Raw genomic sequence first — 72,089 nt, 5'->3', positions numbered from 1 at the left:
GTAGTAATAACCACTTTGTGCAGTATTGTACACTGGTACCAGAGCAACATAAATTCGAGCGCGGAAATTAGAAGATACGAGTGTATAAGCGGAGGACGTTCCTTAAAATGGGTCTCTAGTTAAGCGCTCAAATTTTGTGGCTTTGGTACCCAGGGTAGCAGCATTGAGACGGTTTTGTGCAATGATTAAAACTGTTTTTAGTCTTAGTGGGCCACTTTACATCAGCGTAATGTCAAACGCAGCCTTATTGCACTTGGCACCACCACACAGTCTTACGCAGTGATACAGCTTGGATCATGTTTGTCATTATAGTAATGCGTCAAAAGAGAAGGGACAGGTCTCAGTACAGATATGGTGTATACACTTTTTGTTATAAGAATAAAGTCTATAAGAACATTGAGGCTAAAAATCTCTGAAATTTAAGAATAATCTAAGAAGAGCACAAGGCTCAAACTTCACCAAAAATTAAATTTTTTGTTTTTTTGAGTCTTTTGGAAAGCAAAACAAGTCTGTGTTTCACGCTGTCTTGAAATAGACGTATTTATGTCTTGAAAAGACGTATCTGGTCTTGAAGTCCTTAAAACTATAATGCAATCCGGTTATACCTTATTTCGCTTAAAATTAATTTAAGAATAATCTTAGGCTCATAATAAAAAATTAAAGAATATTGAAGCTCATCAAAAAATTAGGTATTCTTATGAAAGTGTATTGTTTCATATCTTTTTGTGCATACAAGGACAAAGAAACCATCACTAGAGTGGTGGACGCCTGCATTAAGGGGCATCCTAGCAAAGTTTCTATAAAATGCCAAACATATTGAAAAGATTGTTTTTACAAGCCCTGATATAGAGCAATAATTTCATAGATATGTTTTGGAATTGTTGTGAGCTATGCCGCCGAAAGGAGCTAGAAGCCCTGGGGATAGAGGGAAAGATTTTTGTTAAATTTTTGCTACCACGCGCTTTCGATTGTCTTAAAATACATTTCCGAACATTTATTGCAGTCATTTTCTTGCCATCGTTTAAAACGTTGTTCTTTTCTGGCGTACCTTTTTTTATCGCTTCTTTTGTAATTAGTATTTGATTTATTGCATTTTTGAAATGAAATGTTTTACTTTTTGAGGCCCCCGAAACCCTCAAAGGCGATTTCTCCTGTTTCCCTACTTGGTGGCCCTGGTTGCGAGTTGGTTGTTTTGATGTTTCTAAAAGCAGATTGCATGGAGAAATTTTAGAACATGGCTTCAAAAAGTCATTCCCTGCTCTCTTTGCTCAGTTCGTAAGGCACCTAAGCATTTCAAGTGTAATTTTTGGTTATGCATATAGCAGCAAAAATGGGGAAACAAAGTGCAGAGCATGTGCCCATTATGTATAGTAAGGGTGTGGAATGGAGACGGTTTGCACTAAAAGGTACAACAAAGAATACAATGTGAGTTAAGCAATCCCAATCTCGAAAACCTTTACACCTTTCTACGCTTAGAATGGGGATTTGCAACCATATACTTTGTAGCTCTTTGTCCTACTTTCTACTTTCTATGTAATTATGTGGATGATACTACTATCTTTCTTTGTGGATCCGATCTGCACGTAATATTAGAATCACTCGAAAGAAACGCTTGCTTGTTATCACAATGGTTTGAGGATAGTTACATGAAAATGAACGAAGAAAAATGACATCTTCTAATATTCGGAAAAAAGGTAAAGGGGTCTCTGTATAAATCTGATAAAAGAGAGTACCAAAGAGACACTTCTTAGAATAACCTTCGACAAAATGTTAAGCTTCCAATCCCTGCAAACCTCTGCAAAAAGGCCAGTCAAAAACTTCTTGCTGTAAATCGCATATCAACATTAATGGCTGCACCTCAACTAGTTCTAGCAATGAACTCCCTCATAATGTCTAATTTTAGTTATTGCCTACTTCTGTAGATGTTCTATGGTAGTAATTCAAATAATGAAATACCGTAAAAGCTCTATTAAGCCCCCGGGGGCTTATTTAATTTTCGAGGTCCTAGAGGGGGGCTTATTGGAGAGGGAGGGGGGCTAATATCAAAAAACAAGATCAAGGATACAATAATGATTTTTATTTTTCTGTAGCTTTCTGGTTTATGTCTAAAAACGAAAATGTATAACAGAACAGTGGCAGAAATCTAATCGTTAAATCATGGAATTCAATGAAATTTTGAGTCTTTCCTCATCTTCGTCTGAATAAATAATCAAATCAGCAATATCTTGCTGCAAAACATCATCATCTGGTATTGCTTTGAAAGAATCAATATCACTCTCAAACACATGAAATTAAAAAATTGGCAATATTACGACGAAATACATCATAAGCTATCACTAAATCATTGCACTTTACTCTGTAGTCTTTCTTGTATAGAAAATTGGGGGGGAGGGGCTTAATAGAGAGTGGGGGCTTATTTCAAATTTCTGCCTAAAAGATTGGTTTATTAGAAAGGGGGGCTAAATAGAGAGGGGGCTTAATAGAGCTTTTACGGTAAACAAGATTCATGAATGTGCTCTTCGAATCATATGCAAAGATAGCACTTCCAATTTTGATCAATTACTTACTATAACAGAAAGAGTCCTTATTTAATAAAACAGAATCAGTGTCTCTTCACCAGATAGATTTACAGCTATTCTTGGCTGGGATACATAAAACTGTCAATAACCTGAATCCGGTATTTATGGTGGATGTCTTTGTTACTAGAAACCTAAAATATGAATTTTGAGCAAACAGCAACGTTATTTTTCCCAGTGGAAGAACAGCACTGGTACAGAGAAGTGCAACAACACATGGTACTGAGACCATTAGATTTATTGACCAATAAATATGGCAAAAGCTGCCTACTGAAATTAAAGAGCACCAATCACTACAGATAAGATAGGCCACGCAGAAAAATTGAAACTTCACATTATCAATTTTTCTGCGTAGGCTCATTATTTTCGATTCTTGTCCAAAATATAGCAATTTTTCATCAAAAACGTTGATAATATGATAGTTCTCATCGATTTGAAGCATCAAGAACAGTGACAATTTGTAGACTTAGACAGGGGGGCAGATAAGGTAGGCCACGCAGATAAATTGAAACTTCACATTTCCAATTTTTCTGCGTGGGCTCATTATTTTCGATTCCTGTCCAAAATATAGCAACTTTTTATCAAAAACGTTGATAATATGGTAGTTCTCATCGATTTGAAGCATCAAGAACAGTGACCATTTGTAGACTTAGACAGGGGGGCAGATAAGGTAGGCCACGCAGATAAATTGAAACTTCACATTTCCAATTTTTCTGCGTGGGCTCATTATTTTCGATTCTTGTCCAAAATATAGCAACTTTTTATTAAAAACGTTGATAATACGATAGTTCTCATCGATTTGAAGCTTTAAGAACAGTGACAAGTTGTAGACTTAGACAGGGGGGCAGATAAGGTAGGCCACGCAGATAAATTGAAACTTCACATTTCCAATTTTTCTGCGTGGGCTCATTATTTTCGATTCTTGTCCAAAATATAGCAATTTTTCATCGAAAACGTTGATAATATGATAGTTCTCAGCGATTTGAAGCATTAAGAGCAGTGACAAGTTGTAGACTTAGACAGGGGGGCAGGTAAGGTAGGCAACGCAGATAAATTGAAATTTTACATTTCCAATTTTTCTGCGTGGGCTCATTATTTTCGATTCTTGTCCAAAATATAGCAATTTTTCATCAGAAACGTTGATAATATGATAGTTCTCATCGATTTGAAGCATTAAGAACAGTGACAACTTGTAGACTTAGACAGGGGGGCAGATAAGGTAGGCCACGCAGATAAATTGAAACTTCACATTTCCAATTTTTCTGCGTGGGCTCATTATTTTCGATTCTTGTCCAAAATATAGCAATTTTTCATCAAAAACGTTAAAAATATGGTAGTTCTCAGCGATTTGAAGCATTAAGAGCAGTGACAAGTTGTAGACTTAGACAGGGGCAGGTAAGGTAGGCCACGCAGATAAATTGAAACTTTACATTTCCAATTTTTCTGCGTGGGCTCATTATTTTCGATTCTTGTCCAAAATATAGCAATTTTTTATCAAAATCGTTGATAATACGATAGTTCTCATCGATTTGAAGCATTAAGAACAGTGACAACTTGTAGACTTAGACAGGGGGGCAGATAAGGTAGGCCACGCAGATAAATTGAAACTTCACATTTCCAATTTTTCTGCGTGGGCTCATTATTTTCGATTCTTGTCCAAAATATAGCAACTTTTTATCAAAAACTTTTTAACAAAAACATCGAAAATAATGAGCCAACGCAGAAAAATTGGAAATGTGAAGTTTCAATTTATCTGCGTGGCCTACCTCATCTGCCCCTTGTCTAAGTCTACAACTTGTCACTGTTTTTAATGCTTCAAATCGATGAGAACTATCCTATTATCAACGTTTTTGGTAAAAAATTGCTATATTTTGGACAAGAATCGAAAAAAATGAGCCCACGCAGAAAAAAATGGTTGCCACGCAGATTTTAGTATCACACCGGTGCTCAGATGACGTTGAGCACCAGTGAAAAAGCAAATTATTGAATAATGCTGGATCTGAGCACCGGATAGAAAAGAGTTGATTGGCTAGCTCCGTTCGTGAAAATTCTAATTTACGAACCCACCGGTGCTCGGAATAGCATGGAATAATGGGATTTCATTGGAGGATAATTTTGTCATCCGCAATCTCATTGGTCAGAACTTGCATTCTACCAGAATTTCGTTCCGGTGAATATACCACAATTGTAAACATTCACGCGATAGAAGAAAATTTTTTGGATTAAGGGATATTTTTCATGCAAAATAGATGAAAAGATCGAATCAGTAGAAATCTTTAGCTTTTTTCGGAAACACGCACAGAAACAGGTACAAGAAACAGTACTTTGAAAATCAGACCGCTGCTCAAGCACCCTGGATCCGCCACTGGCGAAAGTATAGACGGAAAGTAAATTGTATTTGATGCAAGAAGGAAATTAACACAGGGTATGCCCCCCCCCCAATTTTTTGCAAAACAAGAGAGCTTTTATCAAAATATTTATTTCAAAATTTGAAGCGCCCCCCCCTACTGTCCATTCTGCGAAGGAGCCCACGGAACAGTGACAATTTTAGAAGCCTCATAAATCAAATCATGAAGGATATGCCATCTCGGAATACGTCTTTGAGAAAAATCAAGCAACATTTCTTTTCCAAATGTATAAAACTTTCATCATACATTCATAAGGAGTTTAGTCCCGAAATTCTCTCAAGGTTTTATGGTCCAAAAGTATTGCACCCTTCGCCAAAAAATGGCCGTACAGCCCCAAAGTATTTCAACTAAAAAAGTTCAAATAGCTGTAACAAGTAACAGAAAGTTTTACGCCGATAGTTCAAGTGGGAAATATTAGAAAATTTATCAAGTAATTATAAGTCAGATATGAATAGCAAAAAACTTTCGAGTTTCTTCTATTTCTGAAAAATATCTTTGATTACGAAAACACGAAAATTGAGCTTTGATGAAAGGTGTACCTGTAAAATATTTCCAATAAAAAAGCTTTTCTTTGCACAAGCTTAATTAAGGGATTTTGTTATGGTGGATTCAGAGATAGTTACTTTGTGCTTGGTTGTCTAAAAATGTTTAAATTCCTTACGGAGCAGTCGAAAGTTGAAAATAAAACTTAGAAATGACAAAGATATGAGACGTAATTTTCTTCTTTACAATTTGGAACACTGCAAGAAAACAAGGCTGGATTTTACTTGTCAAATTATACCATTGTTCCTGGAACCATTGCAGTTTTTTCTAATTTTAGATAATTCTATCTCGTTTACCAGTTCATGTTTAGCTTTGAGCAACTTAAATTTGACCCTGAGGCTGTCAAATTGCTACATTTATGTTCCTCTGGCTCAAGCCTTGTTGGATTTTGTGATTTGTAAAAGCTTTACCACCAAGCTGCACTCCGACACCACCTAAAAGAAATTGATTCCCAACAATGGCGCTCATCCTGGTACTCGTTTTAGATCTATTGGCCACAGAAGACACTTACTTGTCAGGTAGATAAGTATTTTCATACATGTAGTTTCCATCCAGACAGTGGCGGATCCAGGGGGGTTGAAAGGGTGCTTGAGCACCGGTCAGATTTTCAAAGTCCTGTTTCTTGTACCTGTTCCTGTGCATGTTTCCGAAAAAACCTAAAGATTTCTACTGATTCGATGTTTTCATCTATTTTGCATGAAAAATATCCTTTTATCCAAAGAATTTTCTGAGGGGGGCTGAGGCCGAAATGTTAATGCCGAAAATTGGCAAATTTCTACTTTCGCTATTGTTTTTCGCAACATTTTCTGCAAGAGCCCCCCTTGTTATTTAGCCAGCACTACACCACTGGAAATAGCCAATAAAAATTCAGGGAAATTGATGGATAGGGAACTGGCATAGGCTTTTGGGATTTGCAGCAACTCTCGTTGGTATTACGGGGTGCATGAACAGAAACGTTGCTTTAATTTTTATGGCAAAAGAAAAGCCTGGTTAAAAAAAAAGATAGAGAAGGGGCGTTGCAGATATTTTCGCGTTTTACTGGGACCACAATAGCGCCGACTCGTTCACTGATTCACAGCTCTTTTCCGGAAGTGTAGCAAAGCTACGGCCTAAGACACATATCTATCAGATAAGTGGTAACATACATCTTTGTGAAAAATTGCAAGATATCAGAAAATATTATATGCATCTGGTTGAGGAATAGGGTGACATGCCAGGTTGCGTTTTATTACCCATGTTATTAGTTGATTTGAGTTTCGCAAACGTGAATCAATGTTGTCTGCTTTGAGGTAATTGACTACGACAAAGCGTTAATTGAAGTGTTGAGATATTCGCTTTGTTTTTTACGCGAGTAATGGCATCGCAGCCCCTTTTGTGATAAGAGGCGTGTAAATGCCGGTCAAAGTTCTTGGAACATCAACAAATTTTTTAACATAATATATAAAATGAAAAAAAAGTAAAATTCATTTTTTAAGAACACAATTCCAAGCTGCAAATGATAGCTTTCAACGAGTGTGAGGAATTTTGTAAAACATTTTCTAAATTTTCATGAAATACATTGCCTTATTTTGTACAATACCTTCCTTGCTTCCACAGCCACTCTTGTTTAGCCTGTGTTCCAGACCCCTAACTTGAAAGTAGAGGGTCTGTGTAACCGAGAGCAAATTCGCGTACGAGGATTGAATTGAATTGTTTGCATAATTATCACAGATTTGTGTAATCAATCATGCAAGAAGAAGCGCTAATATTTTGATCGGTCGTGGCAGTATGATGTAGATTTGTTTGTTAGAAGAAAAGTTTTATAGCAGAAGAAAATGCTGCTCTGCTATTTGATGTTGAAGATCTTCGTTGGGACACTTCATTGGTTCTGACCAAAACAGATTAAAGAGGCTGTAGGCCAATCTTGCTAATTTTACAGCAGTTGACGGGGAGTGAATCTACCGCATGCAGCAATCGAAGTAAAATTAACTTGGCAACCAATCGATTTGCTTTGAGTAGATTTGTTTATTTACTAGTTTGGCTTGAATTTAATGTAAAGAAGGATTTTTTGGGACAAGGTCTGGTGGCTACGATGACAGAAAACATGACTTTCGGAGTAGTGATAAGAAATGGAAACCGAAAAGTAAACAAGACGCTTTGGCTTTAAGCCGTAGAAAATGATCTCTGGTTGGTTATAAACGCAAGTTTACAGACAGTGAAAATTGCTAAAGACTAGTAAACATTTATCATTGATCCGGATAAGGCTGCCTAACTGAGTGGACTAATTATTTTAGCAATGTGAGGCAGTAGGCCTAGGCCTATGCTCTGTACTTTTCATCAATTCTTTTCGTCATGATAGTGATTGCTTTGCTATAAACACGTCTTCTAAGTTTTATTTGTTTGAAATGTGAAATTCTGATGTTTAAAAATGATTTTCTAGCGTTCATTAACACATAAGAGAAGAATTATCAACAACAAGCGTGTATTTTGATCAAAATTCATCCTTCCGTTTTTTAAGAGTTTCCATTCTCTCGCCGGGCGACAATTATCTAGGCGTCATGATATATTCAAGGCTTTCAGGCATTATTGTGGCATAGTCTGACAAAATAAAAGAAACTTTGAATTTTCACACATTTCTTTTCGCTATTTGAATATGTAAACTGCCCGGGAAACTAAGCTCTGTTCACTCACGCTGTTGTTCACTTTTGTCATGTGAATGCCGCATAATTTTTTGCATAATTAATTTTCCCAGAGTTCCTGGGAAAAGCTCGTACGCGATATTGCTCTCGGTTACACAGACCCTCTACTTTCAAGTTAGGGATCTGGAGCACAGGCTACTGTTGTTTACCGTATTTTATCATATTTTTGGCCCCATTAGAAAGTGGGGCTTCTTGAGAAAAAGATAAAAATCCACCAATAAAAAATTGAGCTTTGGAATTTAAACAATGATTGTTTTTAGAAAAATCAATCACACCTATTATGGGCGTAATAATAACAAGATTTCAATTTCATCCGAGTCGAAACCCTAGTAGATTTGCATAAATCCTTAATATTTTAATTGTCAATACCGTCAAATGTATTTTTATGTAATTCTATCAATATTTGCAGAAGATTTTCTAAATTGAAAAAGCATAGATTTTCGTCAATATATTTAAACTGATTACTATTGTAAAGATTTGCTGGTCTCTGTATGTTTTCAAAATATTTGAAGGGCGCTCATTGGAGTGTGGGTGCTGAGTAGAGAAATTTTTCTTGAAAGGGGGGCGTGCATTAGAGGAGGAGGCTCATTGAAAAAAATACCCTACATAACATCGCTACCGAAATTGGGCGTGGTCAGTTTGTTGGGTGCGGTCCCTTAAATTGAGCACCGGTCAAAAAATTTCCTGGATCCGCCCCTGAGACCATATCTGAATATGAACAATCCAGAAATTTAGTTTCAAATTTTTGAGGAATGCAGTTCTGATTGAAATATTCTGAAACAATTTTACAGCATAATACCTGGGATCTAGAAAATGCTAGGTTTTTGACAGTAGCATCAAACACACAGTATATGTGGATTTGTTTCTAATCAATTAAATTTTTTATTTAACTAATTTCAAAGAGAGGGTTTTTGTAACTAAAAAAGAAATTCGTACCCTGATATCAAAATATTGCACAGCAAAGTTGCTTAACGAGGAGATACGTGGCATGTTTAACGTTCTACAAAGGGAGGAGCCAGCTTTACATTGGTTCGTCTCTTGGTGTGAGAATGGTTTTGACTCTTTACACAGCATACCATCAGCTGTTCAGTCATTGCTCCACTGTATTTCTTCAACCTTTCTTGTTTGCTCTTATTGTCCATCTATAGACAAAATATTCGCAGCTTCTGATGCAATATATCGAACGAGTCAAGTAGGACAAAATGCATCAAATTTGCTGGTGTTTCAACGGAATGCTCTAGTTATTTTCAATACCCTCTCTGTTGTCAGATCGTCGAAGACCCAATCCCAGTCAGAAGAGCTCCTGGGGGAAGTAAGAAAAGAGGTCTACAGTCTTTTGAAAGAGCACAGCACAAACTTTATCGTGATCAAGAAAATTAATCTCAAGAGACCCCAAACGCTTTTGAAATATTTCAAACACGCTTGAACAAGGTTTGTTTCTCTTACTTGATTACTGTTTATTCGGACAAATTGATATCTTTGGGTTGCTGAGAATCATTGTGGTTTTCCGGAGGATTAGAAAATTATTTGTCACAAGTTGAGTGTGAATGGACCAGTGCATATTCATCCATGCACAAAATTGCTGAATTTAAAACCTTGTTTTTCTTACAGAACTACATTTGCTTGCATTTTCCCAGGAGTTTTTTATTTGCTATTATTGTAGGCCGGTTTGATAAAAATTTGCCCGGGCCAAAAAATTAGCCAGTCCGCCCCTGAAAACAGATCTTTTTATTTAATTTTTTTTGCATGTAGGAACGAAGAAATGAAACGCATCATATAGACCAATACAAAGGTGCAGGGTCAAAAGTTATAACTTCCTGATCGCAAAAGAGTCGGCCTAAAATCAACTGCAGTGCTATTAAGGAGAAGACGCTTTCTTGCGTATTTAAATGACGAAAGTTACAATATTATGACGACAACATTTTACTAATATGAAATGAGAGAAATGAAAAAGAACTTTGACTTACCGTTATCCACACCAAGTGACTTGAAAAACTGCAGCCCTTAGTAATGTTGATGGAATTTTTACGAACAAAGCGGAGTTTGAAATCCTAATCAATAATCCACAAAAAAGACTGAATTGAGCAACCTCTTTTAGATGGATCGAGCAACCTCTATTAGGCGCCATTACAAAGGCCACCCAAATGTCAAAGGTCAAGCACATTTCTGCGCGCGAAATCTAAATCTGTTATGGACAGCTATGGCTAATCGTGGAACACAGCTTTGCACTTTTGGTTTTAATAAGAGAAGAAAGCCGAAAATAGACGCGGAATTATAAAGAAGTGATAGCGATGGAAGTTCAGATGAAAAATCCAAAATAAAATTCAAATTGCCAAGAGCTTTTCACTCGTAAGTTATCATTTCAGTTTGTGTATTTTAGGCCCGTTTCATTTGGCAAAGGACGAGCGGAATTTGTCTCTTTGTTTCATTATATTCCACAATCTATGCAAACTTTGACTTCCAATAAATTCTATATTAGTGATGTTTTTAATTTCTCAGGTTTCAAATTGATTATGGTAAAATACAGAGATGTACAATGTATGCGCCACGAGAACTGGATTCATAGCAAGAATTCCAGAATTTGCTCTGACAACTTCAAGGAAGAAATGATTGACCGATCAGCCAATAATTTATGCATAACATTTAGAACAGGTGAATCTTGAAATTGATTTTACTTAGATATTTTCTAACACTTTTCATTTTTTCATTTTCATTTAAAAAATCTTTACATACGAATTCCTAATCAGTTATGATACAAAATAAATAAACTACTTTTATTACAATTTTTTTAAATATATATATTTAAAATAAAAATGTTGCTGTTCTACCTAGGGATCGTGTTTTGCTTAGGGAATTTATTAACTTTGCAGGAATCCTTTCAAGTTTCTTTTAAACATGGAACTTGTGGGGCTCATTCTGATGTTTCTTGGAATCTCATTCCATGTTTTGGCCCCAGAATGAAAGAAGCTTCCCTTTCAGAATTCCAAACTTTGCCTTGGGATGTCAATATCAAGCTGTTTCCGTCTCGAATATCTGGATATCTCTGATCTAGTAAAAAATTTACCTTTAAAGCTGTCAGGGCAAAGACCATTCATCATTTAGTACGTCATTATGGCCCTGTCATATTTAATTAGATTCGAAACTGAAAGCCATTTCCACCCGTCCTAAAATTTAGCACTTTCAATTAATGTTTGGGCTCTCGAAAAATGCCCTGTAAACCTGGTCCAATTTGTGGGAGTATGTTTTCAAGTTTTCTCAACGAAGAAAGACCACTTTTAAGTTAACACTTAAGCCTCTTGTACTGCTTCTTGCAAGATAGGTTTTCATCGATAGTGACCCGAGATATTTTACTTCATTGGCTCGTTGGATTTTTTCTCCATTTATTTCCACGTTTATCTCCCCCTGAATATGGTTAATTCGTCTTTTATGACCAATGACCATATATTCAGTTTTATTGCCGCTAAGCTTATTTTGCCGCATCCATTCTGCAATGTTCTTATCCTCAGTTTTTAAGTCATTGCACAGTTCCTCAATGTCTTTTGCAGAGCATGTTATGCTAGTGTTGTCTGCATACATATTTGTTGAGCTTTTCTCTAAGCATCGCTCAAAATCATTTACGTATAGGATGAAGGATGAAAAGGAGGGGCCCAAGGCACGACACTGTCTATTATTATCGTGGTTCGGTCGTGTCACTAGGGAGGAATAGTGGGCTTAGCCCCTTAAAAAGCATCGAATTGGTTGGAAAATTTCAGAAACCTCAGTAGTTTGTCGGATTTTCAAAGAAAATTTTACCTTATGCTTACGCCACCGCCCTCCCCCCCCCCCCCTTAAAAGAAATTTTTCTTCACAAAATATTTTTTTTCACTTTTTCTGCATCCTTGCTGACGTTTATAAATGAATCAAAAAAGTTCAAAAAATTTATATGAAAAAACAACACTTTGCATGGGGGCAAAAATTTGAACATCTTTTTGCTATGAATTTAGAAGAAATGGAATAACGCTAGCTGGAAGGTTCAAAAGGTGGAGTAGACTACTATGGGTATTCAATATTTTAAATCTAAGTTTTACTGATACGAGAGATGCCTAGAGGTTTAACAAATAAAATCATTTTTGGTACCTCACCACAAAACATGGTGGCAAAAAACTTTGTTCTTTGACATGTTGTAGTTCACTTGGATCTAGCAGCCATACCCCTTCATCCTTTCTTGCCATGAAAGACAGAGGAGGCCTAATTAAGTATCAGTGAGCCTCATTCTCGCTTTATAAATACCCCTTCTATCGCAGTGGTCATAGCAAAAGATGCCACCTTAGTATGGTTGTACCCAGCCACAAGAAATAATTATATTAAAAGTTTCAACACAAAATTCTACCTATTCCTTGTGCTTATAGAGAAAAGAAAACCCCTTATATCCTAGTGCCCATGGCAAATGATGCCACCCACGTATGGTTGTACCAAGCCATTACAAATAACTATCTTAAATATTTAGACACAAAATCTTACCTATTCCTTGTGCTTAAAGAGAATGAAAAACCCCTTCTATCCTAGTGCCCTTGGCAAATAATGCCACCTCCGTATGGTTGTCCCCAGCAATCCCAAAAAACCATGTTAAAAATATATACACAAATTCCTACCTATTCCTTGTGCTTATAGAGAGACGAAAACCCCTTCTATCGTAGTGCCCATGCCAAATGATGCCACCCCCGTATGGTTGTACCAATCCATTACAAATAACCATGTTAAATATTTATACACAAAATCCTACATATTCCTTGTGCTTATAGAGAAACAAAAACCCCTTCTATCCTAGTGCTCTTGGCAACTATAGCCACCTCCGTATGGTTGTCCCCAGAAATCCTAAAAAACCATGTTAAAAAATTTATGCACAAAATCATAGCTATTCGTTGTACCTATAGAGAGACGGAAGTCCCTTCTATCCAAGTGCCAATGGCAAATAATGCCACCCCCGTATGGTTATACCCAGCCATCACAAATAACCATGTTAAAAATTTATACACAAATTCCTACCTATTCCTTGTGCTTATAGAGAGACGGAAACCCCTTCTATCCAAATGTCCATGGCAAATGATGCCAACCCCGTATGGTTGTCCCTAGCCATTACAAATAACTATGTTAAATATTTATACACAAAATCCTTCCTATTCCTTGTGCTTATAGATAAACAAAAACCCCTTCTATTCTAGTGCCCTTGGCAAATAATGCCACCTCCGTATGGTTGTCCCCAGCCATCCCAAAAAACCATGTTAGAAAAATTGATGCACAAAATCCTAGCTATTCGTTGGGCCTATAGCAAGACGGAAAACACCTCTATCCAACTGCCAATGGCAAATAATGCCACCCCCGTATGGCTATACCCAGCCATCACAAATAAACATGTTAAAAATTTATACACAAATTCCTACCTATTCGTTGTGCTTATAGAGAGACGGAAACCCCTTCTATCCAAGCGCCATGGAAAATGATGCCAACCCCGTATGGTTGTCCCCAGCCATCCCAAATGACCATGTTAAAAAATGTCTTCACATAATCCTAGTTATTCCTTGTGCTTATAGAGAGACGAAAACCCCTTCTATCAAAGTGTCCTTTGCAAATGATGTCACCCCCGTATAGAAAATCCCAGCTATCACAAATAACCATGTTAAAAATTTATGCACAAAATCCTAGTTATTCCTTTTGCTTATAGAGAGACGATAACCCCTTCTATCAAAGTGCCCTTTGCAAATGATGTCACCCCCGTATAGTTATACCCAGCCATCATAAATGACCATGTTAAAAACTTGTACACAAAATCCTAGTTATTCCTTGTGCTTATAGAGAGATGAAAACTCCTTCTATCAAAGTGCCCTTTGCAAATGATGTCACCCCCGTATAGTCATACCCAGCCATCACAAATAACCATGTTAAAATTTTATACACAAACTCCTACCTATTCCTTGTGCTTATAGAGAGGCGGCAATCCCTTCTATCCAAGTTCACATGGCAAATGATGCCACCTAGGAAGTGCTATCCAGCCATCATATATAACCATGTTAAAAATTTATGCACAGAATCCGACCGGTTCCTTGTGCTTATAGAGAGACGGCAATCCCTTCTATCCAAGTGCCCATGGCAAATGGTGCCACCTAGGAAGTTGTACCCAGCCATTTTATATAACCATGTTAAAAATTTATGCACAGAATCCTAGCAATTCTTTGTGCTTATAGAGAGACGGCAACCCTTTCCATCCAAGTGCCCAAGGCAGTTGATGCCACCTAGGAAGTTGTACCAAGACATCATAACTGAGTAGGTAGGCATACGAGGATATCAACTCAGCTGGCACTGCGCAGCAGGGTGATGCAGGAGGAGGAGTCTGCTTAGGAGGTCACTGTGTAGGAGGATGTCATGTAGGATGAGGATTTGTTTTTTGAGATTTTAGGTATTTAGCGCATGCGCAGTAGATCCTATCGTGATGGTGAGACCAGAATTGTTATCAGTGTTTGTGATTTCCTATATGTACCAAGTTTCAAATCGATCAGAGCAAGTTGAGTTTTTCGCATGCGCAGTAGGTCCTTTGGTGATGCCGATACCAGAACTTGCATCAGGGTATGTGATTACCTATATGTTTAGTAAAAGCGTTGTTGTTTTTTTTATAAACTAATTTGTGTGTTAGTTTGTATATATATAACTTCTCACCTAGGTGTGTGCAGAAGCGACGAGTTGAGACGACTTGTTTTTCTCTGTTCCAGAACTCAATTAATCATTTTTACTATCTACACAACTATAATAAAACAGCTCATTATAGGGGATTAACTAAAACAAAGCGAATAGAAAAGCTCGGCTACAAAGCAAATGTAAATACAATAGGAATATAAGCTGTTGTGCGTAAGTGCAAATATTTGGCTGAGTATATGGCTGATTAAGTGCAAATAAAATGTTGTATTATAAGTTCACTATAAGAGCCCCCTTCTAGAATGTAAGAGGAGCGAAACAGTCGATATAAGTTTGAATATGGAGACTTCAGAAACCAAAGCGATCTGGAAAATGAACTTTGCGCCCTGAACGTGTCGTGCATTGGTGACTAGAAAAAACTGGTTTGTTGTCAATCACTGGGAAGAATTGGTTTTCTGTTGATATGTAAGAGTCATAATCAGAATCCAATTGGGCCACTTTGAGGCGATCAATGCTGATTGTTTTATTTGTGCCAGCAATCTCTAGAACGAAATGCTTGTCTTGACGTTGAAGCACCTTGTAAGGCCCATCATATGGTGGCTGAAGTGGCTTGCGAATGGCATCATGACGCACAAAGACAAATTTACAAGTTGCTAAGGCTGACGGAAGATGAAACTTGGTATCCTGTTTGCGAGGTGGTGTAGGCCGAAGACTTTGCATAGTAGATTGAAGACGTTGTGCATAAATTGTAGGTTACAACAGGAAGACGTAGGTTACAACCATACACCAGTTGTGCAGGAGTGCAATCAAGATCTGGTTTCAGAATGTCCGGAGGCTGAGAAGAATTAGCGGCAGACTTTCACACCAACGTGATGGATCAGAAGATGCCTTGATTGAGCTCTTGAGTTGAGGATGGAGGTGTTCAACCATGCCATTTGCGGAAGGATGATAGGCTGTTGTGTGGATCCGCTTGATTCCAAGAATCGACGTCAGTGACGCAAAAAGAGTAGATTCAAACTGAGCCCCGTGATTGTGATGGTAGAAGGGACACCGAAAACAGAAATCCAATGTGTGACGAAAGAACGGGCGACAGTTTAAGCTCTAATGTCAGCAAGTGGAATGGCTTCAGGCCATCGTGTGAAACGATCGTTGCATGTCAAGAGATATTTGAAACCTTGAGATGGTGGAAGAGGTCCAACTATGTCAATATGTATGTGGTCGAAACGAACATCTGGTGTAGAGAAAGTGCCAATGGGGTGAAACAGTGTGGCGAGTAACTTTCGACTTTTGGCACGGTACACAGGATCGAGTCCAGTTGCGAATATCCTTATTTATGCCTGGCCAAACATATCGCTGATGTTGTGTAGCTCGAATTCCAGGGTGGGACATGGAATGCAACTGGTCGAAAATGAGGCGACGATAACACAAAGGAATATATGGTCGTGGGTGGCCAGTTGAGATGTCACAGAGAATGGTGACTGTTGAAGATTGTGGAGGAAATTCCTTGAGGCGTAGTGAAGAAAACTGTACAAGAGACAAATCGGGGTCGTTTTGTTGAGCTTTGGCAAGAAGTACAAAATCAAGTGGTGAGAAAGTTTGAAGAATGTTTATATCTGTCCTAGATAGGGTGTCAGCAACAACATTTGCACTGCCATGTATATGACGAATATCTGAAGTGAACTGGGAAATGTAATCCAAGTGTCTAGTCTCGCGAGGAGAATAACGGTCAGGTGTAGCAGATAAAGCGTGGGTAAGCGGTTTGTGGTCTGTTAACACGTAGAAACGGCGGCCTTCCAATTTGTGGCGAAAATGACGGATGGACAGATAAACAGCCAATAGTTCACGACCAAAAGTACTATACTTTATTTCTGCCGGCTGTAGACGTTTGGAGAAAAAGGCAATTGGTTTCCAGATGCCGTCAATGTGTTGTTGAAGAACACCACCAACTGCAGAATTTGACGCATCAACCATTATGCGGTATGGAGCAGTTGAAGAGGGGTGTACCAAAAGCGTAGCATTAGCTAAGACTGTTTTAATTGCTGTAAAAGCAGATGCAGCATCACCTTTGAGAGGAAAATGGTCGTGATTACTGTTTTTGGGAGACAGGAGGTCTGTGAGTGGCTATAGAATCGTGGCACACTGAGGAATGAAGCGTCGGTAAAAGTTAATAAAGCCAAGGAATTCTCGGAGTTTACGAAGAGCAATTGGAGGTGGAAAATCTTTGATGGCTTTGATTTTGTCAGGCAAAGGATAAATACCACCAGCAGAGATTTTGTGTCCCAGGAAGTCGATGGAAAGAGCGCCGAAAACACATTTGGCAGAATTTATGACTATACCATATTCGGAAAGGCGTGTGAAAACAAGTTCTAAATGGTGTAAATGTTCTGATTCAGAAGAGCTGGCGATGAGTAGGTCATCAATGTATGCGTAGACGAAATCAAATCCGCGAAGTACTTCATCCATGAACCGTTGAAATGTTTGTGCGGCGTTGCGAAGACCAAAAGGCATTCTGACAAACTCAAACAATCCAAAAGGGGTACTGATGGCAGTCTTTGGCACATCATTGGGATCCACTGGAATTTGATGGTAGGCACGGACGAGATCAATCTTTGAAAATATAGTTGCACCATGCAGCGTTGCAGAGAAATCCTGAATATATGGGATTGTGTATCGATCTGGTACTGTTAGTTTGTTGAGGGCTCTGTAATCACAGCAAGGACGCCAGTCGCCAGGTGTAGGTTTAGGAACCATGTGGAGTGGAGACGACCAACTACTTTCCGAAGGACGAATGATGCCCAATTGTAGCATGTGGTCAAACTCGGCTTTGGCGACAGCTAAACGATCTGGTGCAAGGCGTCGAGGCCGGCAGTAAACAGGTGGACCGTTGGTTCGAGTATGATGGGTAACAGTGTGTTTGACAGCAGATTCTTTATAACATGGACGGGCCAGTGCAGGGAACTTCTTGAGAAGGGCTTGGTATGGAGAAGTTGTGTCTGGAAGAGCAAATATTGGCCTTGGTGAAGAGTGTGTTGATTTGATACCATTTACAGATAAGGTTGTTGTCGTATCAATTAATTTACGTTGGCGCACATCCACTTTCAAGCCAAAGTGGGCAAGAAAATCAGCAACAATAATAGCAATTGGGACGTCAGCAATAAGAAAAATCCATTGAAAATTACGGCGAAGTCCTTAATCCAGAGCCAAGGATTTTTCACCATATGTTGAAATTTGAGATTTCTTGACAGCTTGTAGAGTGATAGAAAAGGATGCTGCTTTTCAAAGCGTGAAGGAGGATAAACAATTACGTCAGCGCCTGTGTCGACAAGAAAACGTGTGCCAGTAGGACGGTCTGTGACATAGAATAGGCGACTTTGGTGTAGGGTGCCAGGAAGACTTGTCGCCTCTAGCCGCTGGCGGGGAAGTTTTCCTGTTGCTGAGAAGCAGAAGGCTTGAATGTGAAGGAGCATGGTGGATTGCATTTGCGGGCAGCAGAACCAAAACGCCAGTGATACAAACATTGAGAACTTGCGCGACGTTCAGTGCTTGAATTTCGACGATATAAAGAGCGTGATGGAGTGGGACTGCGACCACGTGGACCAGAACGAGGTTGTGAAGTATAACGGTTGGCCAGAGCTTGTACAGTTGGCCAGAGCTAAGTATAACGGTTGGCCAGAGCTAAGTATAACGGTTGGCCAGAGCCAGAGCAGATAAGGTGCTTATTTGCTGACGGAGTTCGGCAACTTCGCTTGGTGGTGTTGTGTTGGAGGCAGCAAAAGGAGCAACAGGGGGTGCAGGAGTAGCCACTTCCATTATTTTATCAGCAAGTGTTGCTAAATTTTCAGTGGAAACTGATTCGGGAGTAGAGGCTAAAATTGGCTGAGCGTTGATAGGCAGCCGATTTAGAAATATTTTTCGCAATAGGCTTTCCTCTAAACGATTGTCACCAAGAAGTTGTCGCATTTTGCGGAGATGTTGCGAGGGCTTTCTATCACCAAGTTCCTCTGAAGTCAAAAGCTGGTGAAAACGTTTTTGCTCAGAAGCTGAAGTGCGCTTAATCAGTTCTGCTTTGAGTTGATCGTACGGCTCTGCGGAAGGAGGATTGACAAGCAGGTCGCGTACCTCTTGTGCAATTTCAGGTTGCAGTGAAGCCACCACATAGGCATATTTGGTGACTTGAGATGTGATATTGCGTGTTAAAAATTGGGCTTCCACCTGTGCAAACCAGACAACGGGATCAGTCGGCCAAAGCGCAGCGACTGGAGATAGCATGGCATTGGAGAAAGTAAGCGAACCTGTTGAGGTGCTGGCAGTTGGTGTCTCGTCATTCATTGTTAAGATTGAACTTTATGAAAAATATGGCCTATCAAAGCGAGGACACGAAAGGAACGGCACGGAAATGTAGGAAATTTGACAAGGGCAAATCAAATAAAAAGCGTGGTCACCAATTTAGTAAAAGCATTGTTGTTTCTTTTACTAACTAATTTGTGTGTTAGTTTGTATATATATAACTTCTCATATCTAGGTGTGTGCAGAAGCGAAGAGTTGAGACGACTTGTTTTTCTCTGTACCAGAACTCGATTAATCATTTTTACTATCTACAAAACTATAATAAAACAGCTCATTATAGGGGATTAACTAAAAGCGAATAGAAAAGCTAGGCTACAAAGCGAATGTAAATACAATAGGAATATAAGCTGTTGTGCGTAAGTGCAAATATGTGGCTGAGTATATGGCTGATTAAGTGCAAATGAAATGTCGTATTATGAGTTCACTATATATGTGTACCAAGTTTCAAATCGATCAGAGCAAGTTGAGTTTTGCGTATGCACCGTAGATCCTTTGGTGATACAAAGCCCAAATTTGACACCAGAGTATCTGATTATCTACATAAATACGAAGTTTCAAGTCTATTAGAGCGAGTGATTGGATAATTAAATGTTTTAGACAATCGATGGAATTCATATTTCGAAAATCGAAATATTTAGCGTTTGTGCCCCTACAAGAAATGATAGTAATGGAGGAATCTGTTTGGTTTCGAATAATAAAGCTTGAGCACGGATACACCGGCATAAAAGACTGAAGCACAAGCAATCCACCTCTTTTTGCGATTATCGTAGTTACAGAAAGACATACATACTTTTCAAAGTGAAATTAACAGGTAATTTACCTTTACTTTCAACACTTTTTTATTAAATATAGATGTTTTAGACGCATATACTTGTTTTTAATTACTTATACTTGCTTTTTATTGTTAATAGTCAATTTTTTTAATTACTTGCGATAGCTTATATTCCTTTTAAGACATTTTTTTTAAATTGTTGCCCACCTGAAGCGAAATAGGCTGGTCTCCACGAATCAGCACTTTGAAGTAAGGTATAGGGGTGCTGAGAGACGTCGCTTCAGGTACCTTAGGTTATTGTGTTTGTGTGCTTACAATCCTCCGTTCAGTGCTTAGTACCGACCTTAGTCCCTTGACTTTGTACACATGAGTATTGAATAGTCATCTTGTTGAGGTCTAAAGATGTGCACGGGGAGCGTTTGTTACACTAACCAATAATTAGGAACAATTAGATTTTTTTATTTTTCTTTTCATTTTATTCCCTGATTTTTTTCCTGATTTATTCTAAACATATAACAATTTAATAAATACCACTACATTAAATGTTTAGATTACAATGGAGTACCAAAGCGACGATATGGTAGCAAATAACGCCAGAGAGATAAGATTGAGGAGGAGTGGGTATATCCTATGGTCAATGAGATCAGTAAATCGGAGGATGCGGTGAGTACATTTTTACTTCAACATTTTTTTATTTTAAAACTATTAATTTTTACAACCATCATTTTTTCGATTGTTGTAACAACATTAGTGGTTGGATTGGGTAATTTTTAGATACAGGTTGTGATGTTAGGGTGTTTTATTTCAGGGAACTAACAAACATGTTCCCCGAACCGGCAACAACATCCGATGATACAGACATTGAGGAGGAGCACAGCAGGGAGGAGACGAATGCGAGCGGAGGAGGAGGAGGAGACGAATGCGAGCGGCAACCTTCCTCGGAACAGCCCTGAGGATGGAGGTGGGGGAGCGGTCACAACAAGCGCAATCACCGGAATCAACGCCACCCCCCACATCACCAGAATCAACGCCGCCCCGTTAAACGAAAGTCATTAATCATATTTGCTAAGTAATAACTCAATATAACACTTGTCTTCAAATTTATGTGATATATCTTCCAATGTTTCCCAATCAAAAATTTGTATGTTAATTGTCTTTTTCTCAGATGTTATTACTGTGTGTGTTGGTAGGTTGACCTTCCTAACTTCCCTGTCATTCTCGAGAATTGCCAAGTCTAATTATGGAACACTGTTTTTACTGAATATAAGATCAGAATACACAGCAATGATACTTTTATTTATACTTATTTCTTTCTTTGGAAATAAAATGCATCCAAACATACTACATTTTGCAACATTTGTTATAGAGTTTGGTAATTTCAAACTTCTTCTATTTAACGTTAAACAAATTTTATTACTCATATTACTGGTCTTATCTTCACAGTAATCGAGGTCTCTCCAATATATTGCTTTGGTGAATAGAATGATGGTAGTTTTATAGGGCTGTCTTCATCATCCGTCAACATGATTGAGATCAGTTGAAATTGAAGGTTTTCTTTTTGTGTAAATATGATGCTCTTCGGTTCATAATATTTCACATATGTGTCAACTTGTGTATCATAAAATGTAAACTTTCGCAGAACTTTCTTCTTATCAAGACCTGCTAGGTAGTTATTTTCCAAAATGTCACATTCCACATTGATAGCTGATTCTGGATTAATGTGTATACCAATAAATTTTAGTATATTGCACCGATTGTTTATTTCCTTTTTATATAGATACAATGTCATGATTTGACTGGGAAAAATATTATCATGTAATTGGTATTTAGGAACTTTAATCACACCAAGTTTAAGCTTCTTTTCAGGGGGTGGTGAATGTTCGCATTCGCTGATGAAATTCGGAAGACACACCAGAATTTGAGTGACAATTCTCTAATTAAAGACACTCTAATAAACACCTTGAAGACTGACTGAGTGCAGACATGGATAAAAAATAATAGTGACGTCGAGAGACTGTGTAAATTTATTGTGAATGGGAGAACCCCTCATGAGCGAGAAGAACACTTGTGCAAACTCTTTCTGCTAATCTCCATCAGTAGTTCAATTGTTGTCACAATATTTAGCCATCAGAAATGTTACTGTCTTTTTATGTGAAACCTCTATATCTAATGCGCATGCGCAAAACACCTAAAATCTCAAAAACTATTTAATCTCAAAAAACACCTCCTCATCCTACACGACATCCTTCTACACAGTGACCTCCTACGCATTCACCTCCTCCTGCAAATCACCCTGCTGCGCAGTGCCAGCTGAGTTGATATCATCGTATACTTACCTACTTATATAACCATGATAAAAATTGATACACAGAATCCTAACGATTCCTTGTGCTTATAGAGAGACGGCAGCCCCTTCTTTCCAAGAGCCGATGGCAAGTGATGCCACCTAGGAGTTGAACCCAGCCATCATATATTACCATGTTAAAAATTTATAAACAGAATCCTATCGATTCCTTGTGCTTAAAGAGAGACGGGAACCCCTTCTATCCCATTGCCAATGGCAAATGACGCTACCTAGGAAGTTGTACCCAGCCACCATATATAACCCAGCTACCACAAATGACCATGTTAAAAATTGATACACAGTATCCTACCGATTACATGTGTTTATAGAGAGGCGGCAATCCCTTCTATCCAAGTTCACATGGCAAATGATGCCACCTAGGAAGTTGTACCCAGCCATTTTATATAACCATGTTAAGAATTTATGCACAGAATCCTAGCGATTCCTTGTGCTTATAGAGAGACAGAAACCCCTTCTATTTAAGTGCCCATTGCAAACGATGCCATCTCAGTATGATTGAACCCAGCCATCGCAAAAAACCATGTTAAAAATTTATGCACAGAATCCTACCGATTCCTTGTGATTATAGAGAGACAGAAACCCCTTCTATACAAGTTACCATGGCAAATGATGCCACCTAGAAAGTTGTACCTAGCCACAATATATAACCATGTTAAAAATTGATATCCAGAATCCTACCGATTCCATGTGTTTAAAAAGAGACCGAAACCCCTTCTATACAAGTTCCCATGGCAAATGATGCCACCTAGGAAGTTGTACCCAGCAATCACAAATAACCAAGTTAAAGATTTATACACAAAATCCTAGCGATTCCTTGTGCTTATAGAGAGACGGCAACCCCTTCTATCCAAGTGCCCATGGTAAATGATGCCACCTAGAAAGTTGTACCCAGCAATCATATATAACTATGTTAAACATTTATGCACAGAATACAAGCGATTCCTTGTGCTTATAGAGAGACGAAAACCCTTCTATCCAAGTGCCCATGGCAAATGATGCCACCTAGAAAGTTGTACCCAGCCACCACATATAACCATGTTAAAAATTTATGCACAGAATCCTAGCGATTCCTTGTGCTAATAGAGAGACGGAAACCCCTTCTATCCAAGTGGCCATGGCAAATGATGCCACCTAGGAGCTGAACCCAGCCATCATATATAATCCTACCTATTCCTTGTGCTTAGCGAGAGACGGCAATCACATCATCGGGGATTGCTTGCCATATTGACAGGACTGGTTCTAGCTGCCCTGCTGAACCGAACTTCCATCCATGAGATAAAGGAGATGGAGGAGGCTTTTCTTTGTGAAAGTGTCTCCAAATGTAAGATTGATAATTTGCTCTTCGGCAATGTTTTGCCAGTGAATCCTCAGCAGATGGAAGCTTCTCTGTATTCTTCCTCTTCATTAAACGCCATTTTGAGGATCTTGCTGCTGCAAGGGATTGGCTAGAAAGATCGCGATAGACACATTTTATGGTGATTTTTTTTAACCTTCGCATAAGCTCTGGACATGACTCAACCTGTAGTCCAAGATCACGAATTAAACTGGCAAACTCTGGAGTTCTTTTCACTTTCTCCAACACTGAGACTTTTCCGTGACCAAAGAAGCCAATGATTGCATCTGCACCTGTGAAGGCATCTATTTGCACAAGGACTGAAGCTAGCTCGAGCATATTTTTTGACAGATTTGGTTTGCAGAGGCTGTGCCTGTTTGTGTTGCTCGTCAACAGGATCACAATTCCACTTTTGTAAGCAGCAGCTGAGATTTTGTACAAGCTTCTCGTCAAACCTTAAATTAACTGAAGAGTTTTCGGAATGGCTACAATCCTTACCTTTAATGCTTGCAGCAGCGTGGAGAGCCTGGCGTGTTGACTCTATCTTGCTAATCGCTTTTGTGTGTGTGTGTAACATGCTCTCGTTTTTGGTAAACCCAAACCACCCGGATTGTCATCTCTATTCATTGATCAAAGGGCAATGCGCTGAATATACGTCCACTGATTGATGGACAGAATATGCATATCAAATTATCTACAAGTAAATAATTAAAATAACAACAAACGATTGATTACCTGAAAAAAAGACCTTTGTCTTGTAACATATGTCAACAATATATCACTCAAAGCTGTAATAATGGGATCTTCACAATTATCAGCAAAGTCTTTGATGGATGGACTACGCAACCATGTAAGAAAGCATCTCAGTTCTTGGGGCTGTTTTTCTTCTGTGAGTCTATCTGAATGTGGTGGCCATTGTTGTATGGGCTGATTTTTGAACGTGTCTCGTAGGTGATGTGCGACACTATTCATTGAATGTTCTTTGTCGATTCCCCATGAGTTTATCGCTACCTCTATGTACGTCCCCCCGCTCTGGCTATCATACACAATAGTGCTTTCATTTTTCTGAAATCTGTTATGGAAGCCTAGCTCATCACCAAAGTTGTCTTCTAAAATCTTCTTTACATATGAAGTCTTTTCACATTCCGGATTATTAAAGTTATCAAGAAGTTTGTTGTAATCGTTCATTAAGCCTTTTAATGTTCTTGGCTCCCTATCTTTTATTACACATTCCCTTAAATGCTCGACAAATTATTTGGTTGACTTCCTCATTCCCAACATGCTGAACATGTAGTGTTCCTTCTTCTTGCCTACCATACTTAATGTGCTGATTCCAGCAACTCTTATGATACCTCACTTTGCGTGCAAAGGGGTCTTCACACTCCCTAATGAAGTGGAGAAGCCTTTCTCGCACTATCTCATCTTTCAGAAAGATGGTTGCAGATTTTAACTTCATCCATGTACTTTTTTGCTCCAAGAGATGCAAATTTGAGGTTTACCTATCACGATGCTTCGCAGTGTAAGGTTCTTAGCATGCAAATTTCCTGTCTGAGACCGTCGATGAAGAGAAGATATTTTTTGCTGGAAATTGTGAATGCGGCGTGAAATCATTTGACTGTGTACTCTCGGGAAAATTGTCTTGTTGCTTTTTTCGTGGCAAGGCACTTTCAAGTCTTTTGGAATCTCCAAGCTTTAACCTGCATGTCTTGTGAATACAATTACCTTCAGGCACGCTTTCCCAAGTTGTCTCATGTGTAAATTCTTCTGTATGGATCTAATCCCATCCATTCCTCGGCGATAGCTTTGAGATCCTTCCAAGCCCGGGTTTCTTTTCTCTCTTCCTTTGAATCGATACTGTGACATGAGATAATTCAAAAGATACTGTTTGAATGCTAAGATCAAAGCAAAAGTTTACAACCATGGTAGATTTTGAAAACTGTCCATGGTAGATATCGATATTATGAAAACTGCCCTTTCAGTTTCCTGTAAGTGACGTCATCGACCTTGAGTGACGTCATAGCATAAATTGCTGATATCATAAAAATATAATTTGATGTAAATCTCTCGAAAGATTTCCTCACGAGGAGTCAAATGGTGTATAGTTTGAATGAATTTGACTTACTTGTCTCGAGTTTTAAAATTAAAAATGACTTTACAGGTGCATATTTTATGACGTCATTTTCGTCCCAACTAAAGACTTGATGTAAAATGATGTAAAAAAAGGAAAAAAGTTTCGAAAAGTCTCCATAAAACTTAATAAATGCCAAAAATCTTGATAAATCTAGATATATTTGTGAAATTCCCTATATATTCCATTACTATCTATGAATCCCATAAATCTCTATAAATCTCATAAATCCCTGAAAAATTGCAAGAGATTTATAAATCCATAAATCTCGTACGCTCGTAAGAGTGATTTGCCCCTCGAGCAGTCTGGTGCTCTCCTGTCCACTTTAATAGGATATCTTTCTGTGTAAGTTCAGTCAAAAGAGCTGCCATGGTTTCAAACTGAGGGATAAAACGCCTATAATACCCTGCTAGTCCTAAGAATGATCTAAGCTTGTCTAGGTCAGTTGGTGGGGGTAAATCCTGCACAGCCTTAATTTTAGATGGATCAGTATAAAACTCTTTACTTGAGACACAGTGACCTAAATAAATGACCTGCTGGACACCAAAAGAGCATTTGAAGTCTTGACATGCAGCCCATTTTCACAAAATCGTTGCAAAACAGATCTTAAATGCTCACAGTGTTTTTCAATTTTGTCAGAAAAAATGATTTCGTGATCAAAATTACAAAGGCATATATCATTGGCTCCGATGCCAGTAGGAAAGTGGAGGGGCCAAGAGATAATTCGCCTTAATAATACGCCTTATTTATGATAATTCGTGGAATAACACTCGAAGTATGCAATCACCTGACGTTGATAAAGGGGAATTAAACTTATTCGCTAAAATAAGAAGCGAATTAACTGTCAATGATGATGCAAGCCTAATTCTGCGAGGATCACGAATTGTTCTTCCTAAATCTCTCCGCTATAGAGCCATAGAAATTGATCACAAAGGATATCAAGGGATCGTCAAAACCAAACAACTTCTACGAGAGAAAATTTGGTTTCCTAACATCGATAAATCTGTCAAAGATTTGCTTGCAAATTGTCTACCATGCCAAGCCATTGGTCCGGAAAATAGGCCTGCCCCATTACATATGAACGAATTGCCTCCGAAGCCCTGGCATACCGCACACATTGATCACTGTGGACCGTTTCCTACCGGATAATATATTCTCGTGGTCATCGATGGTTGCTCTAGATTCCCAGAAGTGGACAATGTGCATTCCACATCAGCCTCTGCGATAATTGCTAAACTCGATCGAATTTTCGCAACACATGGATTGCCCCACGTTGTAAAAAGTGAAAATGGCGCACCATTTAACAGTGCTGACATCAAAGATTACATGAAAGAAAAGGGCATACATTTTCAACCCATAACACCGTTGTGGCCCCAAGCCAATTCCGAAGCTGAGAACTTTAACAAACCAATGACTAAAGCCATCAAAGCAGCACAAGTGGAGGGGAGAAATTGGAAAAAAGAGCTTTATAGATTCGTTCTAAATTACCGTGCCACTCCACACACAACGACAAAATATCCTCCAGCACAGCTATTTTTTAATCGCAAAATTCGAATAAAGTTAGCAGACACAGTGGAAAAGATTCTATCGCCCTTGGACGAAGAAATTCGCAACAACGACACACAGGCAAAGGCAACGATGAAGCAAAATGCGGACCGGAAAAGAGGAGCTAAGGAACGTAAAATGAGTATTGGCAATTTGGTACTAATTCGACAAAGAAAGAGAAACAAGTTAACATCCAAATTCGATTCGAAGCCTTTTCGTATAGTACGAATAAAAGGAACGATGATCACAGCTTGTAGAAATGGACAATACGTAACAATGAACATTTCATTTTTCAAGCCAATTCAGGAAAGAAAAGATTTGGAATGTTATAATGTACGGATGATGAAAAATCATTAGAAATACCTGCGACCGGAGAAGGGCAGCAAGAGTTAGTTGTAGAGCACGAGGCCATGGTGTAAAACGTATTATATGTGAGCACATGATTAGGCCCTTTTTAACAACATAACAGTGGTTGGTTGCATTACCCCTTTCTCTAACATTTCAATAACCTGTTTAAGAATTTCTCCTCTGTGAGGATAAGGCAATCGCCGTGGATGCTGCTTTATTGGCAATGAGTCACCAGTGTTTATACTATGAGAAAATATCGAGGTATGGCCTAAACCATCATTAAAAACATCTGGAAAAGAAAGCAATGTCTCAAGAATCTGTTTCTGATCTGACTTACTAAGATTGGGACTGATAGCTGCATATAACTCAGACAAGGTAACTAAATCAAACCCATTTTTTTGAACACTAGAACACATGTTGTCCATAGGTGGACTAGATGAGACTGAGGGTAAAACTAGCCAAAACCTTTTTTGACCTGCATGGATTGCAACAGAAGATCTGGTCGGATTGAGAATTCTCACTGGTATCATCTGTTCAGAGGCTTGACTAACTCTGTATGCAGTAATATCGGACGATTCAGAGTCTTCACTGAGGCTACATACCATACCTATTTGTTCTCTACAACTCTTAGAAATCTGATCTTGTATAACACTTTCTGTTCTACCTGGGATGGATATAACATTGCTTAGGGTTACAAAGACTGGTCCATAGTCTGATGATTGGACAAAAACAGGTAGATCTTTCTTACAAGATGAATTGACTGGGGCAGAGAGACCTGGGGGTGATGGTTGGACAGGAAGAGACAAAGGGGTCAGAGGTGTGCTGCCATGGGGCCCAACAAGGCAATAAGAATCCGCTACAACAGTCAAATGCAAAGAATAAAAGGTCAACAAATCTACACAATGCAGAGGGGCAAGCTGATTATCACATACCAAAAACTCTCTCACATACAAAAATTGGCTTCCCGGAAAAGACAAAGAAAGTTCCGCGGAATCTGAAGAATTTAGCGGCTGTCTGGAAATAGAAACAAAACTGTTGGATATGCTTCGAAGTGGAGGAGGGGCTTATTTTTGGCGTGCACAGCGTTTAGAAATTCGCTGAAAGACATTTGAACTAAGCAGGTGTAGCATGTGCTTCCCGGAACTGATTGTTATTGTATGTAATTTAATAATGTCATCGTCTCTATCTGAATCTTTGTACTCTGTTGTTTGTACAGTATGTCTGTTGTTCTGTCTTGATGTGTTGATTAACAAACTGTGATGTTGTATAGAATGATTAGATCTAGATTGTAAAGTCAGTTGTTGGATTGAATATGAACATATGAACATTTGAACTTGTATTTGTCTTCCTCGCTACAAATTTGGTGACAGGATTTTGTCTAGTTTAGCGATGGCTCAAAGTATATTACCCGAACGATTTACGAATGGCGATTTCGCTCTGTGGCTTCAACATTTTGAACGGTGTGCTTTGGCAAACTCATGGAATGATGAAACACGCCTTACGAAATTGCCTGCCTTTCTTCAAGGCCCCGCCGCTGCCTATTATGAAGCGCTTCCTGCCACTAGCAAAGATACAATTGCTCATTTGACGGAGAATTTACAAGCCTGTTTTTCACCGATTACTGATAGGGAGCGCCATTATCTCCTGTTTGACGAAATGAAACTCCGCCCATCCGAAGACCCAACACTATTCTTATGGCGGCTGAAGGATACCCTTCGCAAGGCGGAACCAGGTTTGTCTGATACAGCCTTCGATGCTTTACTTCGCCGCCAATTTATAAAAGCTTTGCCATCAGATCTTCAACTTAAGCTTTTGGAATCAGAGCCCGACCTTGATACCATGCTGAAATTCGCCCAACGCATTCGTGCCCTCCGGGCTGTGCCTGGCAGGGGCGGTGACCTCACTACGTGTGCTACTTTGCCAGCCCATGCGCCTCCGCATAACAATCCTCGTTTCCCTGAAGAAGCGTCGCCTCGTTCTGACTACCACGACCATAGTGAAGAAATTCAAGCCCTAACAGCCAAAGTGGATGGCCTAATTGAAGGACAAGCCAGTTTAGTTGCTGCCCTTGCAACATCAAGCCCTTCCTTTCCTAAACCTGCTGCGATGGACAGAATCGTTTGCTTTAATTGCCAGCAATTGGGTCATATTGCCAGAAATTGCCCACACCGACATGGTACAATGGGGATGCAGCACTCAAGAAGAAGAGGACAAAACTGGCCTAATAATAACCTTTCCTGCTCCTTCTGCGGTGGACAGGGACATTTATCAAGAGAATGTGCGAATAATCGGACTCCAAATATATTCCATAGCGTTAATAATGTTGTACCACAACAGCAGTCGTTCCGTAAGTCTTTTTCACCATCTTTAAACTTCCAGGGAGTGCCTCGTTAATGGGTTGGAACGACGAGCACCCCTCTATTTTTTGTGTTGGATCTGCTTCTGATAAAGTTTCAGCTCCTCACCAACCCCTTGTATTTTGTTTACTTGGTGGTGTGCAAGTGCCTGCTCTCATTGACACAGGGTCAATGAAGTCTATTATTAGTTCACAAGTATTTGCACACCTTGTTCAGGCTTCAGCACACTCAAAAAGTCCCCCACCTTCTCTCAGAAGCACATCCAACACATGTGTATCGATAACAGGCCAGCCACTGCAATCTTCTGGTTATGTATATGCCTCGTTATCTTTCCCAAGTAATGATTTTTTGTATGGAGGGGAGTTTCTAGTCTGTGATAATGTACTACCACCCCTTCAGTGTGTCCTTGGATGGGATTTCCTTACCGGTAATCATTTACAGCTTGCTGTATTAGGGGGTACCTATTCCCTGGTAGGTCCACACGGCAGTACTCCTCTAGCACCTTTGCCCCTCTCTGCTGCACTCTCTACCCCTGAGGTCTCATGCTCCTCTACTTTACCCCAGCAAGGCAACCTGCCTGTTTTTGTACAGTCTTCTGACCATGGTCCAGTTTTTGTGACTATTGAATCTAGCATCTCTCTTCCCTGTAGAACAGAAAGTGTCATCCAGGCTAAGGTTCCTAAAAGTTGTGCTAATCTAGTGGGTATGGTTTGTAGTTTAGGCGAGTCCAGCGATTTATGTTGTTTCACTGCTTACACAGTCAGTAAAGCTGCAGGTAGAAAGATTACAGTTCGAATTTTAAATCCCTCACAGTCAGAAGTTGAATTACATGCAGGTCAAAAGATTGCCAGGTTTTGCCCAGTATCTGTGTTAGTAGCTGAGCCCCAGAATTCTTCTAGTGTAGTCCATAGTTTATGTGCTAGCCTTTCTGAGCCCTCAGTTTTAAATGCTCAGACTCGTTCTGAGTTAGAAACAGCTCTTAGCCCTAATCTTTCAACAACTGATAGAAAGAAAATTCTTGAAACCTTGATATCTTTTCCTGATGTTTTTAATGATGGCTTAGGTCATACATCGGTCTTGTCGCATCACATAAACACTGGTAACTTTGCCCCCATTCGCCAATATCCTCGACGATTACCATATCATTATAGAGATGAGGTTGATAAACAGGTTAAGGACATGTTACAGCAAGAAATTGTGCAACCTAGCACCAGTCCATGGGCCTCACCGGTGGTACTTGTAAAAAAAAGGATGGCTCTTACAGATTTTGTGTCGATTATAGAAAGCTTAATCTAGTCACGGCCCATGATGCCCACCCTTTGCCTCGGGTTGATGATATACTTGACTCCTTAAATGGTAATTCTTTGTTTAGTACCCTAGACCTCAGAAGTGGCTATTGGCAATTAAGTATGTCCCCAGAAGATCAGCAAAAGACAGCATTTATTACCCCTCATGGTCTTTTTGAATTTTTGAGGATGCCCTATGGGTTATGTACAGCACCAGCCACATTTGCAAGAGCCATAGGCATTATATTATCAGGCCTAACATATGATATATGTTTATGCTATTTTGATGATGTTATAATCTTTTCAAAGACCATTGACCAACATTGCCATCGTTTGCAGACTGTCTTACAGAGGTTTCGTGCCCATGGCCTTAAAGTCAAAGCTTCCAAATGTTCTTTTGGTGCTAATGAAGTTATATATTTAGGTCACTCAGTTTCAAGTACTGGAATTCACACCGATCCATCTAAAACTAAAGCAGTTCAGGGCCTTCCTCCTCCCACAAATTTAGAACAACTCCGATCTTTTCTTGGTTTAGCAGGCTATTATAGGAAATTCATTCCCAACTTTGCATCCTTAGCCTCCCCTTTAACTGAGCTTACTAAAAAGGGTATACCATTTACATGGACTGAATCACATCAAGATTCATTTCTAAGAATTAAAGACCTTTTGTGTTCTGCCCCTGTTTTAGCATACCCCAACTTTGATCAACCTTTCATACTTCAAACAGATGCCTCTAACATTGGGCTCGGGGCTGTCTTAGCTCAGTTTGATAATTACGGTCAGGAAAGGGTGGTCTCTTATGCAAGCCGAACACTAACAGCTAGGGAACAAAACTACACTACCATGGAAAAGGAAGCACTGGCTGTGGTATTCGCAACTCAACATTTCCGAGCCTATCTGTTGGGTCACAAATTCCAGTTGATTACTGATAACAATGCCCTTAAATGGTTGCATTCTGTTGAGGCCAAAGGCCGTCTTGCTAGGTGGATTATGGATCTACAAGAATTTGACTTTACCATCCAGCATAGGCCGGGTTACACAAATGGAAATGCTGATGCACTTTCTCGTTTGAATCATACTACATCAGCTACTCAGTCACATCAGGCCTCCTTAAATGTCAAAAACAGCTTAGCCCTTAGCTGTCTAGTGGGTCTGGTTCCTCACACCAATTTGCAGCAAGCTCAACAGAGTGACCCTGATATTTCAAAGGTATTTGAAATGAAGGAAGGCCATTTTCCCAAGCCACCATTGTTTGTTTGGAAAGACAACAAAATTTTAAGATCATTATGGAATTGCTGGGATGAACTTTATATTAGCAATGGCCTTCTTTTTCGGATCTATACTTCTAAACAGGGGTTTACTAGACAGAGAATTGTTCTTCCCCAGTCTCTAGTCCCTCAGGTCCTTAAAGGTCTTCATAACAGCCCGTCTGCAGGCCACATGGGTATCACACGGACTCTTCTTCGAGCTAAGGAACGTTTTTTCTGGCCCAGAATGGATGAATGCATCACTGATTTTGTCAATAATTGCATCAAGTGCAGCCAAGGTAAGGATAACCCCACATCAACCAAAGCCCCTCTCAAACCCATCCAGGTTAGTGAACCATTTCTCTTCTGGGCTTTGGATTATATGGGTCCTTTATCGGAAACTGCAAATGGTAATCGTCACATTCTTGTCATGATGGATCATTTTACAAAGTGGTGTGAAGCTTTCCCCACTAGGGACCAAAAAGCTTCCACTGTCGCCAAAATCCTTGTGTCTCGGGTTTTCTCCCGGTTTGGACCCCCTGTAGCTCTCCACTCAGACCAGGGGCGAAACTTTGATAGTACCCTTATGCATGAAATTTATGATATGATGGGAATTAAGAAATCTCGTACTACCGCCTATCACCCTCAAGGGGATGGACTTGTGGAAAGGCAAAACCGCACATTGCAGCAAACACGAATCCACAGGTTTTTCCCCTTATGAAATTGTATTTGGTCACCCAGCGCGTATGCCTCTTGAAGTTGAGTTAGGCATCCCTCTGTATAACCCTTTAAATCATTCAGAGTATAGTCAGTCTCTTAGAAAATCTGTTCAGAATGCCAATATTCTTGCTAGACAACAGCTAGAGAAGGCTAGAAAGAAGCAGAGTGCACTTTATGACAAGGGTCACAAATCCTGGACCCCTTTGGAACCGGGTCAGACAGTTTGGTTATGGAGACCTAAGCATTGGAAGTTTGGGAGACGATGGACTGGACCATACAAAATAGTTTCCAGGCAAGGGGTTAATTACAATATCCAGTCCAATAGTGGGAAATTGCTTGTGGTTCACCATAACCAGCTCAAACCATGTCCCATTCCATTTGACCAAGGGCAACCCATACATCCAGTACCTGAAACACCAGGTATCCAGATAGGAGAAGCTCTACAGAGAGATGAGCAGGAAGGGGGCCAAGGAGGTCAGATTGAGGGTACTGCCAGACCTGCACGCCCTCGCCAAGTTATAAATCCACCAAGGCGATTTGGAGAGTTTGTGGTACATTAAGCAGACACACTGCATACCCTTTTGTACAAGGGAGGGGAGGGTGTACCATGTGCTTCCCGGAACTGATTGTTATTGTATGTAATTTAATAATGTCATCGTCTCTATCTGAATCTTTGTACTCTGTTGTTTGTACAGTATGTCTGTTGTTCTGTCTTGATGTGTTGATTAACAAACTGTGATGTTGTATAGAATGATTAGATCTAGATTGTAAAGTCAGTTGTTGGATTGAATATGAACATATGAACATATGAACTTGTATTTGTCTTCCTCGCTACACAGGGATTTCATGGAACCAGTATAAATTAAAACTGGAACCTGCACACCTTCCAGCTCGCAAAATAGCAGGGGTTGGCGGGGGGCTAGGGGTTTCAAACTAAAGTCCGACGCACAACCAACAGCAAAATGAGACAGGTGCTCTTCGTCCCAGCCCCTTTACGAGGCACCAACTGGATGTTTAGAGACGCCTTACTACCATTTATATAATGTGTGGAAATGAGGAGGGCCTAGGCCCGTTACCTTTGCACATATACTTTCATCGTGTTCCCATCCGGGACAAAGTGAGCATTGTCGCTGCCCGTGCTGGAAAGGGCCACCTTTGGCGTCTCATGTGGCCCACTTTATGGCACTGGAAACAACGAATTTCTGTCTGACTGCTGCTCCTTGACTCACCAATAGCTGCTATCAGTTGGTTCTGGCTTTCCACAACTTGAGTCAACAACATGTGCAGGTGATCTCGTGAATTGTATTGTGGCTCATCGCAAGGAAACTGCGGAGGCACGGTGGTAGTGGTAGTAGCACATGCAGCATTGCCAGAGGGGAAAATTTGAAGCGATCGAAACCGTTTCAAAAACTGGGATCCTCTGCTGGTAGTAAACGGTTTTCCTCAAACAGGTCTGCCCATTGATCCCAGTCACCACTATGGTCTCACACAAAATTACTAAGTATTTTCTGCAGGGTGCGATTTTGCCTTTCAACCAACCCTTCACCCTGCGGATGATAGGCTGTTGTTTGTGACTTCTTACCCCTCATGGTGTTATAAATTTCACGCATTAACGTAGATGTCCTTCTTGAAGCAACACAGAAATGCGAGAAAGAGAAAGGAAGGATACATTTGAACAAAATCTTCGTTATTGCGCTCCATCAAGGACTGCAACAGATCGATGAGACCGAAACAGGTCGTAACTGCGATACAAAATGAAGCTGGAGATACATATGAAATAGCTTGTCCAAGCGACATTGTGAGAGACATAACCCAAATCTACAGTTAGATGCGATCGACCAAACGCAAGAAATACGGGCAAAGTAAAGCTGGCTGATTACAGTAAAGTCCTTACAATGCTTCAAGGAAATGATTTTGTCAAATATGTATCATTTGGAGCAAGGAATGATAACGGTGAGAGTGCAGAGATTTAACAAAACTAGTAGAGTTAACGCTGAAAGTTAACAAATAGAGTTTCTCCAAACAACATTATAAGAATATCTAAATAAGTATTTAAATTGTATTCCTTGCACTTAACTTGTAAATATTACGCATTAACTTTAATGGCAAAACAATAGTCAATAGTTGTTGTCAAAGCCAGTGTGACGTATCCTTTCATTGCACGGAAATCATCTTGTAACAATCCTGTATCCGCAAGCTAAATATTTTTAGTAACTGAATTATAAAATCTATGCAAACAGCTTGCCGATTTTAACAGCTTTTATACTTTCCAGGTGATGTACTTTCGGCGCCGAGAATTTTCGCTGCACCAGATACCCATCTTTGTTGGATCAAAAATTATTGCAGTGGCAATAACCCGGCATCCGTTTTTGGTATCGATATGAATATGACTTAGAAAATTGGGCCTTTCTATGTCACGACATTGGTGTTGCATATGCCAACTTTTGTGTTGAAGAAGAAACCAGAGTCTGGTTACCAGACCATCATCCTGGTATTGTTACGGGGCTGTCTGTAAGTGTTCTTAAACGGAAGGAGGACTACTTATGCTTGAGCCAACAGTTGAGGACACACGGAAAACTGGAGAATCTAATTTCTGGTACGGATGGGGAGCCAGCTATTGAGCGTGCATTTGAAAAATCTTTCCAATTGAAGGTAAGAATAGGAAGAGTGGTTGACTAAATTAGACAGCAGAAACAGGTGTTTGTAATCGAACCCATTTTGTGACTACAGAATAAATTTACCATTTCGGATGACGATAAACAGAGATACAGCAACGACAGAGACTTTGAATCAATTAGCATATTTAGTTGGACGTTTAGTTATTTTGACATTTAATGGACGTTTATTTAGATTTAGAACGTTTTAAGAGCCTGGGCTCGATTAGCGAGTCTTAGGGGACTGGGTTCGAGTATCGAACCACACTTGCCGCATGCGAAAAACGAAAATGGCGGACGTGAGATTTCGTGAGTGAGAAAATTGCAGTCACATTCTGAAAACAGTGGCAACCCTGCCAGGACAGTAATAACCAGGAAAGAAAATTTATTCGTAAGAAAAAAGAGAATATAATGGCTACCAGAACTCACAGGAGAAGTGAGATATGAGTTTGAAAGTGAGATCAAAAAGGAGATTGCAAAATTGAATTATTTTACTGAACAGGTAGATGAGTTGATTGTGAGTAGAGATCTGAAAGAAATGAAGTTAGTTCCATGTCGGGTGGAAGTAATTGTAGACAAATTATGAGAGGTAGTCAGTAAGGCAGAGGAGGAGAAAATAGAGCAGCGGCTCACGTCAAGAGACGTCAGAAAATGGAAAAGAGAGACCAGAGAAAGGTACAGTCAAATACTAGCAGAAAATAAAAAATTAGTTGAAATATTAAAAGCAAGATAAGCAGATATTGAGGCAGAAATTCTAAGGAAAGAAAATAAAAAGAAGTTTCAGTAACATGTTTACAACTCAGGTTTTAAGTAAAGGTTTTAGTGACGAAATTAAGTTTGGGTATTTGCTTAAAACGGTGAATTAAAAAGTTAGAGGAAAGATTGGAAACCTCTAACCAGGAAAAATCGGCCTTGAGACTACCTGGGAAACATTGATCAAAGAATATGGTCAAATAAATTCAATGATAAATACACATGTTGATGAAATACTCAGTTTAGCAGCAATTAGGGGAACTAATTATGAGAAAGTTGAAGAATTTTATCACAAATTAACTAGAAGTTATGATGCTTTGTTGACACTTGGTAAGAAGGCTATGCTGAAAGGATTTATGATGATAACACTAAACAATTTGCCTCAGGTAAAACCAGATCTTGTGAGAATGGATGAGAATTGGGAAAGCTGGGATATGGAAAATCTAATTGAGAATTTGCAAAAACGATTGAAAAGAAATAAAATTGAATAAAATAGAAACCAGGTGAAAGGAAAGACACTTGTATGCAGGAATGCAGGAGAAAAAGAAAAAATAGTAATGTCTATTGTGAGAAAGATCACTGGAGTGATAAGTGTACTACAATTGATACCCTAGAAAAGAGGAGAACAATTTTCAGGGACAAAAGATTATGTTTCAATTGTGCCAAAGTAGGGCATAGAGAAGAAAACGTCATAGCCAAGGGTGTTATTTTTGCAAAAGAAAACACCATAGTCGTTTCTGTGAAAAGCTTAAAGATATGAAGGGGTCAGTACTTGTAGGCTACACACCCAGTAAGGAAGGATCCCTTCCACCAATATTGCCAGTCAAAATTCAAGGAAAGACACACTAGAACAGGTTAGATCAAATACTTATGTCGACAATCTGATGTGTACTGGAGCAGAGGTTGAGGAACTAGAAACATTAAAGACACAAGCTACCTTTATACTAGATGATGGAAAGCTTCCAATTCTTAAATGGGAGTCCAATGCTGAAAGCTTAGAAAGTGACGATATGACCAACCCAACAAGAATTTTGGGACGCATATGGGAGAAGAAAGAAGACTCTTACAATTCCCATTAATAAAGATATGGGTGATGGCCCAATTACTAAGAACGCCATATTAGGTCAGTTAGCAAGGGTATATGACCAACTCGGTATCATTTCACCTACTGCAGTAGAAGGTAAGCAAATATTCAAAGCCTCTTGTGAAAGATTATCTGAATTGGTTGAGACAACTGAGAGAAATTAAGATGCCAAGATGTTTAATAAAGGAGGGAAAGAAAGTCAAAGCTGTACAGCTACACATCTTTGCAGACGCAAGTGACAGAGCGTGCTCATCAGTAACAATAGCAATAAAAGAACAAGGAAGTGATACAGTGAAGGGTTTACTTGTTTCAAAATAAAGGATATAAAGAGAAATACTTCAGTGCCAAGGCTTGAACTAGTTGGAGGTCACATGGCAGCAAACATGGCCAGGAATGTTTGCAAAGCTTTGGGAAAGCTGCCTATTTCATCAGTTACAATTTGGATGGATAGCATGGTTGCTTTGTTTTGGATAAGCAACCCCAGAAAACCCTGGAAAGCATTTGTTGCAAACAGAGTGAAGAAAATTGTTGAAATAGAGCAAGAAATAAATATAAAGTGGAAATTTTGCCCTTCAGCTGAAAATCTTGCTGACTTAGGAAGTAGGGGAGCAAATATTGATAAAATGGTGAGTGGAAAACGGTTTGAAGGACCAGACTGGCTAGTAAATGAAAAGGAATGGCCGGTACAGCCAGAATTAAAAAGTGGTCCAAAAACTTTGGAGGAAGAAAGACCAATTAAGGAAATAATTCTATACACCAAAGAAACAGAAAATGGTGAATGGGACAAACTGTTAGAGCATAAACGATATTGGATAGCTTTGAGGACCACAGCTTGGTGTTTGAGATTCATCAAGAATTGCTCAGCAAAATTGAGAAAGGAGAAATTAACAGAGGGACCATCAACAGCTGAAGAAATAACAAGAGCAAGGAATTTATGGTTGAAAAGAGCCCAGAGAAGTATCATAGAAATGAAAGAAACACCTGGCTAGAAATTATTCAGAGATGATCAAACGGGAATATTATATTGTCAAGAAAGAGTTCAAGGATACAATCCAATGAACCTTGAGGAAAGTTTATTCGTAGAGAAACTGATTAGACATACACAAGAGAAAGTGATGCACATGGGAGTTGCAAATACAATGGGAGCAATCAGAGGAACATGGTGGATTTCAAAAATTAGAGCTTTCGAAATTCGAGATTGTGAATCCGAAACTTTCCGGATACATTCGTGAGGGGAGTGGATTTAGAATATACACTTGCAACAAAAATCAAGGCCAATATGATCATATTGGTTTTCCAACAACTAAATGGGATTTTGCAAAAATATTTCAAAATTCATCATGCTTTGTTCAGAAAACCTTTTAGCATATCTCATCAAGGTTTAAAGGCTCCAAGACTGTCCAAAAAGTGGGTCTTTTATACTTTTTAAAAAGTGAACTTTTCTTAGATATTAAATTTTAACTATTGCCAATATTTTGGACTTTTTTGGTTTAAAACTATAGACTGATGGCTTCACAAAAGTGGTCTGAATTTCATGATGCTCAGGAAGGAGGTTCAGTAAGGGCCTAGGCATCCCGTGCGGTTTTATAGGGGAGGGAATAGGCAATTATAACGCCTAATATTTCAAAAATATACAATATTCCCAGGTGATGGCTGGGTGATTTATTTGCGCAAAACAACTGGTAACTTAAATCCTAACATGTTTCCTTGTGTAATTAACGAAAGCTTCAAAGGGGGTGGGCATTTTTGGCGGTAGGGCCGAGATGGAAAATAGGTGATATTTCACTGCAGATATTTTACAGACCGTTTGTGTTCCTGCTTAAGGTTCCTAGGCTCGTACCAAAAAATTTGGCTAGAAAGTAATTTTGAAAAATCACCTTTGTAGATAAAGGTAAATTTTTTCCCAATCAAAAGTAGGGTTTGCTCCACAGCAACTGTGTTTTGGTTTGAAACACTGAAAAATCAAGCTCGAAATGGAGGCAGGTGATTGGCTAATGACATTTTGTAAACAAACCTGCTGATTGGTCTAGAACAAAATGTGCCCTTGTTTGCTGTGCGTAAGAAAATCTTGATGGAGAAAAGGTGCTGTTTCATTTGTTTACGTGGAGGCAGGGGCGCAGTGGGAGTTAACTTTTTGGGGGGGCAAAGCTGAAGGTTTTCCGATAAAACTATGATTTTTCCGACAAAATTTTTCTCAATACAATCCTTGAAGATTACCCTTGCTGCATATACTGCAACACTTGATAGTACAATATCACGAATGAATCTGGAAATCGTTAACGAATGGATCGTTCGTTATACACCTTCAAGTTCAATAATAGCCTATATTCTAACAAAACTTACCAAAAATAAATCGCTATAAACAAAACTGCAACTAATTAAGAATTTATACCCTACAAGTTCTTTCTCTAACTTTCCAAAATTTACGGCAACTATTGACGAAAGAGCTGTATTCATTTCTCAATTTTTCATCATCCAGGCCGTAATTCTTCGCAACCTTTTTGAATTACACTGCACACAACTGCCTTTCAATTGTTTTTTGAAAACATTCAGGGTTGAGCAAGGCAAAATCTGTCAAAATTGCCTTATGAGACGTAAATATTGTATTCATTGAGCTGATAGCTGTATCTACTATCACGATGATATACGGATTCCCCATTTCCCTCTAATTCATCCATGCAATTTTCCCCTGGCATCTTTCTCTTTCTGCGTATTCGTGGCTCGACAAAATTTTCCTCTTTTAAGTCATGGCGAAAATATTAACTTTTTGCTTCTTCTACAACACCAGCGAATTCATTTCGAAATGAACTGAGTTGAATTTTAACTGTCGGAAATGGGAGTTTATAAAATAACTGAGACCAGAGCGTTCATTTCCTTTACAAATTTCAGCAATGCGATGATTCCGATAAATACTCTAATGAAAATAAGTAAGAAGGGTTGAGCATGCCCCATTTCACGACAGGTTTAAAAAAATATGCGATCTTTTGGACAGGATCGATGAAAACCTTACATCTTGTCTAATATTTCAAATTTTCCGACAAACGTTGGATTTTCCGACAATGCGGCAAAATTTTTGCCAGGAGGGGGGGGGGGGGGGGCGGCTATGAGATCCCTACGATGCAAAGGAAGACATCATTCAAAGAAACAAGCAATCACAACAAGAGTTGACCAAAGGAATGATACAGAGGAGGAAATTAAGGAGCCGAACGCGATTAAAACCACCACAACACCCATCTAACATGTTCTAATATGGATAATCCAAGTTTTCTAAATATTATAACTTTGGATTATCCAATCCCGTATGATCATCCATACCATCCTATGGTTTAGAATTATTGGAAGTGCCATTGGTTCTAAATCTTACATAGAGTACATGAATGAAGAGCAGGAAGGGCGCAAAATCCGATCCTCGGAGAGAGACATGCCGAAAATTAGAGCTACAAAATTTGTTGTTAAACGGCCATCTCTTTGTGGTAAACATACCGTAAAAGCTTTAAATTTGTCTGTGAAACGTCGCAGAGTATTAGAAAAAGACGCTACTTGTGATTTTACAGAGGAGGGTGCTAATCAGTGTCTAAATCAAGCTGAAGTGGAATATCAACAGGACCAGCGAGCATATCAGCAACCTGATAACTTTTTGTCCGAGCATGACAAAAGAAAAGTGAAAGAAGCAGAAGGATGAGACAAAATTCGATTGGATTTGTACAGGACTGGTGTTTCTGAGGACCCTACGCCCGAGCAACAATTGTGTGTCACATGTATGGAACAAAACATCGACAAAATAGCGTCCCATTGCTGTTTAGAATGTGGCCCTCATCAGTTCTTCTGTAGAAATTGTGCATTTCACTTGCATACCAGAAGAAATAATTACCACATGCTTGAAGAGTGGCAGGTAATTTTAAACTGTTATTGTAACACGCCTTAAGCAAATAAATTTAATAACAAATAGTCTATAGAAATTTATAGGCTATAATACTTTTTTTAGGCTATAATACTAGACCATTAATGATATAGTTACTATAACTTCAACTGGAATATAAAGTGGTTTTTCTAGTATCTGTATTCCTCATGTTGGCCAGTTGCTGTGTTTATTAGTGAGAGTATAAGAACTGAATTGCTATAATGATAAATAATTCCAGGACATTCATTAGGGACAGATACCTGGCAGGAGCTAAGAATGCCCCCGGGGGCTTATTTGATGACTTTCTGTATCCATTGGTGTAGTGCTATCAAAATAACAAGGGGGGATCTTACACAAAATGTTGCTAAAACAATAGCAAAAATAGAAATTTGCCAATTTTTGGCATTAACAAAGGAGGATCAGCCCCATGAGACCCCTAGCATCACACCCCTGACTGTATCTATAAGAATGTATAAAGCCTTCCCCTCCCCCTGCTCTATGGTGCCTGTAAAGTCATATTTAGATTGTGAGATGCCGTATCATGCAAAATTGCTCAGCTTATTTTGGGGATTTTGTCATTTAGGTGTCCAGCCTTTTATTCTGCATCACTTTAACTATCCAATAAAGTGATGCAGGCTTGTGACTCTACTTTAGGAAATTGTTTCTGTTCTTTGCATTGTTGGTTAAATGTGCCTGCTGTAATAGTTTCAAAACCAAATGGCAACCTGTATATACATTATTTGTGACATGGCACAAATATACATGCATGTTTGCATTGTTTTCTAGGACAGCTTTTTGAATTAATGAAGTGCCAATAGTAAAATTTTTTTTACAGGGTGGACAATTTAAACCAATGCTTTTCAGTGATTTTAACTTTCGTTTATTGGTAAGAAAAATCATCAGATGGTAGATGAAATGGCAATTAATATTCTCTAAATCAATGTCTTTCACAGCAAATTTTGATTGCCTTGCCCTTCACCCCCTAGTTTTGAAGGTCAAGGTGTGCCACTGTTGAAACATCAGTTTTGTAATGCGATCCTTTCTAAGAAGTATTTTACACTATGGCGGGAAAGTATTATATAACCTATTATGTGATCTTCAGACCTGGAGAAGGGGCGGTACTCCCATTATGGCCTAACAGGGTAATCCAGTTAGAGTCGAAAAAGACCAAAGCTAAAATGTTAAAAATTATCCTCAAAGGGAAGTCATTTTTAAGAGTAACCCTCAACTGTTTGCATAAGAACCTTTGTAGCATCCATTTCTCTGTGCTCACCTGATCCTACTTTTAAAAATTTCTTGCCATTCACTGTTGTTGATTAGAGAGAAGATAAGATCTTTCTATCTTTCTATAATAAATGGGAAGCTAGACTAATAGCTAGTTCAAACTGTTGTAGTTTTAGAAAAGACGCTTTATTTAAAGGTGTTAATCAAAATGCACGAGTGAACACCAATTCTATAACGTAACATACTTTTTCAAAAGCATTGTTCTTTGAGTTGTTTTTGTACGGTATGGATGTTGAAAGTTTAGTATTCGAAAACAGTTGTTATTTTTTTGTTCTTATATGTCTGTTGAGGCGAAAAACACAACACAGACCTACAAAGGTTTTTGCATTTCATGGGAAAGTCAGAATATTTGGGCTTTGCTGTGCACTCACACACAGATTTTTTCAAGACACTTCTGAATTTGCTACACTCCTGATATTTTTTCAAGACACTCCTGAATTTGCTACATCAAAATTACAATTACTACCAGCATCAGTTCAGTTGCAAACCAATGTCATTTGATCATTGATCAGTACACTAAGGTATCAAAAGTATTGTAAAGCAGGCCTGGCTCTAAGAAAAATCAGATGACAAAAAACCTGATATGAAATTGTATTAATAAATTCTATCTATAAATAAAACTTTGGAACTGATTTGTAAAGGTTGTTGAAGTTGAGATAATTCCAAGGCTGTAATGTCAAGTTGTGCTTTAGAGTTTTGTGCACAATAGATTGTTGTTGCCGGTAAAGCCTGGTAAAGCAACAATTTATATTATCAAAAGTAGGACTTTTTATACTTTTTGAGTACCAAGGTTTGATTCTAAGGATACCTTTAGATAAATTTTAAAGCACATATAAGACAATATCATTTTGCTTGTTTTGGATTTCTTACTTTTGGTTGGATAACGAGTCCAAAATATTTTTCATCTTTAGTTGAGTGTTTATTCAACTTGGCAGGTCTTTCCTTTCTATAACAGGAAGACAAAATACTAAGGAAATCCGTTATTGTGGGTGTGGAACAGAAGCTGCACAGATATTCAAACTGGGATTGTGGCCTGCCAGTAGCAAAAAGCCTACCATTGCCTTCAATCAACAGTTTATGAAAATGGCATCCATTTTTTAATGGAAAGTCAAGTTTCACTTTTCAAGTTTTGTGACACCATGGCATTACTTTCTTCCAAGTTGTTACCTATAAAGGTATTACCTTATACTTGCTCACTTTATTATTTTTCCTATGAAATGGTTGTTTTGGGAATGAAAAATAACAAATGAACTAATCTTTCAGAAAAGTGATGAATCAACTAATCTTGCTGATTCTAATTGACAATGGGCTTTAGGATTTTTCTAAATGAGGAATATTTCACAGCTATTATTTGACTATCAAAGAAATAAGTTTCGATCATTACCTGCCGCAATTTTGTTTGGTGAACCTTATCTAATTTTTTCAGAAAACATGTGCCGTCTGCTTAAAAGACTTTCTTGAATCTAAACATCCCTAATGAGAAATGGGCATGGCAAGGAGCTTGTTCCCCCTTTCCCCTTCGACGGCGACAAAAATCGCTCGCGTCGATGACCCCTCATAGGCCGTCGTCCATTTTTCAGACTGGTCATAAAACTTTCTCAGGTCATAGGTCAAAGCACAGGTCAAAATATTTTCTGAATTTATTTGTTTGACTTTATTTGATAATACATTACAGTGCTCCCTTTCTTCAAATATTGGTAACATTTACTGAAGTCTAAAAACCATAAAATTAATCCCTTTTTATGTTGGAGTTGAGAATTTTCAAACACGTTTAGACCCTCCAATGTGTGATGTGCTAAACATTTACTCACTTTAACTTTGTCAACTTCAAGCTCAGCTTCCTTAGCAGCTTCCTTGATCAATCCATTCATTCCCTTCACAGTATTCGTCATACCTTGTCGATAAAACTTCAGCAAAATACTACGCTGAAGATCCGAAATTTTTTCATAACGAACTGCACGACCAGATTCAGCCATATTGTGCCGTGGATGAAAAGGAAATGACGAAGAAAGGATGTAGGACGTAATGATATAGAAATGAGTAGAACCAACGGCACTTCCAACAATTCTAAACCATGGGATGGTATGGATGATCATCAGGGATTTGATAATCCAAAGTTCTAATATTTAGAAAACTTGAATTATCCATATTAGAACATGTTAGATGGGTGACCACAAACATGAACGTAAGCACAAGGAACACTATATTGTTGCAGACGGCGCATGCAAAGGTTAAGGTGCCTGGATTGCGAAGCGACGAAGCGGAAAAAAAGTGTTCGGTTCGTATTTGACTTGGGGAGCCAGAAGAGCTACATAACGAAAGAATTAAAGCGTTTGTTACAGTTACCCGTTATTGGAAAGGATAGACTTTCAATAAAAACTTTTGGAGATTCCACACCGAAGGTTAGGGAGTGAGTGCGAAATTGTCAAGATCAGCGTGAAATGCATTTATCTGCACTGCCATAAGCAACCAGCGAATTCCAGAAGTCGTACAGAGGTACCCATAATTAGGAGGTCTAGATTTGGCCGATATCGATCACAATGACGCAGAAAACCCGGATAAACCCATGCAAGTGTTGGTAGATGAATTTTGGATATTTGTAAGCGGTGAAGTTGTATGCAGAGAGGCAGATGAACCGGTCACGCTTCAAATGAAACTAGGATGGGTGTTGTCTGGTCCATCTGGTCTGGTAAGTGACAATGATTCTTATGTTATGAGAGTTGATACATTAGTCGTTGACAAAAATGACTCTGAGATTGCAAATAAATTGAAGAATTTCTGGGATAATAAATCAATAGGTATTAAAGCTAAAACGTTGTTGTTTATAAGTTTGCTCGCGTTTGTTTCGGAGCTTTAGGCTCACCATTCTGTTCAAATGCTATCGTAAGACACCATATTGCAAAGTACGAGGACGATAAACTGTTTATCGACACTGTGAAAAACTCTCTCTATTATTGTAATTTTGTAATGGGTACACAAAACAAAGAAAATGCGATAGCGTTGTGCCAAAAATTAAAGGAGCGTTTTCGACAAGAGGGTTTTACCATGCGAAAATGGAACTCAAACTTAGAACAAGTTTTGAACAAAATTGACAAAATCGAAAATGAGGCTAGAAATAAAGACCTTGTCGAAACAGAATTGGAAAATTCTACGAGGCAATGTTATTCGGTAAAACCGAAGAGATTAATGTTTTGGGTATGATTTGGAATTCGAAATCGGACACGTTAATATACAAGTTTAATTATTTATTGGGTTCCACTGCGAAGGAACATATTACGAAACACGGATAATATTCTTGCCACAAAGGCTAAAATATTTCACCCACTCAGACTTATTAGTCTAGCAATTGTACCCTTTGAAATTGCTTTTTCAAGCGCTGTGCAAAGAAAATAATAATTGGGACTCGCTGAATGATGTCTCTATCTTGAAGGATTATAAGGCTATTACAAACGACATGAAAGAAACAGGGCGCCTAACTGTTAACAGATATTACCTAAGAAAGGACATTTCAATATCAGATATCAATGTCAGTGATTTGAACGGTTTTTGTAACGCATCAACAAAGAGGTTACGGTGCTTGTGTTTATGTTGTCTGCCATCTATGATCAGGTGAAATAACGTCATAGTTATGATGGACTAAAACACGTATCGCGCCAATAGGAGGTGAGACAAACCCTCCTTTAGAACTGATAGCTGCATTAATTCTTGCTTGTTTGATGAAAGAGTAAAAAAACCGCTGGTCCGATTCTAAAATTACACTTTGATGGATGGCAAGTGAAGGAAAGGTTTTAAATGCCTTTGTCCAAAACCGAGCGCAGTGGCGTTATTATCCCACTTAATTGAACCCCGCAGATATTCTTTCTCGAGGAATGAATATCTTCTTACCAAAATCAAGTCGTATGGTATTGAAGGATACATATAAAACTGGATCAAGAGTATTTTAACTGGTAGGAAACAGAGAGTTATATTAAATGGCTTCAAATCTTGCTGTATATAAACGATTTACCTGATAACATAAACTACTGTCAAGTCAAGATCTTTGCTGATGATACGAAAATGTATTCTCCTTCTAACTACCAAGCGCAACATATTCAAAATGATATTGAATCACACAAAAATTGGTCAAAAACATGGCAGCTTCCGTTTAACAGTGATAAGTGCAGTGTACTTCACTTGGGTAGCTCCAATCGAAGAAATGGATATTATATACCAGATGATTTAACACAAACAGATACGATGATTAAATCAGTTGAATCAATTCGAGAACTTGGAATTATAGCTGACAACAAATTCAAATTTGACAAACACATCGCAAAAAATGCAAAAAAATCTTGCGGTGTTTTAGCGTCCATTAAAAGAACCATGAAATTCGCCAAGAGAGAGACCTTCAATGCTCTTTACAAAAGCCTAGTTAGGCCAATCCTTGAATACTGTGTGCCAGTTTGGAATCCATGTAAAGTAACACAAATTCAAACCGTACACGGAACGCTTACTTTTCCTCGATCTCCCAACATTAAGCAATAGAAGAAGACGTGGAGATATGATTACAACTTTCAAAATACTACACGGCATGGTCGATACTGATAGTAAAGTATTTTTTGAACGAAGTACTTCAGTTACGAGAGGACACAATCTCAAGCTTTTCAAGTTTGCTTCATCGTCGAGCATGAGGAATAACTATTTCTCAAACAGAGTAATAGACGAAGGCAATAATTTGCCAGCAAACATAGTCAATGCGAAGTCAGTTATTGAGTTTGAGGATTTTTGCGGAACGAGAAGTACAACTATGAATACGCTTAAAACCAACGCCAAAGGGTTTAATAGGCCAATGGCCTCTTTATCCCTCATTATATCATATTATAATATTATGAAGGTTTCAAAATTAACAAAAAACAATTTGTGGTGGCACGATCCTGACTTCTTGTGCAGTGTGCGCGATTTTTAGCCGGAAAAAGAAAGTTTTGAGCATGCAAATCAAAACATTGATGATTACTTGACTTTGTGGATTTGAAAAAAACCCTGTAACTGTCAATTTGATTCATTCAGGGGGATCAAATATTTGCGAACTCGTACATTTGGAAAGGTTCAGCGATGTAAACAAGATTCATCATGTTACTGCGTATGTCTTGCATTTTATACAGATATAAAAATTTCGAATTAATATTACGTCTGCAAGGCCAGAAGGTGATCTAAAAACTGATGATATCTGTAAGCTAAATACAAAGTAATAAATAAATTTCCATGAAAAATAAAATGAAAAAGAAAGTGAATTTAAAAATGTTCATATCGCCAAATTTTTTATATTTTTATCAGCTTCAAACAACTTCAAATAATATTCCCAGGGTTGAAAATCTATTTCAATTCGATGCAAGAAACAATAGCTAACAATATATACATAAATATACAATGTTAACTAATCAAAATAGGATATAACTACCAGCTAGTACAAAAAAAGAAATTATGGAATCAAAATTAAAGATTACATTGCATTTTCAGGCAAAAACTGACAAGCACTGCATTTGCACTTCGGTCCGTCCCATTGTTTTATTAGATTCTTAAAACTCTTAAAATTTTATACGGATTTCAACTCGTCGGGTAGGCCATTCCAAATCTGTGGCCCGATTGACATAAGACTTTTGGATCCAAATGTTGTTTGCTTAGGTCTAGCATGAGCTAAATTATTCGGATTTCTTAATCAATAATCTGACGAACGTAATTTAAAAATACTCTGCATAAAAGGTGGGTTTAGCTGTTTTACTGCTTTGAATATTTCAATACATAGAATTCTTCGACGAGCGACGAGCATCGTGCATTTGTCTGCCATCTCAAGCAGATCGTTATACGAACTTGTATGATCATTAAAGATAAATCTCAGGGCACGTTCTTGTATCTGTTTAATTTTCTGTAATGATTTAGACGATGAAAAATACCAGACCCATTGACAATAACTGAAAGTGGAATATACAAAGCTCTGGACAAGAACCTTTTTCTCCTTGAAACCAACAAACGTCTTTAATCTTTTAAGAACAAACAATTGTGTTGCAGCTTTTTTGCAAAGATTCGAAATATGTAAATGGAAATCAAGTTCGTAATCCAACGTTACTCCTAAAAGCTCCACTGTCTCCTCAGATTGAATTTTTTTACTATTAATGATCATTTGTTCTCCACTAGTATTTGTCTTGTTTTTCCTAAGAATTATAGCATGAAATTTTTCAGGGTTTGCAATCATTTCATTTTGCTCTAACCATGATAAGCCGATTCCCATTTCATTTTGCAAGGTATTTACAAGATCACGCATGTTTCTAGAAAAATAACAAAGTGTATTATCGTCTGCATAATTATGGAGCGTTGCTTTTTTTGTGAATAGAAATAAGTAATTTATGTAAAAATGAAACAGGACTGGTCCTAGCACAGAGCCCTGGGGTACACCAGACATAACCTTTTGAAAAGAGTAGAACAATTTACAAAAACAAAAGTAGAACATTTTCATGAAATCCATACGCATGCAGTTTGGCAATAAGCAAATCATGTGGGATACAAACGAAAGCTTTCAAAAGACCCATTAAGACTGCACCAACGAGATAGTCATTGTCACGGCTAGTCTTCCAGTCTTCTATCAAACGTATCAAAACATGTTGGGTTCCATACGTTTGTCGATACGCAGTAATGAAGACTAAAAGCGTGTAATCTAAATGTTGAGCCAATTGATTTTTAAAGACTTTTTCATATTTCTTTGATAAGGTATTGAGAACACTAACTGGGCGGAAATTTCTTTCTAATGTACAATTTGATTCCCCTTTATCTAGTGGGCAAACTGCCGCTTTCTTTGCATCGTTTGGGAAACGAAAATTTCGAATGCTACAGTTTATTGAAGTAGTTAAAGTATTTGTAAGTTCATTTGCAGCCAAGGATACAAGCTTTGGGAGAATTTGATCTTCACCAGGAGATTTCTAGCCATCCAGGCATTTTAATAGTTTTGCAACTTAATGACTGCCTATCTCTTGAAAAGTGAAAGTAGCCTGGCTTTGAATAATATTAAGGATCTTTAGGATCAAGGGTCTCCCCACTGTGGTGCCTTTAGAGAGGTCAATAAAATTTATCATTCCATTACACTCTTTTTTTATAAAAACCAGTAAATTGAAGTGCAGGTTGGTCCATCTTAATTTCTTTCAAAAATCTGAGGCTAGAATAATTTGTTCTTAAATTATTAGGGTGAGAGCAGTATAATTGCTAGCTATTGCGCTTTAGAGAAGTTTTCAAGCCTCAATTGCCAACAAAATGAGTAAAACATCCTATACTGGCTTGCAGCGTTTGAAAGTTCACAGAAAATGGTCCCTAGATGGGAAAACACTCCTCCATTTTTAGATGAAACAGTGTTCAAAGTTACATTTTACAGTAGATCAGGCTAAAATGTTCTTAACTTTTTGTCACTTTTGACCAATCTAAGGGCTTGTGTTATTATGAAAAAAAAGTGAGTGTAAAGGTTATAAAATTATGTTTGAAAATAAATATCACCATTTTATATGCCGCTGAGTTGTTTCCCCATGATGATTTTTAATGGCATTGATGGATGCTTTGATATCCTCATCTTGAGAAATGTTTGTGTATTGTGATTTTACATCTACTGTAAGGAAATAAGTCGGATGCTAGTGAGCATATAGAAATGGTCACTAAAGAATCTCTTGCTCGTCTCCCAAAGGTTAGTCAAAAACATCGGTGAACGTGTGGACACAATAAGCAAGGGCCTAAGTGACTTGCCTTGAGAATTATTTTAGTGTCACGGGAATTAAAGGCAAGTTCCCAACATTTTCAATTTTTGCCAGGGCAATTTTTTTTCTGAAGGCAAATTACCTGTTCGATCTTTAAGAATTTTCCCATTCGATCTGCTTTTTGAAACATCAAAACAACCAAATCAAAACCAGGGCAATCGATTGGGGGCAGTGATGAGATAAGAATATCAAATAAGAAGATAAATTGTAATTCCAGGTGAAAAGAATGAAATTTGGCATTCACATGCATCTTGTTTTTCTGGCACGAAAGCTGCAAGAAGGTCATGATGCACAGTTAGGGGTAGCTGAAGCTCATTCTTCATTTGAAGGTGAATTTACTTCATAAAGCGACATTTTTTGGGAAGATGACCGAGACTAGAGAGACTAGATTATATATCGTCAATAAAATTGCAAATGTCTTTTTAAATGCCCTATAACATTCGGAGTCAAACTTTTACAGCTGCTGACAACATCCAGCTAGAATTTGGAAAATTGGAATGTTTCTATCCAAAAGAAACTTCATGCCACTTTGTGATGGTTCATTAGGACCCCCCAATTTTCCCACAAGGATGCAGTACGGCCACGGTAATGGGTATATTTTCTGCAACAAGTGCACACTATACCTAGTAAACATCAACGTTAAAAAGTGAAACAACGCCAGATGCGCTGCAATAAATGCACTATTTCCATTCAAGATGGATAAGCTTAAAATTTAATGGCGCTTCCAAACATCACTAATCACAAAAAGCAACGTGAGAATTATATTGATTTGTGTGGCAAGATTGCTTGTGCCAGTATCAAATGTCTTGAAAAGTTTAAGGATGCTACTGTTCAGCATATAAAGCATGCATATTCTGCTCAGAAAAGAAGGGGAACAGACACTGTAAGTGATAAAATCTATTACATATATACTAAATAGGAATATGGCAAACAGTTGAGCTCTACCATACAGATCTTGAAAAAATCAACATGATTTTCCTGTGAAAGACTAAGTATAAAATATCAAGAATATTTCTAGTGAAATTCTTGTGATTCATTTTTGCAATTGGTCAAAACCAGTGTGTGAAGAATTCTTGTCATGTTTGCGTGCCAGGCATAAACTGTGTGTCATACATACAGTAATGATTGTCAATGATTAAAAATACATTTCATTTAGTTAAAACAGTAAATGATTGACCTTGTTTGATATTGAATATGGCATCTAAAGAATGATATCAGATGGACCATCTTCATCGAGCATATTTTCAAGGGCTTTCCATATTGATGTCTTTGATGTATATCACTTTTCATTATTGCAACATAAGTTTATCAATCTTTAATTTGGCTTTGTCCCTTTTACTTTATAAGCTATCAAAGAAAGAAGTTCCCTGTCAACTTATTGTTGTTAGCCCCAATGCAGGTACTGTATCCACCATAACTTTTTCTTTTTATGTTTTGGACACTGTCTGAAGTATCTCTTAAGATTTCTTTTCCCCTTCTAGAAATTTGTTGGAATGATTTATACAAACTCAAATAAATCAGCAGAGATGGAGAAAATATTGAAGGAAATTCACTCAAAGTATGTCCCTTGCAATGATGGGAAATGCAGTTCGCTTGCAATTGTTGGTGATCAAGGAACTGTTGAAAGAGTGAAAGAGGAGTGAATGTTTTGCTACAGTTGAGCAATGGCTTTGACGAAGTTGAATGGCTTGATGGCTTACACTTGAAAGTTGGAGATTTTCATGCAGGAATGAAGGTTTTGCAAGTATGTATTAACCAATGTAATTATGTCAGGAGAAATTTTAGCAAATTACAGCAATTAATCACTCATTTCTACACAATGAACCTGGTGCTCTTCTATGTTCTTAGGCGAGCTCAGTTGAAAGCAGTTGAACTTGAGGGAGAAATTTCAAAGAAAGGAACTTCCATCCTCAGTATCAATATCCCTTATTACTTCCCTTGTAGCCCTTAGTTCAAGTAGCCCTTCCAGTCGATCAATTTTGTTTTATTAACTAATAACTCACAGTGTTCTTTGTCTGCTACACTTAGAATCTTGTGTTCTTAGAATCATGTGATCAACAACTCTTTGTTTTAATTTTTCTAGAATATGAAACACAACCAGAGTGATACACAAATTATACCTAAAGTATTCTATGTATATATACCATATGGAGAAGGAGGAACAGAAACTTACAACTAGATTCTCCCGCACTTTACAAAATACTGCAGATTACATCACATTGCTAAACGTATGTTCACGTTTATTTTCAGTTGGGATATGACCAATTCTATAATGCAAAATCAGTGATGGCCAAGTGCACAATCTTTAGTGATAGACCTCTTGTAAACCGCCGAAATGTTGTCACTGATGTGTCAAAGCGCTTTGATGCAAATAAGAATTTTTTTTTCTTGAAGTCCATGCAAGGATTGTTGCTGCATTTTTAGTGATTCTTGGCATAAAGGATATAGAAGAGCAACCATCAGAGGGGACCTTACCAAAATATATTTTTAGCAAATCCAAAAAAGAGAGAATATTTCCATGGATTATGCAGCAGGGTTGTAGATGAATATGTATTGAATGCCGATAAAAATGGAGATCTCTTGCAAAAAAAAAGCATACTCAGATTGGCTCAAATCAGTGAATCCCAAAACACAAGATGTCCGCTTTGCTTGTAGAGAAGTGGGTTGTAGCAAGGCTTTTACTTTTGACGGCAAGGCAAGATTGGATAATGAAAAATAACATTGCCTATATAAAGGAAGAGATGAAATTGAAAAAAAGAACAGTGATATTGATGCTATGTTTAACTACCAAAGATCACTTTTGGATTTTGGTGCTATTGTTCTAAATTTCTACGATGCCATTTTAGAGGGAGATGGTGCACGACTTGTAAGGTGCTGGAAATTTATGCTCCCATATTTGAGAGCTGATGGTCCGAGGAGTGGAAAGTATGCTCTTGAAGCACTTTACCTCATCATTCAAGTTGAGGCTTTTCTTTTCCAAAAGGATGCTCATGGATTGATCTGGAATAGATTCCACAAATCCAAAGATAGTTGTGGTAGCAATATACCCATGGATTTGATGATAGAGCACAACAACAATTTCATGAAGAATGCAATAAAGTCCCTGGGACCAAACAGCACAAATAAAAAAGCAGTTGATCGGATTGCGAAAGCTGTGACAGTAGCAAAAAAATTAGTGGACAACTTGACCGTAGGTGTGATATCTATAAAGGGTCAGGTAAGCACACTGAAACATCAGCAAAAAAGGACTTGAAGAAAATTGTTCAAAACCTTATGAGAAGTGGTAGAACATACAAGGTATTTGATGGAATGCAAGAATCTCTTCTAGAAGACTTTGATTTGCATGGTATGTATGCTTGGATAATGAATGCAGCACAAAAAGAAGATCATGATGAACAGGGCAAGAAGATGACTTTGAATGCATCACAAAGCATAATTGTGTAGCTTCAGAAATATAACTTTCTTAAAATGCAACCGAAATATAAAAGGAAGTATGATAGAGATCAGATTGTAAAAATGGGGACCAATTTTGTTTCTTTGCTTAAAGTGCCCCTTCACCTTGGAGGGAGTTTATGAAAACAAAAGACCAATGAACATAGGAAGTTAGAAAACCATTTTTCGTTGTGTAATTGCAAAGAAATTCAGAAATATAGGGGTTTTATTTCACACCCCTCGCGATGCAGTACCGCGTTTTAAGGGTGGACTGGGAATGAGCCTTAGCTACGTCATACCGGGAACCCATATTGGAATCGTATCTCGACGAAGACCGTGTCTGTGCATACTTTGTTCAATCTTTCCAATATTTTACCATGTCTTCTTCCGAAAGCAATGTGTCTAATGCGAATGGTAGTTATGATTATGAGTCTGAAGAAATTTTGTTATAGAGGTTGAGGGAAACGAGGAAATAGGTGCCGCCGCGGCCGCTAATGTCGATTCAAGTACGGACGATGATAATGGCCTACTCGAATACGATGCCGTTGTGGACGAAGAGTACGTTCGAAATTATGAAAGGGCTATTCAGGAAAGTCGAGAAGAAGAAAGCATCTTATCGAGACGTTTTGAAGGCATTGAGCAACTGGACTCTTGGTGAGTTTATAGTCAAAGACTTTCTACCCCTAGATACCGTATTTCTACAAACCGGAATAGATAGGCACAGACCAAAGTAATAACGATATATTCGAATGTGGGCATGAGTGTTTTTCCATCTCATATTAATGTATTTAAGAATCTAATTAAGTTGAATTTATGAGTCGTTGGCATCTTAGGGCTTATTTTTCATATATTCTACATTCGAGCCTTAAATACTTGAATACCGAAATACGAGGTGCAAATTAAACCAATTTACTCCAAAATCAAAGTATTTATCGAAAACTATATCCTCAAATAACAAACTGGTTGAAGGGGCCTCCTGAAAAGTAAAACTTGTGGGTCTTTGATTGAGCCATATTCCCCTTTTTGTACGTAATTTACATAATCCAAAAGTGAATACCTAGAGATATTGTAATATAAATGTTTTTGTAAATAGTTACGGATAACTGCCTCAGATCTATAAGGATTATGCCTTTTTCTTTAGATGCAAATGTGGAAACTGTGCTTTAGACAGACTTGCCAATGCTAGACAATGCAAATGCTGCACTGAAATTAAAGGTTGTATATCATCATTGACAACTGTAGAAGTAAGGCAAGATATTGGCGAACAGACTCCAACATGTGTGGTTGAGCACCCTGGGTTTAAACCAGTGTGCCTCAATAAATGGTCCTTAGGGGTGATAGCACAGAGCTTTGAAAAAAAGACAAAACAAGATACAAGCGTACTGGATTTGAAAATAAGTAAGTGCATTTTTTTCAAATTCAAACAACAAATTGAACTTTCACAAGTATATGTATCCAAAGTAAACAGAGTTTTATATACAGTTAACACATTTTCTATTTTCATAAGGCTAAAGTTGTTAAGGGTACCATAGATTTGTTTTCCTTTTTTTAAAATTAAATCTAATGTGTGATGGTTTTTTATATGGTTCAATATATTTCATTGTGTTGTGAGTTTTCATTACAAAATAAACATCATTCAGTGTTATCTTTTTCCTTCAGGTTCCTACGAAGTATCTCATACAGATCCTTCACGAGGTTGATACACGGTCGTCTTGGAAACAAAAGAATTCCCTTGCCGGCCTGTGCATATAATGCAATTCGACAAGAATTTTCAGTTTTGGCAGGAAATGCAAAGGGGTTTGAGAGTAATAGTTCAGAGTAAATCTAAGTTTCCAAAAGTAAATTCTTTTCCCAGATACTTTGATACCTTTCTCAACCATACAATTTTAATGTTATTTATTGGTTGGACAGTCGACTTTCTTGTGTCCTTTCACCGGATGCTTACAAACAGAGCATTGAGGCTTTGATCTTTGCTTTGTTGCAGTTTGTACAATTTGGTTAACTGTCATGAAAAAGAAGAAGTTTCTTAATGCTAAGAGGTACATTGTATGTATCTGATTGTATGTATGTAACATATTTTTGCTCTGCAAAACAAGATTATAGAGCATGGATTAAGAATGATGCTTTTATCATTATAATATGATTTTAACCGAGAATATGTTTGATCAATGGGTTATGAAACAATTGCTGACCTGGCATTGTTAGTGGTACATCAGTAGCAACTAATGTTTTTCTCGCAGTATGCTTTTCAACAGCTAGAATTCGTGGCTGTTTCTCGAGTGTAGAGTTCATGGGTGGAGGTGTTTGATCCTTCAACTCATTTGAAGCATCCTGTAACATTGTTGGTGACTTGATGCCATTAAGGATCGTCTGATAAATGTCTTCCACATAATCTGTCGATATAATTCAGTAAGAGTTTCCTTTATACAGAATGCGAGAATCCTTAATTCTGAAGCTCAAATTTCCTTGATTGTCTATTGCCATTTGTTTTTATTTAATTCAAAATTATAACCTTAACTGCAGCAGGGCTGTATTAGATTTTTTACTGAGTCAAAGTGAAATTCTGTAAAAGCAAATGTGTTATTAGAAAACTTTCAGAAAATTAAGTTTAATGTTAATTGAGAATTTAAAAAAGGAATTCTTACCAAAATTTTGTGCCCCTGGAACATCACGTACTGTTGCGGTACCATTTTTGAATTTTGGGTAGGCTACTTTAATCTGCACAGACCCATTCTTCTTTCTTTTTACACCACGGTTGACATTATAATTGAAATGTATTGCAGCTAGAACATGCCTGGAATTATCCAATTTTGATATTTTAAAGTATATACAAAGTTATTTGAAGTTTTTATTTACATCTTATGAAGCTAATATAAATTTTTTTAAAATCTCTAAATATTTGTAAAAAAACCTTTTGGTTTCACGGATTCTGAATCTTTATCAAAACTGACTTTTATATTAATTTGTTACCTGAAGTCATTCCAACATATAAATAACAAATCATCTTTAGTGCAAATTGGTTGACTACAGAATGAAAACCTTCCAAACAGCTAGTCTGCGCATCATTTGAAAGCTCCTTTATGCCTTTTAGGAATCCTGGCTTTGTCAGGGCTTTGCAGACTTTTTCGTATGCATCAGAATCTGCAGTTAAATGACATGTTGATAAAATGGCAGACAGGTGTAAGATTTGCATTAGTACTGTACATTGAACGAGCTTCTACTTTCGAATGATTAAAAATTTAGCAATTTTCATAACTAACTTTTTAACAACCATTTGCGCTTTGTTAAATCTGGACCATGACTGCAACTACTGAATAATGGGTCGCGTAGATTCTCGTGCTTATTTAGTATGTGGCTTAAAAACGCTTTGTACTTGGCAACTAACACATCATCATTCCCATCCACGGTTGTTGTGGCACTCCAATACACATGATTAACACATGATCGTATCCACTCGTTGGTGACTTCACAACCCTTTTCTTTGCCAAGTTTTGTTAACATTTTATTCACTTCTGAAGTCAAAAATAAAAAATTATAAGATTTGCAAATGTGTTAATAATGGTAAGATTTGCAATTGTGCTAATAATGGAAGGAAGTTGTGAATAATAATAAACAAAAAAGAAAACACTCTTTGAAAACGTTTGCAAGGCAATTATACAAAGAAAGCTGTTAAACATACTTTTTGCAACATGCCAGATGTCATAACGATGAATTATTTCTGGATGGTTCTCTTGTATAAAGCTTGATATGCCTATGTGGCGATCTGAGACAAATTTGGAAAATGCGACATCTCTCAGTAAAGTCTCTAGACAGAGTTTGAATCCATATAATTCCATAGCACTGCTGCTACCAGCTTGATTTCTCTGGAATGTAAATTATGTACAAAGTATTAAAATGGGCTTTTCTGTATTATCACAGGAAGTATAATATCATAGGTATTTTTGGATGATTCGAAGTAGATACTCGTGTATTGCATGCCTGAATCGCCCGTCTCATATGTTGTATATATAAATGCAAAAAAAATTCAAGAACAGTCTTTTATTAAATTGTTACCTGCACAAGATCAAAATGCATCACAGCCGACTGAGAGCATGAATTAACCGAATAAGTGCCATATTTTGCACTGTGACCCATGTTGCATGGCGGGCATCTCCGGCTAGAACAGCAGGATTGCTTTCGTCTTTGAGTGCTCTAAGGAGACCAGCCTGATATACTTTCCAGTGGATATATATAGCTGAAAATTATTTTTCCAGGAAAAAAAACTTGTATGTTATCTATTGGTTGTCAATTCAAACTTTTGTGTACTGAAACTTTCATAAGAAACTTTTGTTATATAATCAAGAAAATATTCTAACTCTTAAGCCTGTTTTGTTTGCCACTCTACTTCCCTGGCCTACATATGTGCCCTCTTTGTAATTTTGTGTGATCCACTTAGCATTTTGCCTGAAACTTATAGTAAAAAATGAACCCTATAGTGTAGCACATTTCTACAAGGATGAAGTTTTTAGTCATAAAATAAAGAGAGACTATTACTTAACCAGTTTTTTTGGTTCAAAATATAACAAAATCAATTTCCAAGTAGGGGCATCAACTCATTTTAGATTCAACAGAATTAGCTTCAAATAGCAAATTTGATTAATATTTTGACATGTTTACCCTTTGGTGTTTAAAGAAAGTTGTGAACGAGATTGTGCAAAGATTCATGTGATTGAAAATCTGTCTGACTTTTGAGATTGAGCCCCAAGCTAACAATGTTGACATACAGAGCAGGAAGTTGCCGGCCGGTATGTTAGTTCCAGTCATTTTCGGTTGATTTCTCCAAAGATCTTCTTTCAGACATGCTTGGTTAATACAGTGGCTCTTAACAATCAGCATTCTTCCACATTTAGTTGCTTTAATGTTAGTGTTGTCACTCTTGCAGAAATGACAGAACTTGAAGAGCAACATAATTTGAACCAAAAATGAGATGAATTTTGGTTCTGTCCGGAGGTTTCCATCTGTAGCTAAGAACCTGTGTTTCAGAATGAAGTAAATTTAAAACATATGCATAACTTGACTAAACAATTTGAAAGGTATGTTTTCTTTGCTAATTATCTGCAAAACTGCATAGAATAGTAATGTTTAAAACAAGAAACACTGCAATGTGCAGATAATAAACAACAATGAAACACAAGTGGATTAAAGATAGCTAATATTTTACCTCAGCATATGGGGCTTCATCAAAGCAAAAGTAATGGCATAGTAATGTCTGCAACAACTAAACCAAATTTTAAATTGGTGGGTATTATATAATCATTTTTCACATATAAATGGTACTAATTTATTTACCTAGAAGCCTCTTCTGTGTCACTTTCTACATCGCTTTCTGTGTCTGAATGATCAGATGGTTCATAGGTTGACATTTCTTCATCCTCACAATCAAAATCATGCTCCTCCAATGATTCATTATCACTTTCCTCAGAACTATCAGCTTCATTTGGAAGATCACCGAACATAATTTTTGTAGAATCGCTCTTTTTAGGTGACCTCTTTGTTTTCCTCACTCTCCCTGAATTCAATGTTTCACCACAATAAAAATGGCTGGATTCCAGTGATGATCCGTCCTAAGTATTAAATAGGCATCAGTTCCAAAATAGGCTTTTCAGTGCTCTTTGTGCAATTTTATGATATTATATTTGCACTCTTCTTTACAAGGTTGCTACCTCAATTAAGGCTATAATGGTAGCACTTTAGTGGAGGGGCAAAGCCCTGTTCAGATCTTTTCAGGAAGGAGGGAGTTGGTATCCCTGGACTTTGGACATTTTTTCCACAGCTTTTGTCACAGAGAGAAAAGTGAAACAGAAGCCTTGAAATTTGAAGGGCCAAATTAAGCTGAAAAGCTTTGTAGAAAGATTTAAGCCATTTAGAAGCCATTTAGAATGCAAGAAACTTCTGGATCAAACAGAATCAATTACACATTCGGGAAATAATAAGGAAAAACAAAAACCTACATTGTAGAAAAAAATTTTGTGATAAAATTATTCGTACCATAATACCAAAACTGGATTTTCTTTCAGTCCTCCCTCTATCCCTAGACCTCTCTCCCTATTGAAGGGCTTGACTGGTGCAGTTTTTTGTTTCAAGTTTGTTTAGCAAAAATGCCCACCTTTTTTTAAAGTTTCTTCAGAGATAAAAGCTGAATTTGAAATTGGACGTGTCCATCATTTTTTAGTCACCTTAAGATTATGACAAGAATCCAATCATAATCTAACAACCCACTTCTTGCCATTTGAATCCGCCCATGCTTCTAAGGCTTCCTCCCAGACCCTCCCCCGCATTTTTTCTATTTTATTTGCCCTGGTAATTATGGAATGTTAACAAAAACTTATTTACAGATTTGAGAAAAGAATATTTTTCCTGGCTGATTATGGCTAAACCGGGTTCTTGAAGGCTACTTCTTTTATAGCATTTAGCAACGTTTATTTCTCCGAAAAAATGTGCGACTTAAAAACGTGTCAGTTTTTTTCTTATCCTTTATAAAACCTTACTATGATAAAAATTGATTTTCTTCTTGCTCAATATTTAAAAATTTCTGACACGGTGATGCCGCACCCACCCTTCTCTGACGTCGTTGATTTCAATACTTACATAGTACATTTGTTTGAACTTACTTGTCAATTTTTGATTTTTCAGTCTTTGTTTTGATAACAGTACCCTTAAAGTGACGATTCGATTCCTCGCAATACGATTCTGTTTTAAAAGAGCAATGCAGCTGAGACAAGCTTTTTTGTTGCTGACACTAGGAATTTGATGTTGTTGTACCTAGAAAATAATTAGGTGCAAGAGTTACAGGGGGGCGTGTTTTCAAGTGTGCAAAATCATGAAAATCTACTAATTAAAAACAAATTTAACGATAGAAATCTGAATAATTGTTTTCTTCAATACCTCTGGATTATATGATTCACTATTCATGTAGTTTTCGTCTTCCATTGAATGACCAGCAACATTTGGCTGTTCGTCGGTTGCAGCGAGATTATCTAGGCCTATGGTTGAATCCGTGGTAGAATTCCCTTTGGCTTTGCCCAATGGGATTGTTCTAGACCCTCTCAGGACCTAACAATATAAAAAAATAATACCTTATTGCTCTCGTTCAAAATCTGCTACAAATACGACACAAAACATTGCCTAACTTTGAAATACCGGTAGCTAATTTTTATTTAGGCCTGTAGGCCAAAATGTTGTTGTAAATCTAACAATGAAAAGAAACACACCGCAAATAGATTAATGATCTTATTTGGCCACATTGATGTAAAAATTAAATAAATTCGAATATATTTCATTAGACGACTACCCTGGTAAATCTAACACTGGAGAAAATATCGTGGTTTCTATAACCCCTACCTTTCTTCGCGTTCGGTCCGTCATCATTCCTTCTCTGTCTTTCGCCGTGTTGTTTGACTCTAATATTGTCGGATACGGTACTACCCCAACTTCATCAGTAATAAGCCGTGGGCATGTCCCTGGGAGCAAAATTTTCCTAGTGAAACTGTCTAGGCTGAAGTGTGCAGAGCAGATGACCGAATGTTCAGATGGTGTCCACTGATCAGCCCGTTTCGAGTTGATGAAGTCGATCCATCTCTTGCGTCTTCTTTTAGCCTCAGGGCGATCATCGTCGTAAAACGGCACTGGATGAAGTGCAATACATCGATTCTTATCGGGTATGTTACTGCAAGTTGGTAAAATGCACCTTGCCGGCATATTGATTTAGTTTTTCAATAGCCTTTCATGTGTGCTGGCCTTATATACATTTTTTTGGTTCCCGGTATGACGTCAGAAACATTCGACCGAGGCCACTTTTCATTCATTCGCAGCGCGGCGCTGAATCGAAACTGATGACGTAATGCGTCAATATTTACAACTTTGACGCATTAGAAAACAAAAACTATAAGTCCAATTGCGAAATAGTGTCGATTGACGTAATGTATGTCTAGTATCCTATCGATGAGCGTCATAAAAGATTTTAGGTGGAGAGGCACTTTAATAACATAGAAGATTTTGTGTTTGTGTTTGGGGGGGGGGGTGTTGTCAGTTATTAATTTTAAAGAGTTGTTTCATTTTGACAGTCAAAAATTGCTTTGTGGTTTTGCTGGTCCACCCAAAGCATTTTAGTTGACAATCTTTACTTTGCATCTTACAGATGTTACTGCCAAGTGCAAAATACTTTGTTTATAATACAAAATATTTGAGAAACGTTAACTGAAAAATTATAATTTTCCTTCAAAATTTTGGAAATTTTAACAATTCAGATATTTCTGTTAGGCCAAAGTCTGTCAGGCAAAAATTGGCTTTTTTCCCCAAGGACTAAGAATTGAGTATACAGTGCTGAAAGCAATACACTGCAATGTAAATCTGCATTTTCATGCTCAAGTGCAGAGATGCAAGAAATTAGGTATACTGTGATGTGATTATGGCTTCAATTAGTCTCAAAACTTTTTGTTGGTTTCACCACTCTTAGAGCAGACATGTTAATTGTCAAATTTTAATAACCTCCAAACCAGAGCTTTGGTATTTTGGCATTTATACTGCTGAGTAACATTTTGCAGAGCAATTAGCCATCAGTTAACTACATTCACATCCTAGGAGTTTGCTAAACCTGTATACTTTTTTCTGGGACACCCAGTACAATATATTATCTCTATTAATAAGTAATAAAGCATTGACACAGATATAAATGCCTCTATCTAATAAACACCTCCCTCCAATAAAAGCTGGATCCAAAATTTTTGGAATTTTATAAACACTGTCATGTTAAAAAAGAGAAATACGGTATATATAGTTACTTTTCAATTATTCTTTTAAACCTAAAAGTCATGCAAAAGAGTTGTCATCTACAACAGAATCCTAAAGCATTCTGTTATCTGTTATCTGTATCATCAAGTAGTGATGCTTCTATAGCACTTCCTGAAAGTGGTTCATTTATGTCTTCAAACACCTCTTTTACCATTTTCAATATCTTTAAACAATCCTCCATCCTCCATATTTCAATATGCATATTTACATCTTCTACTGTGAACATCAATTCACATGAGCTACGTACCTGTCTGACTTGAAAGTCAGTGAACAGGAATAAAACATTTGGGTATGAAACTGTTTTCAGATTGGGAACAATGGCATGCTGCAGTAACTCCTTGTATTCCAACATTTTGCTTTCTACCAAATCTCTCTCTTCATCTGTTACAGAACGCTTCTTAGCCATCTCAGTATTTGCATTGATATCTTTTGCAGTCAGAAAATCAAATGTATTTCTACTACAATCATCTGATTGACACTTGCATGCTTTTGCACATATATCATAACATTTACAGCCAGCATTCTCAGGGCCTCTTTGAAATATATTTCCTGAAGACTTGGGAAAGCTTGACAAAAGTAAAGCACGCCTGCAAACATTTGCAAAAACAAAATCTTTCATATCCTTTTCACTGTTTAATAGTGTAAAACCATTGTACAACAAACATGAATGACTGACAGTCCCATCTCTGCCAGCCCTGCCACATTCCTGCAAATAATTCTCTAAATTTTTTGATGGGCCAAAGTGAATACTTCTGTGCACCCCTTTGCAGTCTATGTCCAAATCAAAGGCAATGGTACACAATAGAATACGGGTGTGGCCTTTCCCATCTCTCATTTGTTCTAAAATGAATTCCTTTTTTTGGAGTTCCAGCATGATACATCTCAACCAACCTTCTTCTTGCATTCTCTGTCTTGTCTTTGTACAGCTTCTCTCCCAGCTCCATAACAAACATTTTCCAGATAAAAGCTACCTGATTTCTAGTTTGGCAAAAGATGAGAGCTTAAATTGTTTCAATGCCTTTTTTTTATTTCTTGTACAAGGCCAGCAAATATTTCAAAAAGCGGAATAGCACTACCAACATATTTACAATAAACTGCAAATTTTCCTTCACTAGAGATTTTTCTAGGAAAAATGAATTAGATAAATCAATTCCTGAAACATCAGTGATGCTTTGCTTTGTTGCTTTGTTTGCAGTTTGGTTGCAGAAAACTGCCATCTGAACTACTTTTGGTAGCAAAGATCTGACTTCTCCAATCATGCCAAACCATTTTCTGAAGGCAGATTTGGATGCTATGCTTTGGCTCCTAAAAAGCAAAGTGAATTCACAGTATATTGTTTTGCCAACATTGCTTTGTAGGTAAGAGCAGTTCACTAATCGAAAATATTATCATTGTCTTCATGGAAAGTCCAGCTGTCCACACAGAAACCAGCTACTGTAAATGGGAAATTTCAACATTAATGCAATAAATTTCAACACCCAAGGAAGCATTTTAGTGAGAGCCCCTATACGGAAACCATCTATTTAAAACTGCCTTTTATATAAAAGTGGTGTCTATTCCTGGGTTTTTTCACACATCCAAACACATGAAAAGGCATGTAACATTGATACTCGAGGGTTATATTTCCAGAATTAAATTAACTGAAGTGATGAAAAGTGTCAGGATTTTATAAAACTCCACATTAATTGGTTCAAGGCAAGTCATACGTATTTAATGACTGATCGATACTTCCACTTCCTGATTAGCTAGCAGTAGACAAAATGCATGACACATTCAGTTCAAGAAAAATTTACCATTGCCTGATACAGTGTGCTTCGTCAATAACAATGCCAATGCAACAATCGGCAAATCTACTCCCACTGAGGATGCGTCGTCGACGTGAGGACGGCAAAATAGAATCTGGTGAAGTGTTAACAATGCTGTAAGTTCCATCTTCTTTGACAGCAAGGACACTTTCAGCTTGGCCCTTGAAGATCCCAGCAGCAGACAGTTCAATTTGTGTGTTCACATAATTGATTTGATCGTGCATAAGAGACAGTAATCACTAAAATGTTACTTGTTCCAACTACGTTGTCAGCTAGAACGTCAGCTATTAGTGGAATCGATTGAAAAATAAGGGACTTCCCGTGGCCAGTCGGTGCGCTGTAGCAAATATGTTTCAGATAATACTTAAACTTTACTTTTAACAAAATTGTTACTAGGCTCTTTAGAAACTTAAAGGACACTTAAAAATAATAGTATTATATTCTTATTTTGTAGTTAGTAGAGAGGACCCTGGGGAAGATTAGTTATTAGGCTAATCATGTTTATCCTCTGTAAATAAAGTTTATCTATCTATCTATCTATCTATCTATCTATCTATCTATCTATCTATCTATCTATCTATCTATCTATCTATCTATCTATCTATCTATCTATCTATCTATCTATCTATCTATCTATCTATCTATCTATCTATCTATCTATCTATCTATCTATCTATCTATCTATCTATCTATCTATCTATCTATCTATCTATCTATCTATCTATCTATCTATCTATCTATCTATCTATCTATCTATCTATCTATCTATCTATCTATCTATCTATCTATCTATCTATCTATCTATCTATCTATCTATCTATCTATCTATCTATCTATCTATCTATCTATCTATCTATCTATCTATCTATCTATCTATCTATCTATCTATCTATCTATCTATCTATCTATCTATCTATCTATCTATCTATCTATCTATCTATCTATCTATCTATCTATCTATCTATCTATCTATCTATCTATCTATCTATCTATCTATCTATCTATCTATCTATCTATCTATCTATCTATCTATCTATCTATCTATCTATCTATCTATCTATCTATCTATCTATCTATCTATCTATCTATCTATCTATCTATCTATCTATCTATCTATCTATCTATCTATGCCTTCTGAACTTGAAAAAGCTGTACAATTCGGGTTATGCAAGATGAAGTACTCTTACAATATGGTTCTTTGGAACAAGTAATTGCATGCTGATGCGCAGACTCTACTCAGCAGATTTGCGTTGTTTCCTCCTCCCCTCCATCTAACAATAGAGGCTGCACGCAGGCTAGTACGTAGAGGTTCCATATCCACGCATTCTATACCTTTTTGATGAATTCTATCAAAATGAAGCAATTGTCAAGGAGCAAAAAGAGGACCTTCAAGCAGGTGTAAAAATATTGAAAGAGACGAATACCATCGATTTACATTTAAAAAATAGTTTAATTACAGTCGTTACAAAGTTTACATACAACCATTTACAGTTGACTCCTCTTCCAGTCGCATTCTATCTTCGAGCATTTTATTGCGATGATTTCAAAAACATTTAACGTGATAGGACTTCCCATTGAATGATTTAGCCAGTTATGAGTCTTTGCTTAAAATGACATCCCGCAAATCCTCGAATTGGCCCACCCCTCTTGAAAAGAGCCCCTACCCTCAAATAAGCCCTCACTCTAGAACTAAAATTGTCAATATGCCCCCCTCGAATAAGCCCCCAATGCTACCATTAATTCTCGAATTGGACCCCTCAGTTTGATTAATTTTTGCCATTTGAGGTTGCCTTTGGCATTTTATTGAATTACCATAACAAATTCATACATTTGGTAATAATTAATTAAATGCTCATGAAGAAATATCTACAAAATAAACGAGGTCTTTTAATAAGGTCCTCTTAATATGTACAACAATTTTAAAAGTCCCCCCTCGTCAACCCTCCCCCCCCCCCCTCGAACTAACCCTCATTCAAAAATATCAAAAATATAGAAAGCACCCAGGGGGCTAATTTGAGGATTTATGGTAACTAGCAGCTATGCCGCAAGCAAATGAAAAGACATTAAGAAGCTGATGAGTCAAATAAGATTTACGGTTTTAACTAACTAAATATGTTTAAGAGCATTGGAACCACCACTTATCAATTTCTAGCCATTGTTGGAAAACACTTACCATTTATTTGGATATTTTCACGGTTCCAAACACGAAATCGCAAAAATAAATTGACCATTAAACTTTCCTCCGATAAAACATACTCACAAATTAGAATGACGAGAAATCTTGCAAGCAAAAAACTTTTTTGACACTTGCGGATGTCATACCCCAAAACAAAGGTAATCGGTACTTTAAATTGATATATATATACATAGTTTAAAGATCTTTCGCAATGACTCTTTTTTGTTTTAAAAGGAAAATTTCATCCTGACATCAAGTATAACAGGGACCAAACAATAGATAGTGTTAACTTAATTTCATAGTTTGATCCAGAGCTGACAATGATGATTAGTTGTGATCAATTGAAGAGGTTTTACGCATCTTATTGTTCTTTGTCGCATTGGGCAATGAAAATCCTCTTGGGCAAAATCTCCCCAAAATCTTTGTAAATCCTATTTTTCTAAAATGATCTCCGCTGCATGGATAAACTGATACACCCTTTTTGCCACAGTGTCGTTGGTGCTCCTGGGAGTCACGTTGACATCTTATATACATTCAGAAATGCAGGGGGGTTGGGGTTCATTTGCAGTTATCAAAATTCACCTTGAGGTATCAAATTAATCAGACCTTTAATTATCAGCTAAAACATTATGGCAAGACCCAAAAAAACAAATACCTTCTCTTGTTTTCGAACACATTAGAGGACACTGGTCAAGAGCAATTTAGACTGGCTCAACCAAGTTATACAAAAATGTTATCCTTGGTATAGTTTAATATTGAAAAGGGAAACCCTCTTTTAGATTCATTTTCTAGCAATTCAAGTTAGCAGATTTCTCAAAGTTGTCAAATTCAAGTTAGCAGATTTCTCGGAATTGTCAAAGGTGGATTTGTTTCATTTATATCAATAAAAATGGAATGCTTGGACAAAATTCCTATTTCCTAAAGCTGTTCTCTAGACTAATATTGGCAAATATGATACCCTTGACTACACCTTGGCTTGACAAAATTAGCAAAAAAATACCCTTGCTAAACTAGAAGTCCGAAAAAGTATACGCTTGCTTGCAGCACATCCCCAAGTTCACTTATTTTCTATCAGTACAATTTTATAAGAACACGAGCCTCAGAATTGGTCAAAAATTAAGAGCAAGCTAAGGCTGAGCTACTGTAAATTGCAATCTCGAACAATCTTGTGAAACGCCCTTTAAGAAATTTTATGCTCACATTCGAATAATTTGAGATTAAATTTTGAATATTTCGAAACAAATCAGAACAACCAGCCTTAATTCAACTTATCTTTACTACCCTCCCCCCTGACTGTGTTACTTTTGACAGCTATAAAAGAGCACACCTTGCCAATTATCCTTAGTCTGCTCTCGAATCCTAACAGAAAAAGGTGGTCAAGTCTCGTCGTGAGAGATGGCAAGCTTCCAAATTACAGATGTAGATATCTTGATGGACGATACTGACATGGTAAAGTCATTCTACATTAGCTACATTATGCAATTATCATCACACAATTCTTGAATACTTGCAAGGTATTGTACTAAAAGAAAGATGAAATAAAAATATTACACTCTTTTTTTTAAAAGAACAATTTTATATTTTCCAACAACACAACAACTTTATTTTTTTTTATTTTTTTTTCATTGTTGATCATTTTATTATTTTTTTTAATTTTGATCATGGTTGTTTGATTTTTTTTTAATTTTTTTCATGGTTGATTGATTTTATTTTTTTTTAATTTTTTTCATTCTTGATTGACTTTCTTTATTTTTTTCAATTTTTTTCATGGTTGATTGATTTTCTTTATTTTTTTCAATTTTTTTCATGGTTGATTGATTTTCTTTTTTTTTTTTTTAATTTTTTTCCATGGTTGATTGATTTTCTTTTTTTTTTTTCATGGTTGATTGATTTTTTTTATTCTTTTTCATGGTTGATTGATTTTTTTATTCTTTTTAATTTCTTTCATGGTTGATTGATTTTCTTTATTTTTTTTATTTTTTTTTCATGGTTGATTGATTTTCTTTATTTTTTTTAATTTTTTTTCATGGTTGATTGATTTTCTTTATTTTTTTTTATTTTTTGTCATGGTTGATTGATTTTCTTTATTTTTTTTAAAATTTTTTTCATTGTTGATTTATTTTCTTTATTTGTTTTAATTTTTTTCATGGTTGATTGGTTTACTTTATTTTTTTTATTTTTTTTTCATGGTTGATTGATTTTCTTTTTTTTTTTTTAATTTTTTTCATGGTTGATTGATTTTCTTTCTTTTTTTTCTTTTTTTCGTGGTTGATTGATTTTCTTTATTTTTTTTAATTGTTTTCATGGTTGATTGATTTTCTTTATTTTTTTTAATTTTTTTCATGGTTGATTGATTTTCTTTCTTTTTTTTCTTTTTTTCGTGGTTGATTGATTTTCTTTATTTTTTTTAATTTTTTTCATGGTTGATTGATTTTCTTTATTTTTTTTAATTTTTTTCATGGCTGATTGATTTTCTTTATTTTTTTTAAATTTGTTTCATGGTTGATTGATTTTCTTTGTTTTTTTTAATTGTTTCATGGTTGATTGATTTTTTTTTCTTTTTTTTCTTGTTTTCATGGTTGATTGATTTTTTTTCTTTTTTTTCTTGTTTTCATGGTTCATTGATTTTCTTCCTTTTCTTAATTTGTTTCATGGTTGATTGATTTTCTTTCTTTTTTTTCATGGTTGATTGATTTTTTTATTCTTTTTAATTTCTTTCATGGTTGATTGATTTTCTTTATTTTTTTTAAATTTTTTTCATGGTTGATTGATTTTCTTTGTTTTTTTTATTTGTTTCAGGGTTGATTGATTTTTTTTCTTTTTTTTCTTGTTTTCATGGTTGATTGATTTTTTTTCTTTTTTTTCTTGTTTTCATGGTTCATTGATTTTCTTCATTTTTTTAATTTGTTTCATGGTTGATTGATTTTCTTTGTTTTTTTTAATTGTTTCATGATTGATTGATTTTTTTTTCTTTTTTTTCTTGTTTTCATGGTTGATTGATTTTTTTTCTTTTTTTTCTTGTTTTCATGGTTCATTGATTTTCTTCCTTTTCTTAATTTGTTTCATGGTTGATTGATTTTCTTTCTTTTTTTTCTTGTTTTCATGGTTGATTGATTTTTTTTCTTTTTTTTCTTGTTTTCATGGTTCATTGATTTTCTTCCTTTTCTTAATTTGTTTCATGGTTGATTGATTTCCTTCCTTTTTTTCTTGTTTTCATGGTTCATTGATTTTCTTCCTTTTCTTAATTTGTTTCATGGTTGATTGATTTTCTTTCTTTTTTTTTCATGGTTGATTGATTTTTTTATTCTTTTTAATTTCTTTCATGGTTGATTGATTTTCTTTATTTTTTTTAAATTTTTTTCATGGTTGATTGATTTTCTTTATTTTTTTATTTTTTTTCAAAGTTGATTGATTTTCTTTATTTTTTTCAATTTTTTTCATGGTTGATTGATTTTCTTTTTTTTTTTTTAATTTTTTTCCATGGTTGATTGATTTTCTTTTTTTTTTTCATGGTTGATTGATTTTTTTTATTCTTTTTCATGGTTGATTGATTTTTTATTCTTTTTAATTTCTTTCATGGTTGATTGATTTTCTTTTTTTTTTTTAATTTTTTTTCATGGTTGATTGATTTTCTTTATTTTTTTTAATTTTTTTTCATGGTTGATTGATTTTCTTTATTTTTTTTTATTTTTTGTCATGGTTGATTGATTTTCTTTATTTTTTTTAAAATTTTTTTCATTGTTGATTTATTTTCTTTATTTGTTTTAATTTTTTTCATGGTTGATTGGTTTACTTTATTTTTTTTATTTTTTTTTCATGGTTGATTGATTTTCTTTTTTTTTTTTTAATTTTTTTCATGGTTGATTGATTTTCTTTCTTTTTTTTCTTTTTTTCATGGTTGATTGATTTTCTTTATTTTTTTTTAATTTTTTTCATGGTTGATTGATTTTCTTTATTTTTTTTAATTTTTTTCATGGCTGATTGATTTTCTTTATTTTTTTAAATTTGTTTCATGGTTGATTGATTTTCTTTGTTTTTTTTAATTGTTTCATGGTTGATTGATTTTTTTTTCTTTTTTTTCTTGTTTTCATGGTTGATTGATTTTTTTTCTTTTTTTTCTTGTTTTCATGGTTCATTGATTTTCTTCCTTTTCTTAATTTGTTTCATGGTTGATTGATTTTCTTTCTTTTTTTTTCATGGTTGATTGATTTTTTTATTCTTTTTAATTTCTTTCATGGTTGATTGATTTTCTTTATTTTTTTTAAATTTTTTTCATGGTTGATTGATTTTCTTTGTTTTTTTTATTTGTTTCAGGGTTGATTGATTTTTTTTCTTTTTTTTCTTGTTTTCATGGTTGATTGATTTTTTTTCTTTTTTTTCTTGTTTTCATGGTTCATTGATTTTCTTCCTTTTCTTAATTTGTTTCATGGTTGATTGATTTTCTTTCTTTTTTTTTCATGGTTGATTGATTTTTTTATTCTTTTTAATTTCTTTCATGGTTGATTGATTTTCTTTATTTTTTTCAATTTTTTTCATGGTTGATTGATTTTCTTTTTTTTTTTTTAATTTTTTTCCATGGTTGATTGATTTTCTTTTTTTTTTCATGGTTGATTGATTTTTTTTATTCTTTTTCATGGTTGATTGATTTTTTTATTCTTTTTAATTTCTTTCATGGTTGATTGATTTTCTTTATTTTTTTTAATTTTTTTTCATGGTTGATTGATTTTCTTTATTTTTTTTAATTTTTTTTCATGGTTGATTGATTTTCTTTATTTTTTTTTATTTTTTGTCATGGTTGATTGATTTTCTTTATTTTTTTTAAAATTTTTTTCATTGTTGATTTATTTTCTTTATTTGTTTTAATTTTTTTCATGGTTGATTGGTTTACTTTATTTTTTTTATTTTTTTTTCATGGTTGATTGATTTTCTTTTTTTTTTTAATTTTTTTCATGGTTGATTGATTTTCTTTCTTTTTTTTCTTTTTTTCATGGTTGATTGATTTTCTTTATTTTTTTTAATTTTTTTCATGGTTGATTGATTTTCTTTATTTTTTTTAATTTTTTTCATGGCTGATTGGTTTTCT

General features: G+C 36.8%; 2 protein-coding genes and 2 long non-coding RNA genes across 5 annotated transcripts; 2 read left to right on the top strand and 2 right to left on the bottom strand.

The window, feature by feature from the left end:
• The first annotated feature begins 17,645 nt into the window (after window positions 1-17,645).
• On the top strand, window positions 17,646-22,044 carry LOC135685098 (uncharacterized). Its single transcript, XR_016143777.1, has 3 exons — window positions 17,646-20,029; window positions 20,541-20,653; window positions 20,799-22,044. It is a non-coding gene; the product is annotated as an uncharacterized LOC135685098 (long non-coding RNA).
• A 31,982-nt stretch (window positions 22,045-54,026) lies between these two features.
• On the top strand, window positions 54,027-55,989 carry LOC135687937 (uncharacterized). The gene is made up of 3 exons (XR_016145349.1): window positions 54,027-54,850; window positions 55,338-55,594; window positions 55,856-55,989. It is a non-coding gene; the product is annotated as an uncharacterized LOC135687937 (long non-coding RNA).
• Window positions 55,990-57,132: 1,143 nt separating this feature from the next.
• LOC135687139 (uncharacterized) lies at window positions 57,133-62,072 on the bottom strand. 2 transcript variants are annotated; one of them, XR_016145348.1, is made up of 3 exons: window positions 61,577-62,072; window positions 59,525-61,288; window positions 57,133-59,207 (listed from the first exon to the last, which is right to left on the bottom strand). XR_016145348.1 is itself a non-coding variant. In XM_089116270.1 (2 exons), exons 1-2 carry the CDS (start codon window positions 61,931-61,933, stop codon window positions 61,067-61,069), a joined length of 579 nt encoding a protein of 192 aa, XP_088972396.1. In that variant the 5' UTR covers window positions 61,934-62,072; the 3' UTR covers window positions 59,289-61,066. The 2 variants fall into 2 exon arrangements, 1 of the variants encoding a protein (XP_088972396.1); XM_089116270.1 differs by lacking the exon at window positions 57,133-59,207 and having other exon boundaries at window positions 59,289-61,288.
• A 1,680-nt stretch (window positions 62,073-63,752) lies between these two features.
• On the bottom strand, window positions 63,753-65,063 carry LOC148960166 (uncharacterized; the record flags this gene model as incomplete). The annotated part of the gene is given in 2 exon segments (XM_089108552.1): window positions 63,753-64,330; window positions 64,819-65,063. Coding segments are annotated over 2 exon segments (525 nt in total), but the record flags the coding sequence as incomplete, so codon positions are not given.
• Window positions 65,064-72,089: the final 7,026 nt, after the last annotated feature.

This window comes from Rhopilema esculentum, chromosome 5 (assembly GCF_057945365.1).
Source record: "Rhopilema esculentum isolate cy_ngs chromosome 5, ASM5794536v1, whole genome shotgun sequence".
Taxonomy (NCBI): Eukaryota; Metazoa; Cnidaria; class Scyphozoa; order Rhizostomeae; family Rhizostomatidae; genus Rhopilema; species Rhopilema esculentum.
Note: the sequence above shows the minus strand (reverse complement) of the source record. Positions and strands in the feature narration are given on the sequence as shown.

What these genes read in the sequence shown, in the direction of transcription:
- LOC135687139 (XM_089116270.1), bottom strand. Translation starts at nt 61,933, where the DNA reads ATGCCGGCAAGGTGCATTTTACCAACTTGCAGTAACATACCCGATAAG. An exon ending in CGGACCGAACGCGAAGAAAG is followed by an intron (nt 61,289 to 61,576) that starts GTAGGGGTTATA and finishes TTATATTGTTAG; the next exon opens with GTCCTGAGAGGGTCTAGAAC.